Below are 72,089 nucleotides of genomic sequence, written 5' to 3' on the forward strand. Positions count from 1 at the left end.
GCATTTGAGCTTTTAAATTTAAACTGTGTATTACAGCATGTTAATCATCAGTCATTAAAAAGTTGGTATATTTTATGAAAGCAAGATTGCTCAGTTGGGCAAAAGTACACAACCTACCTTTATCATAAATATTTTAATTATGCAGAAAGATTTTATGCATCAAAGCCTTTACCGACGATATTACTCATATTATTAATAATGAATGACCTTGGACAAGCTGTAAACTCAAAGTATTACGCTGGTCCACATTATTTGTAACCGTCATTTTAAATGAAAAGACTTTATTTTTTCATCATCAAAAAAAAGTAACAACACAGCATTTCGTAGATCTAACTAACAAGGACAGGACATTAGCTAGCCAATATGATAAAGGAATAAATTACTTTTTTGTTTATTTCTTTAGCACATTTATTTGAACATTTCCATCGATTGTACAAGCACTGAAAAACTGTCCAATCCCTAGTTCGTTCCCTTGCTTTTAACAGAGAATTTCCTAATTTCTAACAACAAAAATTATTTAAACTGCGACACTTATCGTTCAACCAGAGCTCAAAATATCACAAGGATCCTCAAGAGTACAACAAAGACTGTTGTAAAAGATACTTGTACCATATACATGAGAATCCAAACTTTTTTATCTACGTCTTTAAAATTTATCACACAGTAACAAGTCAAATTTCAGGGGTGTCCGAGATTATGGTACCGCTCCAGAAGGGTGTCAGCCTGTCAGATTCCAGGACTGGAATTATCTGTTTTATAATTGAGAATATGTAAGCACGTATCTAAATCAATTAATCATGATATTAATTTAAGGATCTAAATTTCCAAATCTATGTATCTGTATAGCTGGTAGTATAACTGTATTTCACTTTCTTTGTAAACATGTTTTGTTAACACGCGAATCGCAGGTGGAGTCTGTTTTTTGGTCTCTTATGGTTGGTGCCCACCGGTCTCCTCGAATACAGCATCAGCCTGCTCAGCCAGAGCCAGGGCCTGCTCCAAGAGGACCGGCGCGGCCAGCATCAGGTGGCGCTGCACCTCAGTCGGCACCAGGGCCCAGAGAAACGCCTGGAGCGCTATCTCCCAGTGGGCATCCACCACATCTGCGGCGACTGGACCCAGTAGCTCTCCCGCTAGGCAGCAGCGTTGGGCCAACCTTGCCCGGAGCAGTCCCGGTGCCTCCCCTCTCCTGCCAAAAAGCCCCCGGAGGGCCGACGCCAACGCCGCGGTGAGGTGGCCCACCATCTCCACCTGAGACCAGTTGATTGCCCAGGCCGCCATCTGGAACTGGGCCTCAAACATCTGCCATGGGATCTCCCCTGTATAACGGCTCGGTCTCACCAGCGCAGGCTGGAGCAGGGGTGGCGGGCTGGACCCCGCTGGTCTGGCGTCTCCTTCCTGCCACATGGCCTGAGGCGACCCGGGAAAGGGCCCCCCTTCCGCTGAGTAGGTCACCATGGGGTAGCCCTGATAAGGGCTGTGGCCACTGGCGGTGCTGAGGGGTCGTCCCGGCCCCTGGCGGCTGCTGCTCGCCCCCAAAAGGCGCTTTAGGGGGTCACTCGGCTGCTGGGGGAACTGGCGCTTTTCTGAGTCCGACATCATCGGCCGGTCATTGTCCATCCTCCGCTTCTAACACCAATGTAATGAATTTGGGTTCGTTGAGGACGAACACAAAGACTCAAACCTGTGGAGTTTTAATAAATAAATAAAACTGCGCTTTATTTCTTCTACGTCACCACCCGCCAGCAGCACTGCTGCACCCAGACGAGAGAGAAACACAACACAAGCCCGCCAAGAGCGCGGGCCCAAGAGAGACAGAGAGAGAGAGACAAAGAGAGAGACAGAGAGAGAGAGAGACACCAAGGGGTGCGGAACCAGGGAACTATTTACATAGAAAACGGGCGATCTCCCCAGACTGTACGCCCATTTCACTGTTACCTGGATACCTTTTGGGGGATATCCTCTATATCCTCTTGGGGGGAATATCCTCTTGGGGGATATTCTAACAACAAATGATTATAAGACGATCTGTCAAAGTGCAATGAAATACAATATGCTGGACAGTATGCTTCTCAAAGCACTTTACAGGATAACAACAATAACAACAACAATTTTACAACTCCTGGGAGGAAGAATATCATTAATATTAATAAGAATAATAAACTTTATTTTATATAGCGCCTTTAAAGGTGGCTTTTTTAAAAAAACACAGAGCAGAGTTTACTTGAACATGGAGATGCCATACTGAATAATTCCTGCACACAACCATTGCAGCGGAATTTGCATCATTTGGCAGGGCTATGATTCATACAAGTGGTGGTGGATTTGGAGACAAAATGTATTTACATTGGGTTGCTGTAAGTGGAGCACTAATAAGCCCAAAGCTCTACTTATTATTTTACAAAAGAATGCACCTGACAAGCTGGACAGTATGCTTCTCAAAGCGCTTTACAGGATAACAACAACAAAAAGATAGATAGATACTTTATTGATCCCGTGAGGGAAATTGCAGTGCATCAGCAGCTTAACACACACAACACAGCCACAGTGTAACGAATTATATAATAATAGTACTGTAGCGGCGAGGCTTATTAATAAGGCAGAATTAAGTGTTTCCGAGCTTCCCAAACGAGGCCCCATTTCTCTGTTCATCTCTGTGGTGCAGCCACAGAGAGACTATTCCCAGGGTGATTTAAGGTCCTAGGACAGCTCCCAAAGGGGGATGCACTTAGCTAAGCCTGGCTATCATGATCAATGGTCATCCATTGGCGCCTATCTGTCTAGGGAGTGCCAGTTGGACATCTGGACTGCATTACTAAGTGTCAGGAGTAAGTGACTCATATCTCACCTTGATCAACCAATCAGGGACTGGTAGGGCCGAGTAACCCACGTGGGACTCTGATGCCCATGGAACTTTCAGCCAATCAATGAGCTGAAGTTCCTCCAGGTAAAAACAGGCAACACAGAGAGCCTGAGAGATTCAGTGAGATTCAACAAGATTCAGAAGGGATTCTGGAGAGGATTCTGTGGACTGTTCTAAAGGGAATTCAAAGGAGAATTCCAGGGCAGGACGGCCCAGGAGCAGAAGGCTCCCAAGGGCAGGACATCCTCGCAGCGCGCCTCCTGACCATCCTGAGACTCAGCCCGGACAACCACGGAACGGCCAGTGTGTCTGAGTGCCAGAACTTTCCTTTGTTCTAAGAGTCTAGAGTGGAGGTTGCCAGAGAGTAACCAGCAGCAGGCCTCGTGAACAGGTCGGAACTGTGGAAAGCTGAATCACTATTCAGAACTAGCTCTTCATTAGGAACAAACCGGTCCTCTTCCTGACTTGCTGGGACCCACAGTCATCTTTTCTCCTGTGCACAAACTTTGCTAGTTAAAGCCAACACTAACTAGCCGGTCAGTGAGCATCAGCAGCGCACCGTCGCAAGCCGCACAGCACAGCCTGGCACCGAGCCAGAGAGCGCGGATTGGACAGCAACAGCCTGCAACTGTTTCTTTGTGCCCGCAGGAGATCTGAATCCCCAAAGATTGGATGAGTATTTAACTTCAATGCATTACAGCTCGAGAATTCAATTGTTATCCCAACCAGTTTATATCAATTTAATTCCTAAGAGTTATGTACTTGTTTGAGTATCTAATGTAGAAGTTATAACTAAGTTCATTTACGAAACGGTCTTAATGAATGATATACTGAACGTATGTCCTCTTGATATGTGTAACACTTCGTAACTGACTGAATATATACCTTTTGTATTCTGATAACCCTCTCGATAAGATCTGTTAGTTTTATATGCATATTCTATGTATTAATAAATGTATCCTCGTGTATTAGTACCTGTGTGTGTGCGTTGTTTGAGTTATGTCGCATGGTTGGACTCTAAAGCCATCAAAAGAATCAACTTTGTGATTTACTGCTACAATTAATAATTGTCTCAGTAAATGCCCAAACCCTACAGAACTGGTGCCTTCAGAGAGCCACTATGATTACATATTTGGCGTCCCTGAACCGGTTTTCTTACATAATTGGCGTCCCTGAACGGCTATGAATCACAACAGTACAATACATACAATACAATACAAGAGTTACTCACAGTCCGGACACACAACAACAAACTAGAACAGAACAGTACACAGAAAATCGTATCACACATATGAATATAAATATAGATGTAACTATAGATAAACAAAAAGAAAAAGAAAGAGAACAGATGTAGCAGTAGATGTGTAGATGCGTTTAGTCCAGAAACAGGTCACTGTCAATATTGCCTCTGCCTAGACGCAAGGTGGATGCGTTGTACAGTCTTATGGCAGACGGCAAAAATGACCTCCTGTAGCGCTCCCTGTCGCACCTTGGATGAGTCTGTCTATTGCTGAACGTGCTCTTCATTCCTGCAAGCCTGTCATAGAGGGGATGGGAGAAGTTGTCCATGATGGCCTCTAGTTTGGACATCATTCTCCTCTCAGCCACTACCTCCAAGGGGTCCAGGTCAGACCCAATGACAGAGCTTGCTCTCCTGATGAGCTTGTTCAGAATATGATCAATAATAATAATAATAATAAACTTTATTTTATATAGCACCTTTAAAGGTGGCTCCTCAAAGCGCTTTACAGGATAACAACCGATGAAACAACATTGGTTGGGGGTTGAAAATACCTGTGAAACCGGTTTGTTCACAATGTACTGTAGACACCAACACATTAGCATGTTAAAGCGATTCCATTGAGGAGCAGGGCGCGATAATTGTTTTGTTCCTTGATACAGTATCTGATCTGCAAGGCCATTTGAAACAAAACAAAAACTAAAAATAAGATACAATCTACAGACATTCACAACATAAACATATCTTAAAACATTTACATATATTGTTAAATTATTACTTTAGATACAGATGCAGCCATTCAAAGTGCGCGGTACAGACACGTACCGCAGGTAATTGGCTGCGGTATTGCGTATCATGACGCAAGATGATGCGGTACGTGATTGGTTGACCGACAGGGGCACTCGTGGTCCGTTGGTCTGTCGTAGAAAGACTTACTGTAAACGTCTTTACTGTGCCCGTTGTAGATATTGAATTTTACCACTGAAGGGAAATCTTAGTAGCTGAGCATAAAAAGAATAGGAGCATACTGTAACGCGTGTGAAGGCCATAAACAATATTAATTTTGGAACATAAACATACAGTATATAGCTGGTCTTGGTACTTTAAAGAAAAAAATTCACACCAGTATTCCATTTCTCCCTAAACATTTTAAGCTTCGAAGTCTTTAACTAACGTGATACCGGAGTCAACAAGCATACTTTTAGAATTTGATTAAAAGGGAATATAATATGGAATCGCGTATCTAAAGAATTTAATAACGGTATGATTATATTCGTGTACTGCGACAGGGCTGTGTAGGGCTGTTTCGCCTCCCCGTTCATGCGAGCTGTCTTGTAGCCTACTGGTCTAGGTGCGTGACTAACAACACACAGGTTGTGTGTTCGAATCCAGCTGGTGCTGGACTTTTCTTTTAACAAACATTTCTTCGAAAAAATAGATTCGCGATATTATGGACAATCAATTGACTTTTATATTTCAAAATATCGCAACATGATCGATTCTAAGTCATTTTTGATAACAATGAATAGTCACCTTCTTCCCTCCTGACAGCGGTTCCTGCTTCTATTGTGTGTGTGTGTGCAACAGAGTCAATTTTTATAGAGAAATAGAGGCTGGACAGTATGCGTTACAATATAAACATTTATATTGATTTAAATCGTGTTCTACAGCCCTGTCGCAGTACACGAATATAATCATACCGTTATTAAATTCTTTAGATACGCGATTTCATATTATATTCCCTTTTAATCAAATTCTAAAAGTATGCTTGTTGACTCCGGTATCACGTTAGTTAAAGACTTCGAAGCTTAAAATGTTTAGGGAGAAATGGAATACTGGTGTGTATTTTTTTCTTTAAAGTACCAAGACCAGCTATATACTGTATGTTTATGTTCCAAAATTAATATCGTTTATGGCCTTCACACGCGTTGCAGTATGCTCCTATTCTTTTTATGCTCAGCTACTAAGATTTCCCTTCAGTGGTAAAATTAGATATGGATATTCAATACTTAAACGGGCACAGTTAAGACATTAAATATACATATACATACTGTATACAGTACAGTTTGCATACGGTAATATGTTTATGTTCCTAAATCAATCTCTTTTATGAGCATGTGAAAGGCATGGTGAATCACTGTACTTTGCATGATTGGAAACAAATGCGTGATTGCGAAATGCTGTGGTGTTACCTTTACAAAGACGGTCAATGAAAAAAAGAATGTTGACCAGGGCAATACTTTGAGTTTACACTTACAGCTTGTCCAAGGTCATTCATTATTAATACTATTAGTAATATCTTCGTTAAAGACTGATGGCCACAGCTCAAACATGAGAGGTTGAGCTTTATTAGCTCCACCTTGCGGAAATTCCGGATACTATTATTTTGCTTGTCGTATTATAGGAGAATTTCCGGTAACTAGCGGTATTTACCGGTAACTCGCGGTATTTACCGGTATCTTGCGGTAGACTGCGTACAGCATACCGGAAAATAATGCGGTATCGCCCGCGCATTTTGAATGGCTGCATCTGTATATACTTTAGGTTACTGAAACAGCCAGTTAATAAAATCGTTGCAATTTTGTTTTTGTTTGGAGGTGGGGATATTCTGACAACAATTGATTTAAAGACAATCTGTCAAAAACAATAATTACGCTGGGTGAACGTTCCGAGGTCAAATTGTTCCGCGACAGGGGTATCTTTAAAGAGCGGACGACGGCACCGAAAGATTTTGGCGCGCCCTCTCTTTAAAGCCCTGGCCAAATAGGAAGACAGTACGTTCAGTTATAATTCAAACTGAATTAAAAACTACTCCTATTTAGCATTTTAGTTATGGAGGCGGAAAGATGTCCCCCATCTCCGGGTGCCTGAGTTGTCGCCATCTTTAACCATTCCATGTCCGCAGCAGGTAGAGACACGTTCAAAAAAAAAACAACAATACATTATTTTTAATATTTTTGTGGTAAGAGCAAAACATCAGTATTTACTGCTAGTAATTAGTGTACGATCTATAGTTGAAATCTGAGCCTAAATAAAAAAAAAGCATTTTCAGAGAGCAATTACGCTGTGTTTATGTATAATAAGTGATTAGGTTTATGAGCAATCTAATTACTTATTCGTTTAAAACGCTATATAAAATAAAGTTTATTATTAATTTGCTGGACAGAGTGGTGAACATTATTATGCAGAAGACAAAGATAACGATTTACAATAAAAGACATTTAATTAAACACGGGTTTGTGATTTAAATGGGAATGGGGGTGACGGGAACTCTTAATCTAAATAAAAATAAAATAAATAAAACAGGTTTCGATAGTTAATAACCACTTTTTATGCACGAAACACGGGTGATTTTTCTTCCTCCTGATCAGTTTAGAAATCTGTGTACGGTGTAAAGTTTTTACTTAATTGATATTTTAAAATACACATTTAGAATAGAAAGAAATCCTCTTCCTGATCAGCACGTCTTTTTTCCAATCAGAGGGGTGTTAGATGGTGTCAGCCAATCACCATCCTGAAGCCCCACCGTAATCTCTGGTATAGGGAGACCCCAGAATTCTTTCCCATAGTTTAGATAGATGATAGATACTTTTATTGATCCCATGAGGGAAATAAAGTAAATCATTTTCATTTTAGGAAATTATTAAATGCTCTGTTAAAAGCAAAGGAGATTGTCTGTTATAGTGGACAGAAAAACAAGAGTTTGCTGCGGCGTTATTGGAAACCCAAATTTAACAAAATATCGCTGGCATTATATCCTAGAAGACACAGACCGGGAGAATGCCCCCAGCATAAAAGAAAATGCCTGATGAACTAGGGATTGGACAGTTTCCAAGTGCTTGTACAATCGATGGAAATGTTCAAATAAATGCGAAAAAGAAATTAACAAAATAATCATTTATTTCTTTATCATATTGGCTAGCTAATGTCCTCTCTTTGCTAGTTAGTGGCTGTGTTTCTGCATTGGGTAGCAACGGGTGACTACGTTCTCAGGCGGAAGATGTAAACAGCTTAATTTTCATGTTAAATAATTTTTTTAAATTAAAATTCATTCTATACAGCAATCGCATATTTGGGTACCGTTTCATAAAACTTTCATGCTTAAAATGTTTAGGGAGAAATGGAAGACTGGTGCGTATTTTTTCTTTAAACTACCAAGACCAGCCATACACAGTACAGTTTACATACAGTAATGTTTATGTTCCTAAATTAATATGGTTTATGACCTTCAGATGTGTTATGCTCCTCTTCTTTTTATGCTCAGCTACTAAAATTTCCCTTTAGTGGTAAAATTTCATATAAATATTCAATACTAAGTGGATTAAAATGTGCACAGTAAAGAGATTAAATGATTAAATCTTTTCACTACTGACCAATGCACCACGAGTGCCCCTGTCAGTCATTTTGGCCAGCCAATCACTTACCTTGGTGCCCTGCGGTGGCCTGTGGGTTGTTTCCCATACTGCGGGTTTGTACCGTGCATTTTGAAGGTACAAAATGTAGCTGCATCTGTATGGCAACTGCAGAGCTGCTGACCGCAAAGCCCTACAGCGGGTGGTGAAAACTGCCCAGTCCATCACTGGGGTTGCCCTCCCATCTATACAGGACATTTATGACAGACGGTGCTTGAGGAAAGCTCTAAGCATCATCAAAGACCCCACACACCCCAGCTACAGACTTTATGATCTGCTACCATCTGGAAAACGGTACCGGAGCATTCGGGCCTGGACTACCAGACTCGGAGACAGTTTTTACCCCCGCACTATCAAACTATTAAACTCCCAGCCTTTCTCACTCCCACCTCACCTCTCACCTATGATCTGAACCTCACAGTGCCTTCTTTCTTTCTTTCTTTCTTTCTTTCTTTCTTTCTTTCTTTCTTTTTCTTTCTTTCGTTCTTTCTTTCTTTCTTTCTTTCTTTTTTTCTTACCAAAAACCCAAACACACATAATTTCTATCCCTTTATTTCATTCTGTTGATGCATGTTGTTGCACATAACCTGTTACCTTTTTGCTGTTTTGCCTGTTGTTGTTTTTACACATTGCCTGTTGTTGTTTTTTGCACAGTGCCTGTTGTTGTTTTTTGCACATCGCCTATTGTTGTTTTTTGCACACTGCCTGTTGTCTCTGTCTTTCTTTTGTTATACAATTGTATTGTTGTTGTTGTTGTTATTTTCTTTGTACTACTTATGTCCGTGAGCTAGCTAAATAGCATTTTGTTATACCATATACCTGTATATGAGTATAATGATAATAAACTTGAACTTGAACTTGAACTTTGTAATTTCTTAAGTGAAATGATTAAAATTCTGCCATAAGTATACTCAAAACTCAGTATATCTTATATGTGTTAGGAGTAAGTAGTGAGGACCCTATGCAGAAAATCAGGGCAAACTCCAAAAGGCCTAGTCGAAAGAACAATCCGAGGTCCGAAAGCCATAGGTAAACTAGCCGGTGCAAAAGTACAAATAATCAGAGGTGGAGCCGTAATCCGTATGGAAGCCGAAAAACCTGGTCAAAACCAGAAAGAGAGTAAAAGTACCAAAACCATATCCAGGATACGTACACGAAAAACAAACCAGGGTCAAAAGCCAAAAACCAAGTAGTAAATAACAATGAGACTGGGAGTAGCTCTAGCCAGGAAGACCCTAATACTGAGCACCGGAAAGAGTGAGAGACAGCATTAAATAGACTGGGGAAAAGGGATAATTGGGAACTGTGTTGGAATGTGAGGTGGAATGCCGATTCCTTTGTGGGCATGGTGTAACAATATTCTTACATGTGTAAAGGTACAGACTTGGTCAGATGGCCTTTAAATTGATATTGTGAATAAGTATACCTTACCATAATTTATGAATGTTGAAAGATGCACACATTACTTATCTGGGTAGTCTGTAGGTTGATAGACTAAAATACTAAACTATGTCCATCACCAATATATTACTTTCCAAAATTTTGTTCATTTCACACCTGATGTCAGGATAGTTATCATAATGAAGAGACACTCTCAAATAACAGCCACTTGTACGTGCCATAGGTCTTCTCTCAAATCCTTGCATTTCAGTGAAATCAACAGTTACAGTCTTGCCAAGAAAGAGATCTGAGCCTGTGCAGAACCTCAGAAACAGAGACTGTTTCTTTCCATCACACTCTCGCAGGTATGTTGTAATATGCTTTGATATTTTATTTTCCTGCGCATTCATTGTGCAGGTAAACGCCAGTGACCGTATGATTTTTTATGCCATCAGCTGCAAGTTTTCATACACAGTTTCAATATCCTGAAGGGCTTTGCTGAGGGGAGCAAGTACATTTTCCCACTGTTTGATAACATAAGCAGGCTCTTGGATAAGGGTTTTGTGAGCCAGCAGAATTTGTTTAAAGTTGTGTGCATTTGGCACTCTTCAGCAGCTGTAGTTGTCCAAGATTTCCAGTAATTCATCTTGGTCAGAACTGTTGGAGTCTCTGCGACAAGATTCCAAGGTATTACGGTCAGATTCTGAGATCCTGGGTACTTTAGAAAATTGTCAACAAGATCACTCTTCACATATCCAAGAGTTGCCTGTTCCAAGATTACAGGAGAAAGCTTTATGGGCGAGTACTTCTCTTTTTGTCAACCAAAATAAATAATTCTACCTATACTCTGCCACTTTTTCTTGCCATAGTCATGGTATCTTGGTACCATGTTACCATGGTACAAGAAAAGGTACCTTGAAAGTGATGCCTGTTGTACATTGCTCATAGAATTCAGAGAGGCAATCCCTAAGAATGCCTCCCTCATAATGTCCCTTCTCATACTGTCCATTTGATAGTAGAAGATTTACTTGATTTTCTGATTGAGTATATGAAAGGCTTTAATCAGTGAAATGTTCAATAAGCTCAGATACTATCTGGCTGCGATGGACAACAAGGATTTTTTTGTCTGGTTCCCTGAGTTCTTGTGCCAGGCGCAAGGTGTCTTCTAGAATTTGTTCTCCCATTCCTGATAGGTCTCCATTGAATATTGTAACGATATTGCTATCCTCCATATTTTCCCCAGTAAACATGGTAGAACTTTGCTGAGCTAAACTGTAATAATCTGTGACATCTGAAGGATAAAAGTGTGCCACGTCATCACTGCCTAAGTTAAAATCATTTCCAGTGCTTCCAACATAAATTATGTCTAATGTACAGTATCTATTTCAAATGGTGGATCAATCTGTGAGTTGGTAGAGGGAAAATCCTGTGTGTTTTCCTGTGAGTGACCTGCAGTGTTTGATTCTTGCTGTGTCTCCACACCACCACTGTCATGTTTCTTTTTGGTTGTCAGATAGAACCTCATGATAGTTAGCTTTGAGGCTTCATACTGAGCTCCCACTATACTGTCCTCATCTAAGGTAATTTGTCAGAGCCACCTCAGACTCAGAAATGTTTCCATGTGCATTTTTTCCATCTGGAAAAAACAAACATATGGTCTTTTTTTCCCAGTCCTTTGGAACACTTAACTTTTGTGTTCCACCACCCTTTCTGATTCTCACCTGGATAAAGCCTCTTTTTCATCATGTTACAGCATCCAGACCAACTCCACTTTCCTTACTTTCCTCTCTGTATTCATCTCTTGTTGATGAGTGATATTTTCTGGATGCTTATACTTTTAGGTTTTATTCAGTTTTGACTTCAGTCGCTCAAAAAGCTTTGATTTCCTACAGTTGAGCTCTTTCTCCTGTCTCCTACAATATCCCACCACTGCCAATCTATCTCCATAAGAAGGCAAATAATTCCTCATCTGTCATTAAGATCAGGACACTGGCATCAATCTAAAAATGAATTGTGTATTATCAATTTTCAGTTTGAAAATACCAAACTTAAAGCATCATTTTATGTGGATCAATATGCTGATACTGATTTAAGAAAAAACATCCACTCAGGATTGTTGAGGTGTGAAGTGAAAATATCAACCATACATGAAAATATCAATATACTGTACATTACTGTGCAAAAGTCAGAGACCACCCTTTCGTTTATTTAATTTCCAGTCAAAACCGCCATTGTCATGGAAATATAACTATCAAGGAAGCCACAAGAGAGAGTTCTCACCTGAGTAAGGTCTTTATTTCAATATTGCAATATTGGGAGCCCTGCTGCCACTTCGCACAGTGCAACCAGAGACTCAGTTTGTTACAAGCAGTACAGGGTTTTTATAAGACGTTGCGCTGTAAAAAAGCTCAGTGCTTTGTCCCTTCAAAAACTTCCCCTTTCCCTAAGACAAAACAGATTACATCATAGAGCGAGAGAAGAAGCACTAGATTTGTTATTCAAAGCTAATCAGTTTCTTTCGGCTAATTCTAACGACCCAGACAGCATATATTGTTTTGGTACATTGTCTTCTAAAGTAACCTAAACAGTGTACTTTGTCGACGCACTGTTTTCTAAAATTCTGCACGTACTGTAGCACGGCAATTACATCCTTGAAATATATTATCTAAAAGCACCAATATATTTTTTTGCAAAGCTCTCTACATTTTAAGAATCAATTTACTTATTAGATTTCCACTTCACCATTCAGTGCAAATTATTTATTTTTTTGTGTCAGAAAATAATGCAAGAAACATATATTTGACAGTAAACTACACTAAATATCAAATCTATCAGTATTTAATTTGTCCACTCTTTACTTTTGTGCACCCTACTGCCACTTTAAGTCTTACTGTACATCCTTCCAATTAAACAAACAAGTTACAGCTGTGTCCCCCCAACAAAAGTTGATCCCAAAAGTGTCACTGACATTACAGTATATTAGAACACTTTCCATTAAAAGTGACACTAACATTCAAACAAAAGTAAAAATTTAAATACATATTATACAGTGCATATAGAGAATAAAATGTGATCTGAGATGTTTATATTTAACCTTTATCATGTTTCACTCTTGTGATTCTCTTCTTTGTTAAAAAGAAAAAGTCTCAGTTTAAATTTAAACATAATGCTATGTGAAAATAAACGGCACCCAAAATAAATAGACCATCATGCAAATATGCAAAATATTGCAAAAGAAAAAGAAAAAAAGTTCAGAGAATCAAAAACTGTGTTTATGTGCTTAAGTAATATAGCTGGATTTAAAACAGAACTGATCTGACCAAAATATTGAAAACCAGAGACATATTTAAACTCATCAAAGGCCATTCTAAAACATTTACATTATAAACAGAACAATAAAAAGTTTTAAAACAAAAATAACTTAGTCATAGAGCAAAAAAAAAAAAAATTTGCCAAGTCCTTCATTAAAAATTAAACTCAGTAACTATGAGGTGACATAAACTACAGTAAATGACACTATGCAAGAAAACAAATGTTGCATGGACATTATAGCATAACAATAAATAAAATGAAACACAATAACAGTAACAAAACTGCAGTGCATCATACTAAAAGCCACAACAACAATAAAACATATTAAGACATTAAAAAAGAGGTTGATGTGATTGAAAACAGAATTACATAAAACAGAACCCGTGATCAGTCCAGTTTCTTTCTTTGTGGGGTATCAAGCTGGTCAAGCATTGTTTCTTTTAAATCAGGCTCCATAAATGGTACCCACAAGGAAGACCAAATCATCGTGGGCAGCTTTGGTCTCACTAGCAGTAGAGCAGGCCCAGTCATCTTTAGCAGTTCTTGGTGACCAGAAATAATTCTGCAGACAGTCATTTAATATGCAGTGCAGATCCCAGAGCTTTTGCCATACTCTTGCAGTATCTCTCAACTCACCCAGTCCTCTGGTATTGCCTGGGTGTTACAAAATTTCTGCTTTAGTAATGCCACAGGCCTTTTACAGTCTTTCTCCAAGTCTGGTCCAATGGTCAAACTTGTACACTTAGGAGCCCAGAAGAGCAGGCTAATGAAACTAGCACCGTCAGCACTGCAGACCCTAACTGCATCTGCTGCTACTGTAGTTTTGTCCACTCTGCCTCTTGTCTGCTGGCACTCTTCCTCTTCTGGCAAATTTGGCAGCCGGGTGAAGAAAGCTGAGATTCACTCTCAGGTGTTGTTATCCCTTCAGTTACATAAGTGCACTTATTTCACTCTGTCCTACAGTCCTTCCAATTTCTTGTACAGCTGCAGGGAATGGTTTTATTTCTTATACAGAAACTTCACTCCTCTGAGATTTACTATCAACTGTAAATTCTACCTCTATGATCTCTTCACAGACTTCCTGGATATCTTCCATTTTTTGTAAAACACATTGCTGCACAAAATAAAATCTACCTCCGTAAACTATGACTCTTCTCTCACAAAAGTGTTTAAACCAGAGAATCCCTTACTAACACCAATAGTTACAAGTGAGGGGGGGGTTGAAAGTGGTGAATAACAGGAATTGACTGAATGGCTCAGCCAATAAGTAAAATAAATGCTCATAACCCCAGTTGTTATCTACTTCAGCCTGTAACAGTAGAATATATATATCCTATATAACAGTAGAATAGATATAGAATATAGGATATAGTAAGGGAGCAGCTTTAATGATATGCATAAGAGTTGCAATTAAAATATTTCTAATTCAGTTTCACTAAGAACATTTGCACAATATTTTTCCTGTATCTTTTTAGCAGTTCTTCACAATTCATTCTTACTTAAATACTTCAGTAGTGTTTATACAATAATAATTTAATCATCTCCTACAAGCAATGTGAACATTTGTTAGAACAAGTTGCTATTTTGTAGATAGGGTAATGTTTTGTAAGAAGTATTGTGTTTCTGGAAATCTTTCAAGTCAGTTATTCATTTCCGTTGTTAAGCAGGGTTGGGCCTGTCATTGTGGGCTGAATCATGTCAGCTCAATGCTCTTATACTCAGAGGTCACAGAGGGAGGAATGTATTTAAGTTTGGCGTTTCCCAAAGCGCTTACATTGAAAACTCAAGTTATGATTACTAAACTTAAAGTCAAACCATAAACAGGATAAAGAAGTCAGTGCCAGGACCAACCATTTGTGTATTTGTATAGTATTCCTGGCAAGTAAAAAAATGTTATGATAATAAAAATAATGAGGAGTAGAGGAGAAATTAGTCTACAGTGGTGAAGTGTTTGTATTTGCCATAATTACAAAAGCCCTGCAGCATTCATTCCAAAGGGAGGCTGAAAGAGAATTTGCCAATTCCCTTGACACCCCCTAACATTTGAAATAATTTAAGATCTGAAATGTCAGATGTTAACCCTGCTTCACAACAGTAACTACGGTATTTTAGATTTTGTGAATATGTAAAAAAGCTATTTCCTCTTTTTAACTGCTGGCAAAGAAATATTTGCAAAGCATAAACACGAAAAGACAAATATTTAGTAACAATAAACAATAACAAAATACAACACACAACATTGTGTGGGCTCTGCGATGAACTGGAATCCCATCTAGGGTGAAACCAGCTTTACACCTATTACTTGCTGGGATAGGCTTCTCCTCGACCCTGTATGGAAAAAGCAGATAGAAAATGGATGGATATATTTGTGAAACACTTTCCTTTTGGAGGTATCCCAAACCAAGTTAATTACTTTGTACTATAATTAAAACTGAAATACAGCACTCATTTGGGTGATACACAGCAGCATTTGCAATCTGAATATACAAATGATTAGGTATTTAGAAAGAATTGAGAAATTGTTTCACATATTGAATTAAGGGAAATTTTTAAATAGGCTAAATTGTGCAAACCAAGGTAGAATTTAGCCAGTGAAATTGGGGTTAACTCTATTTTTTTAATATGCTAATTTGATCTTAAATAATCAAATAAACAGAACTTTAGTTTTTTAACTCTTCTAGTACTTCATACAGTATAATGTCACCTTACTGGGGAATTGTTTTTGTAAAATTTGAGGCAAGTTGGAAAAGTGCCACCTACTGTTCCACCAACATTTTTTGCAGAAGTACAAGTGGCCCAGCCTTGCTTAGCTTCTGAGATCTAACCTAATCATGTTATATGCTGGTAATTGTGCTGCCAAAATTAATGACCATGAGCACACACTATAATACATAAGTCATACATTATATCGCATAGCATCCCAGGACACCCATAAAATGTATAAGACCTTGTTTTTAAATATTTTATTCAAAACACAGTACACCTTACATCTCTGTTTCACTGGGTTTCACTTGTATTCCATCCATACCATTTCCACTATTAATGTGGTTTCCCTTAGTTCTCCTTAGTTCATCTGATCTGACAAGATCTATTTTTAGGGTGACATAGCTGCTGGCCTATTATTGAATGTCTTTAGATTGTCTTTCCTAATGTCACAATTATATTTCTTTTTCCAGATGAAGCATAGCTTTAAACAACAGTGTGAGTATGTTTGAGCCAAGCCTTGTAGAACATTTCTGGTTGACAAACATTACCTGAAATAATACTCAAATGTGTTGCTGAGCCATGAGACATCTGCAGCTTTGAGCCTGAGGATCTAAGTGTGTTTCAGCAGTCAGTAGGATATAAATATATGCATAAATATTATATATATATAAAAATTGGGGGACATTGGGAATCATGTGCTCCCTCCTCTTCTCTTAGCTTCACTTAACACGACAGAAACCAGGATAAACTCTGGCCTGATGAGCCACTGTGCTTTGTTATGGAAGTGACCTTCTCATATACTGTATTATTGTGATATTTGAGGAAGTATAGAGAAGGTGAACCTGAGCTTCACCTAGTTTAGAAATGTATGCAGTATCCAGCTTGATTGCCTTACACAGCTGGTTTGGAACATTGGATAGAGCTTGGCTATATTTACAGATGCAGCCATTCAAAACAAGCGTTATAACGCGGTGCACTTGTCGCAGTATAACTCAAGTTACTGTATAATACCATATGAATACCGTATATTCTCGCATAATACCGCATGGTACCACAAGTAAAATAATAGTATCGGAATTTCCGCAAGGTGGAGCTAATAAAGCTCAACCTCTCATGTACAGCGCTTGAGCTGTCACCATCAAAGACTTTACCGAAGATATTACTAATAGTATTAATAATGAATGAACTTGGACAAGCTGTAAACTCAAAGTATTACCCTGGTCCACATTCTTTGTAACTATCTTTGTAAACAAAAATACTTTATTTTTTTATTGACCATCTTTGTAAATGAAAAGACTTTATTTTTTCATTAACAAAAAGTAACACCACAGCATTTTGTTGATCCAATCACGCATTTGTTTCCAATCATAATTTTTGAGAATCTCCGATTCACCATGCCTTTCACATGCTCATAAGATATTGATTTAGGAACATAAACATATTACTGTGTGCAAACTAAACTGTATATGTATATTTAATGTCTTTACTGTGCACGTTTTAGTATTGGATATTTATATGGAATTTTACCACTGAAGGGAAATTTTAGTAGCATAAAAAGAATAGGAGCATAACGCATGTGAAGGTCATAAATGATATTAATTTTGGAACATAAACATTCAGTATTATGTATTATGTATTAGTATTATGTAAAATGGCTGGTCTCGGTACTTTAAAGAAAAAATATTCCATTATTATTATTATTATTATTATTATTATTATTATTATACCAGTATTCCATTTCTCCCTAAACATTTTAAGCATTAAAGTCTTTAACTACTATGTGAAATAACATGTGTACTCTGTGAGAAAAGTGGTAGTTTTAAGCTTTTCTGCGAATACGCTCGATACCGGAGTAAACAAGCATACTTTTAGAACTTGATTAATAGGGAATATAATATGGAATAGCGTATCTAAAGAAATTAATAACGATATAATTAATAATAACGATATTCATGTACTGCAACATAAAAGGTAGTATATACTGTACACATACTGTACAATGTCTATTGATATGTGTAGGGCTAACTGGAATCCGGCACTAACTGGAACCCGGGGGGACCACTGTGTGTTAAGAAAGTTAGGTGTTAGCATAAACTATTAATGAGTGGCTCTGGTGAAATTTCACTGTGAAGTGAAGAGTTAAAGTGTAAAGTGTTTCCTCTTTGTAACGGGAAGAGACGTGGTGCTTTAAACAAGAGAGTGTGTGTTTTTTTTTTAATCCCTGGTGGAAACGGGCTTCCATAAGAATCAAGTAATAGGTTTATTCCATGCTGAAAAAAGAAGAAAGAAGACACACTCCATAAGAATCAGTGCCTTTATATAGCACCTTTATATAGTGCCTCTAAAGGTGGCTTCTCAAAGCACTTTACAGGATAAAAACAACAACAACAACAACAACAACAATAACAATATTGTATTTCATTGCACTTTGACAGATCGTCTTTAAATCAATTGTTGATTTAAAGTTTGACAGTAAATGTTTATATTGTTACGCATATACAGTAGCCTTCATTTCTTTATAAAAAATTAAAAAATCGTTTGCGCAGCCTAAGAGGGGGGGTCTGCTCTCATTGACAGCTGACACTCCTCCATACACTCAAGTGAAAAATTAATAACGCCAATGTAAACGTCGTATTTACAATTTGTTGATAATAAAAATGTTAAGTTCTCTAAAGCGTTCTCAGTCAAGTATGATAGTTTACCCAGGGAGCTGGAAGATATTATTAAGAAGATATTCTTAATAACCTTTTAAATCTGAAGGGAGATCTAAAGGGATCCCCACACGATACCGGTTCCTGCTTCTGGAGCAGGAACCGGTATCAGAGGGAAAGACGGTGACTATTCGTTGTTATTAAAAAATGACTTAGATTCGAACATGTTGTGATATTTAGAAATATAAAAAAGTCAATTAATTGTCCATAATATTGCTATTTAATTTTTTCAAAGAAATGTGTGTTAAAAGAAAACTCATGGCGCTAGCTGGATTTGAACAGCCAACCTACCGCTTAGAAGTCAGGCACTTAGACCATCAAGGCACATGACAAGTGGTGGAACAGCCCTACACATATCAATAGACATTGTACAGTATGTATACAGTATATACTTCTGTTTGTGTTGCAGTACATGAATATAATTATATCGTTATTAATTTCTTTAGATACGCGATTCCATATTATATTCCCTATTAATCAAGTTCTAAAAGTATGCTTGTTTACTCCGGTATCGAGTGTATTCTCAGAAAACCTTAAAACTACCACTGTTCTCACAGAGTACTGTATACACATGTTATTTCACGTGTTAGTTAAAGACTTTGATGCTTAATGAGAAATGTAATACTGGTGTTTATTTTTTCTTTAAAGTACCGAGACCAGCCATATTCAGTTTACATAATACTGTATGTTTATGTTCCAAAATTAATATAGTTTATGACCTTCACATGCGTTATGCTCCAATTCTTTTTATGCTACTACAATTTCCCTTCAGTGGTAAAATTCCATATAAATATTCAATACTAAAACATGCACAGTAAACACATTTAAATCTTTCCACGACCGACCAAGGAGTACCCCTGTCGATCATTTTGGCCAACCAATCGCATACCGCATTATAACGCGTTATGACGTAGCCAAATGCCTGCGGTACGTGTTTGTTCCGCGCACTTTGAATGGCTGCATCTGTACATAGCTGTCTTTGGGCGCAGAGGTAATTAAACATGAAGGAGTTTACGGATGATCTAAAGTAGACAAAATAAGTTATTCACTTTAAGTAATTATCACTACCAAGTTGAAGAAAAACCATTCACAAGTAACTGGCCCATAGAATAATCATAAAGACAGAAGTCAGAAAGACAAAACAGGAAGTGAAGAATGAACATCATCCATCCTCCTCTTTGTCGTCTGCAGATTGTGGTGTGAAAGTGTGCCTCCTTGTAATCAGATTTGAAATCATTCTGTCCAGGTAATCTGAATTTTTGAGTACCAGACTTACAATATTAAAAAACAGAACTCGCTGTCTTATTTATTTGAAAATTCTGATTTTCTTTATTTGAGAATTTGATGGCTAAAAACATCTGGTCTGTTTTTTATGTTATTTGTGAACATCATTACTGAGTAGATACACACATCATCAAAAAATTTGACAGGCCACACAGGCCCTTTTTCTACATCCATTTTCCACCAGTCCCCTCCCACCTCCCCTGTATCACAGGCAGACGTCATGTTGATGCACACATGCATTTGATGATGAAGTGTGAGTGTCGCCAGGACAGAAGATGTGCCTGGACATACCAAGTGCAATTTAAAGCAGGTGTATTATAGTCCTAAGGTGTCGGGGAGCTACAGCGGCATGTAGGGCCTGGTGAAGGCTATGAGGGCCCAGGGTGTGAGCCCAAGCTGCAAAGAGGTGTGCAAGTGGCTATCTGAGTAGTATGCTTACACGATGCACAAACCAGTCTGAGTCAAAAGGAAGAGAAATAGAAAACTGGTCCCAGACATTGACTGGCAACTGCAGGCAGATTTAGTGGACATGTACAAGTATTCAGACATCAATGGTGGGTTTAGTTGCATTCTAACATGTATAGATACATTGTGAAAATATGCTTAGGTCATACAGTTAAAATCCTGGTCTGGAAGTAACCAGGGCTTTCTAAAACATATTTAGAGAGGGCTGTTCATCTGGATGAGGATAAAACAATTCTCACCAGGCCCTTCCAAATTTTTGTGAAACATGAAAGTATTGGGCATTATGTGACAACCCAGCCAATTCACTGGCTGTGTAGAAACCTGTTTACAGAAAGTCTGCATTAAATAAGGGCAATCACATGAGAGTGTCCAAAATAAAGGGGAGGTTTAAAAAGTTTATGAACAAACCTTTACGAATTAAATTTTAATTGTGAAAGAGCGAATCCCTGCTCCGATACTCTCTTACAAAGTGGAGGAGTAATGACGGAGATGCTATTAAAAGGTTTCTTATTTGCCAAAGAGCTATAGAAGGTCAACCAGGACACAGTCAGGATCTGTCACATGCAAAACATTTTGGTGGTTAAAGGTCGTGGAAAAGCACAAAACAGCTTTTGATAATGTGGCACAGTTGGAATGATAAATTCCTGTTACGGATTCGGCCAGTGAAACCGAAACCAAGTAATGAACCCACTTGCAGGAGCCAATAGAGACAAGTCGTGATCCAAATACCGTAGACGAAGGAGAGAGCCGAGAGTCCAGGGGAAACCAGAGATCCAAACAGGGAGAGAGTAGCCAAAGCCAGACTGTAATCCAAAACCGTAGACGAAGGAGAGAGCCGAGAGTCCAGGGGAAGCCAGAGATCCAAACTGGGAGAGAGCAACCGAAGCCGAGCCGTAATCCAAAAAACGTAGTAAAAGGGGAGAAACCAAAGTCGGAACCAGAACAGTACGAAGAGGTAGAAGGCGTAGCGCAACTAAGTCGCTCGAAAGGAAAACCAATACTGAGCGAGGAGGTAGGGAAAGACTAGTGCTAAAATACAAGATGAGACAGAGGTGTGGTGGTGAAAGCGTACACTGATAGGTAGACTAATGAACTAAGACAACGCCTTCTTCTGCCTCTTTTGTCGCCGACAGGCAGGAATCGTAACAATTACAAGTATTGGGTAAATGCCTCTAATGTGATAGACATATAGAGTGCATTGAAAAATGAAATCCAATGGATTTACATGATACTGGCTAGTAATTCATAATCAATGATGTTTCCAATAAAAAACAACTCGTGTTTCACAGAGCATTCACAGAAAACCCATCAACTTGAAGGGGAGCTGGGAAGGGGGGCTGGTGGAGATGCATTATCCTCATGTTATACTGTACATATTTAACAGGGACGGACAATTTGTCCTTTTCAATGAAGATACTGACAAAGCCTGGATCTGCATTGCACTCAGCCTGTTAAAAACAGTTAAGATAACCATGATGGATCATAAAAGATGTAGGATGGGTAAAAAGAGGGTATCAAGATGTGAGACCCACCGAGACATATTTTATGTCTCATATCATGGCCTTTGTTCACTGAGGATCTGTGGATTTTGCAAAGTCGGAGTTGGACATATTCCAATTAGACCTCACCCAAACCAGGAGCAAAAAAAAAAATACATAGAGGTACAGCTCTTCGAGGCCATCAAAGAAAATGCACATTTGACATTTTTCATTGACAGCAACAGGGAAGATTATTTAGATTTAAACAACAGCTCTATTTGACTTGAAAAATAAAAGAGCCCGAGAGCACTGACATATAGGTGGATATCTAAGTGAGCCTGGTGATTTACACCATTGCCTTCATTTTTAGTCAGATTGACATCACCCTGGGTGACCGGTTGTTCAGTCAAAGCAATAACTGTTATTCTTATTAGGCCTTTATAGAGTGCTCAATTACATTTTTTAACTGGGATCTTTTACAAGGAGACGGCTATGCAACACAAGTCCACATTATTGCATGGACCCAATCAGGACTTCAAAATCAGAATTGAATATATGACAAAGCTGAAAACTGGCACTCCTGGGTAACATTCAAGCAGGTCTGTTTTTTCAGGACAAGCTCCTGCTGAATGATCCAAACGTGAAATAAAAATCATGCACAACAGAGATACTTTTTGCTTAATGAACAATGCCAGAGACCACAAACTGAACATACTCTGGGTGTCTTTCTTTGTTAAAAGAGTCAGAGTGACCCCTGGAGTCAGACTGGGACATGCTGAAGACTGCTGATAGCTAATGCCAAGTACCCCGTCGACCGTGTGCAGATTAATATCTTCTGCTTGCCCACGGGAAGCTGTGTGTGTAACCAGGAAAACCTGTTTCCTGGGCAACTGCAGAAAGTAATCATATTGGAGCTTGTGGACAATGTGCCACTCGGCGGGAACTAAGCTTAAAACCCCTTCTACTTTACATTACAACATTATTTTTTTGTTTTTTATACATGGACAGAGAACAGATTCCGAGTAATCCTCGGCAACCTCTGCAACCAGACTTTCCAAACATAAACTGAGTCTATAATTACCTGGTGGAAACAGCCAGTAAGTGCTTGAAAGACTGACTGGCTTTCAAGCATGGCCATGAAGAGTTTTCCAGGTTGTTCACTTTTTAAAAAAAGGCAATCTACGAGCCAAAATACACTTTGCGCAACCTCTGTCTATCACCACAAATATGATTGTGTATGTCCTTGTGATTATGTGATTGAAATAAGCATGTGGAGCCACATCCTTTAAGAATCCAGCTAAATTATTGGCATGCTACAGGTACAGTATGAACATGAGGCAGTTGGAAGATATGTTGGCATGGAATCCCTATATTAGAGAGTGTTTTCTAGTATAGGGACATTGTCCCAGAATACATTTGGTATGCAGACCCCTGAGTCTGATAGTGAATATGTACCCCTGCAATCAGCCTGGAGAACATTGGCTAGGCATTTATTTGACTCCCATAGGAGGAGTGGAATTTTCAGATTTGTATAGTACGTGTTTCAGCCAGAAACACAATGTTTCGGCCATGGAGCCTTCTTCAGGTGTGAGAAAGATTTAATAACACAGGAGAACAAAAGTTGGAAAAATGGAGGAGGAGGGAGAGGGGAGAGGCAGAGAGGCCACCCAGGAAGTGCAAATTGGAGAGCGGTGGAGAAAGCTGTGAAGTCAAAACCTGCATAAGAATAGAGAAGATTACACAAAAATAAGTCTATCATTAAAAGAAGGGGGAGGTGTGAACCTAGTTTCAGGATGAGTTTAGTTTCTGTTGTCTTTCTGCTGTGAGAGTTGAGAAACCCTTCTTTGAGAACAGAGAAAGAGAGATCAATGTGATCATGGCCATCTGAGGTGAAATGAGAAACTATGGGCTTGGAGAAATCTTAAATCTTTACATCCCTAACATGTTCTCTGAAGTGGTCTCCTAGTCTCCTTCTGGTTTCCCCAACGCAGATAACTGGGCATACAGTAAACAAGGTTGCTGGAGATACAGGATATTGTTAGATATGTATTTGCAGATGATGCAGAGAGTTCTGTTGCAGGGGGAGGTGACTTGTGGGGATGATTGCTGAGTGCGGTCGAGGGAGCTGTGAACAAGAAGTTTATGTAGATTGGGTGGTCGGCAATAAGAGATGATTGAGTGGTCGGAAGAAAGGGTACCGATGGAGGGATCGTCTTGTAAAATGGAGTATTTGTTAATGATGTTCCGGGGGATAGAAAGTGTGTTAGGGTGGTAGGGAAGCACCAGGGCAATGTAGTTGTGAGACCAGGAGTTCCTGATCAAGTTGATCCGAAGGCTGTTTTTGGCCCAGGTGAGGGCCCGATTGATAACCTGGGTGGGGTATCCTCTGTTGATGAGAAAATAATGCATTTTGTGTGCTTGGTTCTGGAAATCCATGTTGTCACTGCAGAGTCGCAAAGCCTGAGGAAATTTGAAAAAGGAAGAGAGTTTTTGCTGTGAATGGGGTGAAAAGAGCTGAACAGGAGATAGCTGTGTGAATCTGTGGGTTTGTAATAGACTGAGGTAGAGAGTTGTGGATGGTTCATAAATAAATATATGTCTAGAAATGCAAGAGTAGTGGAAAATATGTTAACTGTATATTTGAGGGAAGGGTGAGTGTTAGTGAATTGATGCAGGAAGTGTTCTAGCTAGTCATTAGCACCTACACAATCTGTGTAAGAGTAACACCCAGAGACTTCTACATTTTTCTAGGAAACTAATGCTTTCTACTATTCTCTCTCTTAAACAACAGATTACCCTTTCTTATAGCAACATCAAAGAAGCCAAGGAATTTTTACAGCTAACAGCTCCACAGCATCTTCCCTTTATAAATAATCTCATCAGATCCCTCAATGTCCACCTATACCAGTTCCTCACTGCAGAGACGGATAAAAAACTCAATCATCTTCTACAGAAAAAGACCATCAACACCTCTACCACCTCTACCAATCCTAACCTTGTTGTTACTATACCCTCTGACCTTTCCCTTTCAGAGGATGAGCGATCTCTACTTAGCAAAGGCCTCAGTTTTATTCTAGTCCCCAAGAAGCTGGACATCCCACAAACCCAAGTTGACCTCAATTGTTTTTACCACAGGATTTGGCTCAAAGCTCATTTTGCTGACCACTGCCCCTCACTGGTAGCAGACACCGACCTGGTCACTGATAACATTAACAATATCAATCGTAAACAGTGCTCGAGCATTCCCTATACTGGCTCTTTTCCACCAAATGATAACTTTATTAACCAATGCAGCATTCAAGTTCCCAAGACCCTTTCCACTCCCAGGAAAAACAGGTCTAACCTCATCCAAGGAGAAATTCAGTTCCTCCAATCTCTCCAAAATAGGGATGATATTGTCATCAAACCAACAGACAAAGGAGGAGCTGCTGTGGTGTGGCAAAAAGACCTGTACATTATGGAAGCCTCCAGACAATTAACCGATACTTTTGCCTACCGTCCTCTCCAACAGGATCCTACCACTGACTACCAGAAGGAAGTGGTATCCACTATCTCTCTTCTTATCAGCAACCAGGAGCTCCCCCAGGAGGCGAAACGTCTCATCGTAGAACATTACCAGGTATCCCAATTCTACCGCCTTACCAAAATCTACAAACCCAACACCCCTGGACGCCCCATTGTCTCAGCATTCAATTGTCCAACCACACTCATCTCTGCTTTTCTCGACAGCCTTATGAGACCGCTGTTTGAAATTCTTCTCTTATATATCAAGTATACTAACCATGCCCTCCAACTTTTCAATGTTTTCCAATTTCAGGATCCAGAATGCTACATTTTTACCATGGATATCATGTCTCTCTACACCGTCATTCCCTACAATGACGGTCTTACAGCCTTCAATGACATGCTAGACAAATGCACAATGCTTGATCCACCCATCCACACTCTAGTGCATCTTGCGGAATTGGTTCTCACACCGAATGCATTCTCATTTAATAACCTTTTTTATCTGCATATTAGTGGAGTTGCCATGGGCACCAGGATGGGACCTAGCTATGCCAATATTTTTGTTGACTGTGTAGAAGAATGCTTCTTTGATTCCTATACTGGCTTTGTCCCTGACCTCTACAAGCGATACATCAATGACTGCGTCGGTGCTGCTACATGTTCTAATGACCAGCTAGAGAACTTCCTGCAGAAATTCACTAACTCTCACCCATCCCTCAAATATACAGTTAACATATCTTCCACCACTATTCTGTTTCTAGATATAAAATTATCTTTTAACCATTCATGACTCTCATCCTCAGTCTATTACAAACCCACAGATTCACACAGCTATCTCCTGTACAGCTCTTTTCATCCCACTAATACCAAACATTCTCTCCCTTTTTCACAGTTCCTCAGGCTACGTTGACTCTGCAGTGACGACATGGATTTCCAGAACCAAGCACTCAAAATGTATTATTTTTCATCAACAGAGGATACCCCACCCAGGTTATTGATAGGGCCCTCACCCTATCATCAACTCGATCAGGAACTCCCGTTCTCACAACCGCATTCCCTTGATGCTTCCTTACCACCCTAACACACTTTCTATCCCCAGGATCATCATTAACAACTACTTCATTTTACAGGATGATCCCTCCATCTGTCTATAGCATTGTCTTGTCAGTGTCTTGTCTGTATTCATACTGTAGACCTGGAGAATGATTTCTCGCTCCTCTGTACACTTGTATATGGCTGGATTGACAAATAAACTTGAACTTGAACTTCTGACTGCCCTATCATCTCTTATCCCTGACCACCCAATCTACATAAACATCTAGTTCACAGCTCCCTCAACCGCACTCGGCAGTCAACCCCACCAGGCACCTTCCCTTGCAACAGAGCTTGCTGCATCATCTGCAAATACATATCTAACAACACACTCATTCAGGGTTTCACAGGTCAATTCCAGATCACCCAGACGACATTCTGTATCTCCAGTAACCTCATTTACTGTATCTCTTGTAAAAAATGCCCAGTTATCTACGTTGGGAAAACCGGAAGGAGACTAGGAGACCGCTTCAGAGAACATATTAGGACTGTGAAGATTAAAGATTTCTCCAAGCCCATAGTTTCTCATTTCACCTCAGACGGCCATGATAGTTTGGAATATGGATAATGGTCTCTTGCACGCACTCAAAATTGAAAAACAAAATTGTTTGACATTGTAGAGGTTTTGTGCATTTACTGGGACAATTATTAATTGTAGCAGTAAATCACAAAATGATTATTTGATGGCTATTAGAAAAACAACCTTTCGGAACAACTCAGCAATGCACAGACACTGATACTAATACACGAGAATACATTTATTAATACATAAAAAGTGCATATGAACATAACAGATCTTATAGTGAGGGTTAGCAGAATACGAAAGGTATATATTCAATCAAGAAGAGTTACAAATACCAAGAGACACATACATTCAGTATATCATTCATTTATACCATTTCAATAATGAGCTTTTATGATTACAACTTCTATACTAGATACTCAAAAGCAAGTACATCATCATTTGAATTAAATTGGCATCAACTGGGATTGAAAACTCATTTAATTTATGTGGATTCAGATTCCCTGCAGACACAAAGGAACAGCGAAAGGCTGTTGCTGAGTCCAATCGGCATCCTTTGACTTGGTGCCAGTCAGCCCTGCTGCGGCTAGAGGTGTGGGAGAAGGAGGAAGAGATTCCTGCTGCGGCTCGCTGCCAATGCCTCTCTGAGGACCTGACTAGTTAGTCCTGGCTGAACTAGCAGAGTTTGTGTTCATGAAAAGGGACTGTGGGTCCGAGCAAGTCACACTCTTTAGACCTGAGGAACACCAGTTAATTCCCGATGAAGTGCTAGACCTGAATACTAAGATTCAGCTGTCGACAGTTCTGACCGTAGTTCATTCATTGATCAGGCAAGCACTCATGATGGGTTACCAGCGATCCACGAGGCTTGCTGCTGGGCTAACCTCCGGCGGATCCTTTAGTTACATGCGGACGACCTCTGGTCTTGACTCATAGAACAAGGTAATGTCCTGGCACACAGACACATTGGCCATCACGTGATTGTCCGAGCTGAGTCTGAGAACGTACCGGAGGGGCACCCTCTGGCCCCTGTGCTGCCTCTTTTATCTGGAGGAATTACGGTCGTTCATTGGTTAAAAGTTTCATGGGCATTCGAGACCCACGTGGGGTTACCCCACTCTACCAGTTCCTGATTGGCTGATCAAGGTGGAGGATGAGTAACAATGCTCTCTGACCTTAGGGTTGTAAACAACTTGGGATGAGACTTTCCCTTGGAATCTCCCAGACAGAAAGGCACCAGAGATGACCATTCATTAAGATTGCTGGAGAACCACAGCCCTAGGAACTGTTCCTTATCAGAAAAGACAATCAGACAGAAAATCACCTAAAATCTGAACCACATGGAATGGCCTCTCTGTGTCCAGCACCACAGAGATGAGGGAGAGAGACTGGCAGGTGGGACAGCAAACTTAATTGCTGTATTATTAATAAGCATTGCTGCAACAATGTTTTGACAATTGTACTTGTTTGGCATTTTAGGATTACGTAACTTATTGATATAGCAAGTGCTCATCTCAATCATACTATTACAGCAGGAGCGCACATTGTCCTTGCACATGTGGTTAAATATACAGCAGCTATAACTATAGCTTTGGTTACATACTGCAGAGGAAGGCTAAAAGGGCTGTTAAGTGCTGGACACTTTTACAAGCTGTATAAAACACAAAGCAGATGACTTTTTAAATGCCATATTGAAAAAAAAATGTAATGTGAAATCCCCATCATAGTGAAAGTCATCTTCAAGAATTTCATCTTGTTCAAAACTAGTCATTTTTTCTTTGTTGCTGCAAAGCATCGAGAGAACATAAAATTACAGTCTGTACAGCTTGGTGCTAGAATATGGAATTGTGTACCATGGGATCCTAACAGTCTAGTTTCTAGTCTTAATTTACCTACCTATAAATAAAAACTTAATAATAAAGTTGTGACAGAGGACAGAAAATACAACATTCATACACCTTCCATTGAGCAGTTGCTAGATAAGTTCCTGAGGGTGCACACTCAGTGCTTGACTAGTAACTGCTATTACTTAATTTCATATACATTCACGTACATAAACATACCTAATTTCATATACATTGAAATGCTTAAACATGGGCATGAGTGAGTATTGTGGTGTGAATGGAGACTGCTCTCAAAATGGATGTTACTCACTGTTTGTTTGGTGTTGGTACTTTCGGGGTGAGTTAGCCTATGGTGGCCTCAGAAGGACAAACCAAACCCCAGTTCTCAAGGGATATTTCTGGAAAGGGGAAAAATCACTTTAAATTACAGAAATGGTTTGTTCCAGAGGGGGAGGGGTTTACAAGCTATTAAAGCTGACTCCTCAGCCTATGAGAGAGAGAGATATGAAGGATTTACCTTTATTTGAATAATTACTTTTTGTGTCTTGTTTTGGGGGACTGGGAGCAGTGTAAATAGACTGCACTTGTTTGCTTGGGTGCTTCTGCGGCGGAGCCAGTCTTGCTCAGGCCATTGTGTGACAACAGTACATGATACTTCACAATGCGTGACTTAATTCCAACATGCACCATTATGGGGCTATGCAATTATATTACATGCAAGGCACTGATACATTTTCATAAAAATGTTTTCATCCTATACAAAGTTAAACCTAGAAAAAGTACATCTGTTTGATTAAGACATTAAATTACAGTGATCGCCTGATTTTCCAGGTGTATTGATGAGATGATTTTTGTTATTAATTCAATTTAAATCTGTAAAAAGTCAGCCAGCAGCATGGAGCCTCACTGTCCTGTCACTGATGCAGGCATTATGTCTGCCGTCAGTTTCAGCAACAGTACGGGTGGCAGATCTGAAACAATCTCTCAGATGGACCAGTCTGTACTTCCTCCTTATCTTGTCCTTCATATTCCTGTCTTTCTGGATTGTTGTTTGACTCTTAATTATTTCTAAGATCTTAATTAACTAAGGGTAACCGGAGTAACTTTTATGATTTCTTTGATTACTGAATCTGGACCCCCTATAGTTCAGTAAACATCCCCATTGCTTTGAAGATGGAAACGTTTACACTGCCAGGTATTCCACAATATATTTAGGTTCTTAGAGACACTTCTGTAGACACCTATAGATGTAACAGACCCGCTTTAATTTGGGCATGAACATGTCCATGCACATTTCCCATTCCTGGTCGATGTTCACATTTCAGCATCAATTGCACATATATACCGAGATGACATCTGCCCATGACGTAAGGGAGGTTGACGGGACTAGGGGGGAAATGGATGTAGAAAAGGCATAGCACCTTTCAAATTTTTTTATGATGATCTTATCACTACTAACATCTGTTTAAACAAGTGTTTTAGTCCTTGTAATCTTTTATTTATTTTATTTATTAAAATGGAGGCTCTCTAGAAAGTCTGACATATATAAGTATAGTTTAACTGGTGTAGTCTGTCTAGCACTGTGTGTTTATATAGTTGCATTGTTTAATGTTAATAAATATGAATTTGTCTTTCTGTATTTGGGCCCGGTTATTACTCTATTATCAAGCTTTACTAGAGAATAAAAGACCATATGTGCAACATAACACTCAGCAATCCTGGTCTTTGTGGGTTAAAATTATTAATCTTTATTCTTTGCTTTTATTGCAAGATGGAGTCAGAACTCATTCTTTATATTGATTAAATAACCTCTTTATTATATATTTTGATAACACCCTTTACTGTAACAATATCTGTGTTTAGCGATATTCCTAATGTAGAGTGCTTTAGAAGTATTATTAATCTGCTAACTTCTAGAACATAGCCAAGGTTTCTTTAGCTAGACTCTACTGTTTACTGTATGATTTGCATTTTTCCAGTGAGTATAAATATAAAGAAATAGAAAAGGTAAAGAAATGTGTAGAATTGTACATTTGACAAAATCTATGGAAGAAAACACTGCAAATAGCTTATATTTAGAACAGTGTCCCACTCCCACATTGCCAATACTTATACATTTATCAGAGCTCCTTTTAGCATTTACAAGATTTGTGCTTTGGCTGATGTATATTTGAAAGTGTATTTATTGTAATCCTAGATTGAGGTCTATATAGAGAACTATAAACCTAAAGTATTAAATGAAGTAGTTACAGACACAATAAAGAAACATAATATCTAATACAAAATACAAAAATATAATTAATCTCAAATGATAAATGAGCTTTAAATTTGAATCTATTTCAACCTACTGTATATACTTTACATTACACAAATTATCTTCTACTAGGTACTGTAGTACTTACAAAGTGATACAGGAATAACACAGTACCCTTGACATTGTCATTGTACTTCTTGTCTGATGAAAACAAGTCATCTTCTGAGAAATGTATAAAATTGCAATTCAGGAATAATGTATTGGGATTTTTTAATTAAATACTTTTAAGTGTACAGTGTTAGGTGTTAAAATGTTTAATGATAATTCAATACCGAATGTACCCAGTCAAATTCTAGGTGCCAAATTAATTGTCTGTTGAAAGGAGGAGGTAGCCAGCTCTGAACCCTCTCTTTGTCTTGCACCTGCATTAGAAAGCCATTAGCTGATGATCTTAAATGCCAGGGTTGTCATTTCAGATGACTGGGTTTCAATTCAGCCTGAAATGTAATCTTCTATGCTACATTTCCTTCACCACCTTGGCATGGTACCAATTTAGATGTCAACCTCTGACATTTTACTGATTCTGCCATTGATTCAGCTGTCCCCTTAAATGTGCTTAAACTATGAGGAATTTATAAAGTAAACCAATAATTGTTAGAAATGCCATTACAGATAGCATGATGAAAGTTCAAAGGTCTTTTAAATGCAGTCTTTTAGAAAACATTGGCAATAGCCAGTATTGGATCTACCTGTCATTTATTTGAACCTGGATGTTCTAAAAGAGACAGGCTGCACTGTCTTTACACCCTGACTATAGCCTGGCATAAGTGGATAATCGTTTAACGTAACTGAAGGGGGTCATATAAATATTACACATATCCAGCATTGCAATACTACTTAAACATATTGTGGAAGGTATTGCTGGGATTTGTTCATTTAGCCTTCACCAAACATTATGCTAAAATGCAATACAGCTGACTTGCTTTAGCAGCTAACATAACATAAGAGATATAACATAACATAAGACAGACCAACACCCATAAACATATCTTAAGCAGGATAAAGCAGATCAGTGTCTGCTGCATATCATAGGACAGGACTTAGAGCAGGACAAAGCAGTTCAACCTATACTACATATCAAATAATGTATGGAAATATCCATAAACAATCCATAAACTGAAACAAAACTTCTTTCTAAGCCAATAATGTAATTAAGTGTTGGAAACCCCTTTCAGGGTGTCTGTTCTGCGGGGCAGACGCAGCGTATGTTTCTGTCTTTATTGAACTCAATAAAACTGAATCTGCACAAGACTTTGTCTCCTCTGCTGAAGAATTTCCCACAGCGTAACTTTATGGATCACAAGCCGGATTTCTGTCCCATAGGTTCTCTTTCATAAAGAAAGTCCAAGTTTTACTCCAACTTCACAGGAACATGAAAAAATGTATAAGGAAATAAAATAAATGTATTTTATTACAGTTCATACTAAAAAAATAAGAAATGTTCAAATCACGTTTGTTAAGAGCTTATGCTTTAAAAAAATTAAATGTACGTTTTTCAACTGAGATATTTATGACAAAAGGTAACTGCAACTGGACTCATCACTGGAAGGTTTTGGGATCAAATACCAGGAGTGACACCAGTGTTGTAACCAAGAGCAAGGTGTCTCTGGGTGAAATACCCAGCTGTAAGTTGTTTTAGATAAGAACATTATTCAAAAAATTATCTTGTAAACAAAATCAGTTAATATGCAAATTAATTTTGGTGTATAAAAACAACATTGAGGGTATACATTTAAATGTGCAAAAAGTGAGACAGATTCAGACCAGCACACAATTATAAACAAGGAGCAGGTTTGTGGTCCAGGTCTTATAACTTGTAAGAAAGTGCACATTGTGCAATCATAAGTAAACTGAAGCAACATGCTAGAAAAGATGTGCTGAGAACAGAGGGAGGGAACACCATGTTTCTTGTCAAAAATATGAGGAAGGAAGAGTGAGCCAAAGAATAGAAAAATCAAGCAGGGAGGTGTGAGTTACTTGGAAATGTAAAGGTTGAGGAAAGGCATGAAGAGATAACTAAAAAGAAAAATGACAGTTACTGTATGTCAAGAGGCTTTAATTAATCTGTTTACACAGCATGTGGTAATCAGCCCTCTCATATCATGCTAAGGAAGTGCTTATATTTTCTAAGGAGGTGATACTTGTATTTGTGTGTGTGCTTCTTGATACATGGAAAATAAAACCTTCAGGGAGCTTGTTGTGTCACCACATATTGCTTCATGTGAAGCAGCATATAAAGAACCCCCCCGAATCGGACAATTTCTTATTTCTAATATTGATGAATGAAGGAAGCCCTGCCATTTATTTGTGTACCTAGCACAACCCACATTACCAGGAATGTCTGAGATTGACTGCCAAAGATTTTGCAGCATAGTGGGAACAAGGATCTTTAAAAAACAAATTTCTACTCATTGGAATGAAACAGAAATGGAACACTATACATTACAGAGTGGGTTGTTATTAGTAGAGTAGACTTGTGCCATCAGTAACATTCTTCAGTGTGTTCTTGACACCCAACTTTGCAGTGTGGTTTGCTTTTTGCTTCTGTGCACTGGAGGCATGAAGTGCACTCCACTAGCTTCCATGTGTTGCTGCTTGGAGTCCATACTCTCTGTACACTGTTGCATTTCGATACAGTGCTTTCAGTGCTACTCCAGTTTGTATTGATAATATTTTTCATTTTGTTAGCTTGTTATATGTACTGTATGTGATTCATTTACATGTGTCTTTAGTGTGAGAGTAAATTTCATATTGCATTGTACGTTTCCCTGCTTAAGGATGTTTGCCAAGAAAACAAAATAGTACATTGTGACCTATTTGTCAGAAGTTCCCAAAAACTGATCCTGGACATTTACATATATTTGTTTTTTATCCAGCCAAGCTCTCAGTTAATAAATTGAACCTTTGATTGATTTACTATTTTGACTGAATACAATTTCACTATTTTCAGCTCTTTAACATGGTGGATATTGCTTTTTAAGCATTGTATCTGATAAGTACAGTAGCATAATTGTCATGAACAGTTCTTTCCAGGCCCTATGCAGACGACACAATCCAGAGAAGTGAGGAAACACTGGGGGAAAAGTCATGCAGGAGACTGGAATGGAGACAGGGGGCGTGTCCTTGGTGCACAGGTGTCCAGGGGGAGTGAGTCCGGAGCAAACAATCCAGGATGAAGTCCAAACGGGGAATCCAAAACACAAGCATAAGTCCATGACCAGGCAATCCATCCAGGAGATTAAAAACGGGAACCGGGTCGAGACCGGCGGGGAGAACAAGAACAGAAAGTTAAAAACATAACGGAGCCAGACATATCAGGACCCGGGCTCACATGAACCGGGAGTCAATGTAGAGCCCCGATTATCCTCTGCGTCTGGCTTTTAAGGGGAACTGAAAAGGGGCTGGAATAAGGAACAGGTGGGGGGAATGTGGCAGAACGAGGAAGGGCTGCAGTGGCCTTAAGAGGAGAGGTAGTGTTCATGACAATAATGTTTCAGTAGAAAAAAATGTTCAGATGTTCTAATCAAGCAACAAGTTTATTGAAGGCTTCAATTAAGTAAAAACTTAATTGGAATGAAAACCAGATGTGTGTACCTGCAGATCCAGGATTGGAAGCCATTGAACAATTAAATAAAAAGGATACTCTTTGCTACAACAACGTTTGATGCAATTTAAATGAATTTTGGAGTTATATATTTATCTTGGTAAACTCAAGTTGGCATGATGGTTACTATGTTTGCCTCACAGCACTGGGTTCATTTAATTTCATGGGGGACTTTTGTGAGGAATTTGCAATGTTCTTTCTGTGTTCAAATTATGTAATTTTTACAGGTGGTCAAGTTTCCTCTTACGGTTAAAATATAAATTGTCCAGGTTAACTGGAATCTCTGGATTGTATACCATGTGTGTGTGCCTTCAGTAACCTTGAGTTCCATCCGTGATGTAGTCCTTTTTTGTACCCTCCAGTTAACCATGACCTTCTAAGAAGCAGTATCTGAAAATAGATGGATGGTTATATTTAACTTCATACTGAATTAGGTGGGAGTGTTAATGCATTTTCTAGCAAAATGATATGTATATATAAATATATAAAATCTCCTGGCTTTTTTTAGTGAGAGAATTCTGCTTGCATTAACTGAAAAGTCAAAATATTAGAATTAGAGCTGGATCCTATCTGTCCCTATTGGCACTTGGGAGTCCAACATGTTTCGATACTGACTAGTTACCTGAACTAATTACCTACATTTAGGAGCCAATAGATATCATCTCTCTGTCCACTCACTTCCACTAATGCTGAATACTTTTGAACACATGCTACTGTGTCTTAGGAACTTCTGGTCCCATTGTTCATTGTTATTGTTTTTATTATGTTGCAGTGGAGATGTTTTATTGTGGTCAAGGTGAGCACGATGGATTAGAATTTATGATCTTTTTTCACAAACATGACATTCAAGCACCAAGTGTCTCACCAAGCAAAACAGGCAGAGACTACGGCATCACCTAACACAGAGATACAAGAAAGAAGAGGGATTTCTATACTAATGCATGTGTACATTATTAAGCAGGATACTTCCTTAACTTGAAGCATGATGTCAGTTTCTTTCTGAACACATGTAGCAAATATACATTAAAGGTACTTCAATAACTCTATTATTTCTAAGCCATATTACATCTTAATTTATCTTAATTTAATTGTCTTTTCCTGTTGTAATACTGACAAAAACTATCTTAAAATTTTGTTCCTGTAATTTAAAGCCAGGAGATTCTGTGTATGATGTTTCTCAGTGTTACCAATTAGGTGTATTTTAAGATCTTGTTTCATATATTTCCATGCACAGTTTAATAGGGAACAAATGACTTGTGACTCCTTGACCAAAGATTGAGACAAGAACTGTAAATTGTTCTCCAGCTTTAGAAAACAATTCAAAATTTTGACAGCTATGAACAAGTAATCTGTTTTATTATCATTGTGATAAAAATAAAAGCATCTGGTATCTTGAAAAAAGTATTAGTTTAATAAAGATCTTGTTCTTATGCTAAAGGAATTATAAGTATAGAATTTATAATGGATCCTTTAGTTTACTCTGGTTTTAAAATATAATAATTATTTTGATATCTGAAGGTAAAACATTTTGCTCTCAGCCATGATTAAGAAAGAAAAAAATGTTACCCAATCTAGTACTAATTTGTCATACATTGTTTTCTAGTACCCATGTGAATTTCAAGGGTGAGATCACGTAATACTTAATGTTTTTTCTGCTTTGATGACTAACAGAAATTGAAAAGGGACACCTGGCTGGTCTTCCACTGCTAGTGCTTTAGAAATTAAGCAAATCTTAGACATTCAGCATGTTCAGTGCCTCAAACCACTGTGCTCCAGGAGTTGCTTACAAAAAGCATTTCAAGACCACAGGGGTCTGTCACTCTGATTAATATACCAACAAAGACTCATTTATTACAGGAAACTAACATTTTACAAAGAAAGCAATTTCTGCCCATCCTACTTTCCACAACCAAACATAATGATAAACCACTTTTAAGTTTCTCAAAGTGGTTATTTATTGCTGCCTTAATCAAACTTTACATTTGCTGGTTCCAGTCTTATCTAATAATCTTGGCCTGTTTCTCAATGTAATTTTCCAGCTTGGTTATACTGTATAATGTTTACAATGCCATTAAGAGGTTACATTTTCAATTGGGTTAAAAAGTTATCTAAAATGAAAGTGCTTTATAACTGAAAAAAGTAAGTAGAATTTAGCAATTACAGAAAGTTCTATACCCCATTGTTTTCAAGATTTGTAAAATATTTTTATGATACCGAAAAGTTGGGGAGTTTTTAGTTGCACAGTGTAATTATGAATTCTTTGCCACATTATTAGAGCTTACTCCTTGCAAAGAATGATCTTTGCATTGTGCATTTAGATAATCTCCAAGTCTTCCTAGCAAATATAATTTCTATTAAACTCTTTATTACTGTATATTTAAACTATATTTTCAATAAAATTGGAGGCTTAAATGTTGAAAATCTATGTGCATCTTTGAACTGATTAGAAGAAGACACTCCATACAGCTTCAGGAGTATAAGAACTTTCAATGGAAAGAGATTAGTTTATTTTTTCATTCATTTTCAATGGAATTTCCCTCAAGGGAAGGAAAAAAGTAACTCTACAGCGCTTCATTTGCTGTTCTACCAATTAATTAAAATCAAAATAGCGTTTTTTTCTACTTTTTTACATTTGGTAAACAACATATGACTTCTACCAGATTACAAAATGACATTTATTACAAATTGTGTCTGATTTTTACCTTTGAGAAAGTTAATTTCAACATAAGCATAGGTAATGAATATTTACACTTAATTTAAATGTTGTTTAAATTATTAGAACAGGAGAGGCCGGCTGGAATGAAGCTGTCTGAAATAATGCAAAGGCTCCCAGTGGAATGAGACTGTCTGGAAATGAGAGGAAAAGGCTTGGAGGAGTAGATTTGGAGGACACAATGAAAATAAAGGATTGAAAGAACCTAATGGTTATCAGATGACAGTCTCAGTACTGCGAAGCGTAACACAGTGCTTAGCTCAATGTTTGTTTTACAGCACACTCTTAACATAACAACACAATGACAGACAAAAATGTTCAAGCCTCAACCTTTAGACAGAAAGGGAATAATCTTCATGGAGGGATAGCCAGGAAGAAATCATTGCTCTCTAAAGTTAATATTGCTGCCTGCCTTTAGTTCTCCAATGAACACCTGGATGATGCTAAAGACTTCTGGAACAATGTTACTGTATGTTGTGAGAAATTCATCAGAGGAGAATTCAGCAGATTCAGTTTTATTGAGTTTAATAAGGACAGCAAAGTGCTGGGTCTATCCTGCAGACCAGACACCCTGAAAGTTCCAACCATTATACTGTATACAGTGTATCCTTAGAATGGTGTTTTGTTTCACAGTTTAATGGTTTGTTATGTATATTTGTTTTGTTCTTTGATATATAGCATGATCTTATCTGATTTGTCCTGCTCTAAGCACTATCCTTTTATATGCAGCAGCCATTGATCAGCTTTATCCTGTTTCTAGCATGTTTATGGGTGTTGGTCCTGTCTTTTGTTATGCAATATGCAATATTTATATGTCCCGATTCAGTTCAGGTCTCTGGGCAGATACTGTAAGTCAACAGCTGACCTTTTTGGCTACAATGAGAAACATTTTTTTTGTGGTGAGAATAAAACACTGCCTTCAAGAAGAACCTCATACTAACTGACAAGCATAGTGCTGGGAATATTGTGTTTTGGGTTGCTGTACTTACTGTACCTCAGGCCCAGGATTGCTTGCCATTGGTGATGCAACCCTGAATTTGGTGTTGTGTCAGAAAATTGTGAAGGAGAATGTGAAGTCATCTGAACACAAAGTTGCTCATAAAGAAAATTAACTTAAAGTTACAAGTAGATATACAACAGAATACCGGAAAAATCCATAGTGGATTAGCAAAGTCCATACCTATACCTTAAAATTAAAATGTTATGGCAGGACCTGAAGTGAGCTGTTAACGCAAAGAAACCTTCAAATTTCACTGATTCAAAGCGGTTCTTTAAGGACGAATTAGACAATTCATAAATGCCAATGTGAGAGACTGATAAACAGTTACAGGAAATGGCTTATTGAAGTCATTTCTGCTCAATTAAGTGCTACCAGTTACTGAATCTAAGAGATAACATACTAATACACATGAGGATATTTACTGTTGAATATTTTTTTAACCCACAAAATGTTTGTGTTTGTGTGCTATATCTTTAATCACATTATATTTATCAATAATTAAAACTTTCATGACAATCTAATTATATTTTAGCTATAAAATACATGAGAATATGCACCAGCCTAAGTGGTTCATTAACAGTTTCGCCACAGTGTTATTCAAGTCCTGTGTTTTGTCAGCAAATTCCAACCATTAAATTCCAAAACAGTGATTAGGCAGTAAGGCAGAATGTTAGCACAAACATGCAATGTTATATATATGAATTTTAATTAAGAAATTATTACATTATTATTCATTGAACCTATCAGTTTTGTGTTGTGATATCTTTAACTGCTCATGAATGTAATTATATTTTTATTTCTAGATTGCAGCAGGCTTTGCAGTGCCAGTCATTGAAAAAATAAGCACTGTTCAGCAGGATCAAACCTTTTTTAACCCTTTGATTTTGAAGAAAGCTCAATAATTTTGTTATTGTCACTGAATTCACTCCATGGTGTGATACATTATTACCAGTTTTATTTTTTCTTTGTGTTCTTTTTGTTTTTGTCAACTGTATTTAACAGCATTTGATATGCCTCATATAAGCTATTGATTGACAAAATAAATAACGTTTTGTCAATTAAAAACTTAACTTGGATATTCCATTAATTCCTTTCACATATGGTGCATCCTGGTTCAGGGGAACTCTTCAAAGTACTAAAATTACTGTTGGTCACATCAAGCAAGGCTTATTGAAGATGAAATCATTGCATGGATTTTCCCTGTCTTTGTGCTCACTGGTAGTCATAGCAAGGTCCACATAAATTAAAGATATTGTGTTAGTTGCTTTTGCCTAGTGTGTACGTTTTACTGGGAAGAAAAAATGTCTGTGTGTTGTGATGAAGGAGTAAGAAAAGAAAGAGGAAAAGGTAAGCAAAAAACATATTATAGTAGTTCTCTGTAAAAAAACACATTTTTTTGTCAGTTGGTGTTCAGCTAATTTGCATCTTCTACAAATATGTCAGTCACTTTTAAGCAGCAAAAAAAACAATGACAATGTGATTTATATTTTGTACAATATGGATTCCCTTTGATTTTTGCATACTTTATTAACTGCACTGTAGGACTTCTGATTCCTATGCACTCCCTGTGTCTTGTGTTAGTGAGATGTAAATGCTGGCAGGGTGCTTGTCCCTAGGTGGTTGTTTTGTGCCGGTGGGGAGACAAGTGCTTCCTGGTGTGACAGTACAAGAGGGTGGATGTAAAAATGTTAATTCACCTTTTCACCGCAATAAACTCCAGGTACACAGTGGCATCATACAGTGAACCCTAATGCCATTTACACAGAGGAGACACAGCAGACACAAAGGTCAAGATAAATTGTGGGTAAGGGGATGCAAACAGAGTATCTCTATATACAGTACTGAAACAAAATATGAGGCATATTAAATAGTGTACTGTATGACATAGTGACCATTGTACAAAATATATTACACTGAATGACTTTATATTTTATTCTATGTTTTTGACATAGCAATTAAAAATCCAAAAGAGTAAGTAGATTTTAATTCCAAGTTAAACATAGAATGAAGAAACACAGAGTTACAGTGTCATGTACTGTACTGTACTTGTTCCTAATAAGCCAAGGCACATTGATGTAGCACATGAATTTCTTCAAAACTTACAAAATTAAACACTTACAGTACACTTCTGATTGTACACTTACCTGGGACAGGGAATTCCTGGGGTGTGCATTAAAGTGGTTGGTAGGTGATGTGATAAAAGCTCAGTTTAAATAAAGATGACCAGAATGGTAGGTTTACCAGCCACCTAACTAGATCATCCAATACATCTCAAAAAGCACATTAGGAGACACTTAAGGGAAGGACTAGAAGGATTACACAGCAAGATTTGATTCCCTTTTTATTTTTAGTGCAAAAGGTTCTGGCCCATGACTGGCCAGTGGAATCAACATTGATACAACAGTATTAACACCCTATAGGCTGATCTTCTCAGATGGCAGAAGCTCAACAAAACTGGTACTGGTCAGGACTGGGAAGGGAGACCCCCAAAGAACACCAGGCTGCTGCACAGTAAGTAGTGTTTGTGCACAATTAAGTGTCACTCTTTCGTCTGGATCAAAATTTCCAAACCAATGCTCCAGTATGGCTAGCAAGAATACTGTGTTTTAGGACATGCTGTCCTTTAAGTCAGGGTAGGGTTGTTAACTGTGGTTTCCTAGTAAAACTGTAATCTGTGGCTGCCTGGTATGATCTTCCCCATTAATTTAATGGATGAAGCATTTTCACTCTTCTATCTGATCTGTTGTGTGCAATTGCAACTAAGAGATACTTTTATTTCCATGATTGCTGTCATCAGCTTATATATTTTAAAAATAATGTTATTAAGCTGGTTCACTGCTCAGGAAGCAAGGAGAGGACCCTATGTGGGTTTCAAGATCACATAAATCCTAAACCAGTAAATTAGGGAAGTACAAGGCCAGTGTCAAGAGGTGAGCAAAAGTCCAAAACCAGAAGACAAAATTAGTACCAACCGCCACAGACACAATCCAAAAACCAAGGTCAGGAAACAGGTCAAAATCCAGGAGTCAGGCAAGGAGTCCAGAGAGAAAACATCAAGGTGATCAACCAGAGCTCAAGGTGTTGAAAACAATACTGACCACAGCTTGAACAAAGAGCAGGGTTTAAATACAATAGGTCTGGGGAGGGGAGGAGTGGTGATGTAGGGACACTGAGCAAGCAGGGATTGGCTAATGCCGTCTGCTTGATCTACGCCTCTGCTGTTCAGCATTGCAATCATAGCTATGTATTGTATACAGAAATTGGTACAGTATATCAGTAATAGTCAGCAAATTTGAGAACATAAGTACATAGAAAAGATACAAAGAGGAAGAGGCAATTTGGCCTATCTAGCCTGTTTGGTAGTTAGTTAATTGATCAAAGAATTTCAAAAAGCTGTATGAACTTTAACTACATGTCTGAATAATTTGTTCTATACTCCCATACTTTTTAGGGTTAAGAAGGCCATTCTATTCTCACTTTTAAATACACATCCACGTTGGTTCCAAATACAATTTTGCAGTTTTGGTGCAAGATCCTGGAGGAAACACTCATACAGTACTTTCTGCAATACTGAAGTATCCTAATTGCTTTTCATTTTTGCTTCTACTTTGATTTAGCCATAGGTTTATGCTATGAATGTTATTGCTAGAACAACAAGGTATAGATAAATGGATTTGTATTATAATGGATAATGGATTTGTATTATTCTAATGGTATATTTTGTATTAGTTCAGGTGGGAAGCTGCATCAGCATGCATAGTCAGCAAAGGAACAAGCAATAGGTTTATCCCATGCTGCAAAGAGAAGAGAGAAATCAAATCAAATCAAAGTTTATGAAATGCACAACAATACAGCATGCAGCAGTAGTTGCTGGCAATTAAATGTCTTTTCTGTGAGCTCACAAAAATCACAAGAATCACAGAAATCACAGAAATCACAAAGATCACAAAATTGAGGTTATGAAAATAAGGTTACATCATAATAGATGTAATAGAAATTGAATACAACTCAATATGAGTTGAGCTGCTAAGTGTCCATGGTGTATTCAATATATACAAGTTGTGCGGTTATGCTGAATACAGTGAAAACTGTGTGTCCATGTAGCCATTACAGGTGATTTGCTAAAGGAGCTGCAGGTTGGCTATTTAGCAGTCTTATTGCTTGGAGGTAGAAGCTGTTCCGTAGTCTGTTCCGTAGAATGCTTCGGTACCGTTTACCGGACGGTAGGAGAGAAAACAGGTTGTGACTGGGATGACTGGGGTCCTTGAGTATGGACCTGGCCTTCTTCAGACATCTAGCTGAGTAGATATCCTGTATGTTTGGTAGCTCACAGCCAGTAATGAGTTGCGCTGACTTCACCACCCTCTGCAGTACTTTGCGATCCCGGGCGGAGCAGTTCCCATGCCAGGCAGTGATGCAACCAGTCAGGATGCTCTCAATAGTGCACCTGTAGAAGTTGGCCTGGATATGTGATGGCATGCCAAACCTCTTTAGCCAATAGAAAAAGTATAGGCGCTGCCGTGCTGTTTTCACCATGGTGTTGGTGTGGTGGGTCCAGGTTAAGTCCTCTGAGATGTTAACTCCCAGGAACTTAAAACTGCTGACCCTCTCCACTGCAGTCCCACTGATGTAGATAGGTGTGTGATCTCCTCCCTGGTGCTTTCTTTAGTCCACAATCATCTCCTTAGTCTTACTGATGTTCAGAGAGAGGTTGTTCTCCTGGCACCATGCTGCCAGGGTTTCAACCTCCTCCCTGTCTGCAGACTCTTCACCATCTGTGATCAGGCCGATGACTGTTGTATCTGACGCAAACTTAATGATGGAGTTTGAGTTATGCCTGGCGACACAATCATGGGTAAATAAGGAGTAGAGGACAGGGCTAAGCACACAGCCTTGGGGGGCTCTAGTGTTTAGAGTCAGGGTAAAAGATACGTTGGTGCCCACCCTTACCACCTGCGAATGTTCTGTCAAGCAGTCCAGGATCCAGCTACAGAGGGAGGTGTTCAGTCCCAGGTCCTGGCGCTTAATGAAAAGCTTTGAGGGCACTATGGTATTGAATGCTGAGCTGTAATCAATAACCAGCATTCTCACATATGTTCCTTTCTTATCCAGGTGTGAGAGGGCAGTATGGAGGGCAGTGGCAATTGCATCTTCTGTTGCAATTGGCGATACGCAAATTGCAGTGGGTCTAGGGTGTCAGGCAGTGAGTAGGTGATTTTGATAGCTTTCCTGAGGTCGTATCTGGATTTTTTGTATTTATCCATATCGCCAGAATTGAAAGCAGCTGTCCTAGCTTTCAGTTTGGCACGTACAGATGCAGCCATTCAAAAAAAGCAGGCGATACCGCATTATTTTGCGATGTGCTTTACGCAGTCTACCGCGAGTTACCGTAAATTCTCGTATAGTACCGCAAGTAAAATAATAGTATCAGGAATTTCCGCAAGGTGGAGCTAATAAAGCTCAACCTCTCATGTTTGAGCTGTCACCATCAAAGTCTTTAACGAAGATATAACTAATAGTATTAATAATGAATGACCTTGGACAAGCTGTAAACTCAAAGTATTGCCCTGGTCCACATTATTTTTTTTCATTGACCGTCTTTGTAAAAGTAACACCACAGCATTTCGCAATCACGCATTTGTTTCCAATCATGCAAAGTACAGTAATTTTTGGGAATCTCCGATTCACCATGCCTTTCACATGCTCATAAAATAGATTGATTTAAGAACAAACATATTACTGTATGCAAACTGTACTGTATACAGTATGTATATGTATATTTAATGTCTTTACTGTGCCCGTTTAAGTATTTAATATTTATATGGAATTTTACCACTGAAGGGAAATCTTAGTAGCTGAGCATAAAAAGAATAGGAGCATACTGTAACGCATGTGAAAGACATAAACGATATTAAATTTGGAACATAAACATACAGTATATGGCTGGTCTCGGTACTTTAAAGAAAACATACACACCAGTATTTCATTACTCCCTAAACATTTTAAGCATCGAAGTCTTTAACTAACGTGATACCGGAGTCAACAAGCATATTTTTAGAATTTGATTAAAAGGGAATATAATATGGAATCGCATATCTAAAGAAATTAAGATTTATCACACAGTAACAAGTCAAATTTCAGGGGCGTCCGTATACCAGAGATTATGGTACCGATTCAGAAGGGTGTCAGCCTGTCAGATTCCAGGAATGGAATTATCTTTTTTATAATCGAGAATATGTAAGCACGTATCTAAATAAATTATTCATGATATTAATTTAAGGATCTAAATTTCCAAATCTATGTATCTGTATAGCTGGTAGTATTACTGTATTTCACTTTCTATGTAAACATGTTTTGTTAACACCCGAATCGCAGGTGGATTCTGTTTTTTTGGTCTGTTATAGTCTGTAGCTCAAATCCTGCTTAACTAAAAATTAGACGCGAGAAGAGTATTATTGGACTATGTTGTGAGGCTCTGGTGGAATTTCTCTGTAAACTGAAGACTTATAGAGGAGACAGGTTGTGTATCACTTCTTTTGACACTTGTAAAAAAATACACTCCAATGTTAATGTGACACGGAACATAATGTGGGGTATTGGTCGTTAGTGAAAAGATTTAATCATTTAATCTTTTTACTGTGCACATTTTAATCCACTTAGTATTGAATATTTATATGGAATTTTACCACTAAAGGGAAATTTTAGTAGCTAAGCATAAAATGCAGAGGAGCATAACGAAGGCCATAAAGGTCATAAACGATATTAATTTAGGAACATAAACATATTATGTAAACTGTATGTTGCTGTTATTGGTATTTTAAAGAAAAAATACACACCAAGTATATTGACATTTTTTATATTTCAAAATAACACATGTTTGTACTGTATGTACAGTACACAGCGGTACCGTAGGTTGAACTGTAGGGCGCAAATCCACCCGAATCCAAAAGCCCAACATATTAATGTGCATTTGCCTGACGCTGCGTGGTTTTCATCACTCTCTGCGGGAGTAGTTTTTAATTCAGTTTGAATTATAACTGTACGTACTGTCTTCGTATTTGGCCAGGGCTTTAAAGAGAGGGCGTGCCAAAATCTTTCGGTGCCATCGTTTGCGCTTTAAAGGTACCCCTGTCGCGGAAGAATTTGACCTCGGAACGTTCACCCAGCATAATTATTGTTTCATTGCACTTTGACAGATTGTCTTTAAATCAGTTGTTGTCAGAATACCTCCACCTCCAAACAAGAACAAAATTGCAACAATTTTATTAACTGGCTGTTTCAGTAACCTAAAGTATTGTAGCGTTTGCAGGTTCTTTTCAGAACAAAGGACCAGTGGAGAAGCGATTAACAAACCAAGCGCTAGCTTTATTCATTAACAACCACAAAACCAAACACAGCATATACACACACATAAGGAGACTGACGGAACACGTACACATCTTTAGGGTGGTAATTCCTTAACAACATGCTATACTCTTCTAAGACTACACAGGGCACTAGAACTACTAGGACATTATTTACACAGGTAGGGTCAGCCGCTGGTCATCGTGCTGACCCTCAGACTCTCTCCGGCTACCACTCCCAGCAGTACTACGAGCGCCTAGGGGCGCTTCCTCCTCACCACCAGGTGAGGGCGTTACACTGGCCCCACCTGAAGCGTCTGGCGTCTCGCTGACGTCAAACACCCACCTCAGGCTGTACTCATACTCGGCTAACAGCTGTGGAACCCTGCGTGAGCGGCCGCTGCGACGCGGTGACGGCTGGTGACCCACGGATGCCCCACTATTGGCCGGCTCCAGCCCCGGCTGCTCCTCTGGAGCCTCCCCACACAGCTCCTCCTCCCGGGCCCGGTAGCGGGCCAGGCAGTCTCGGTGCAGGACCACCAATCTCCCCCCTGTTCGCAACCTGACACAGTAGCTGACCTCGCCCACCATCCCGAGTACCTCAGCGGGCCCCTCCCACGATGGCGCCAGCTTAGGGCTGAGGCCTTTGCGGCGGCACGGGCTGTACACCCAAACCGAGTCCCCGGGCTGGAAGGCAGGCCCCCTGCAGCGCAGGTCGTAGTGCCGCTTCTGCCGGACCCCCGCCTGAGTCAGGTGGGTCCGTACAAAGCTGTGCACCCGCTGCATCCGCTGCCGCAGGTCCCACTCGTAGTCCAGTCCAGCCGGCGGTGCTGACCCGTCTCCGGGCGGCCGGCCGAAGACCAGGTCCACCAGGGTTCGCATTTCCCGGCCCAGCATGAGCGAGGCCGGCGTGCACCCGGTGGATTCCTGGACCGCGGTCCTATACGCCCAAAGCGCAAGGGGGGGGTGGCGGTCCCAGTCCCGTTGATGCCGGGACACCAGGGTGGCCAGCTGGGTGGCGAGCATCCGATTAAACCGCTCCACCAACCCGTCGCTCTGGGGATGCAGCGGGGTGGTCCGCATCTTAATGATCCCCAGGCGCTGGCACACTCTGGCGAAGACCTAGGACTCGAAGTTAAGCCCATTGTCACTGTGTAACTCCTCCGGCACCCCCAGCCTGGCAAACATCCCCTCCAGTAGTGCATCAGCCACCGTGGGGGCACTCTGGTCCGGGAGGGCGTAGGCCTCCGGCCACTTCGTAAAATAGTCCATGGCCACCAAGACATAGTGGATCCCGGCCTCGGTGCGCGGAAACGGGCCCAAAACTTCCACCCCACCCACTCCATAGGACCCCCCACCTGGTGTTGTTGGAGGGGGGCCCGAGAGCGCTCGGGGGTGCCCTTCTGCGCCACACACACTGCACACGTTCGGCAATACCGCTACACGTCCCGTTTGCAAAGACCCCAATAAAAATGGCCTCGGAGCCATTGCAGGGTTTTTTTACCGCCGAAGTGCCCCACGCCCGGCTGGCCGTGCACCGCTTGGAGCACCGCCCTGCGGAGTGACTGTGGCACCACCAGCTGCCACCGTACCTCGCCACTGGAGAGTACCCGCCACCACCGGCGCAGCACCCCGTCATTTACCTCCAAGGCCTCCCACAGGACGCAGAGGGCCTTGACGGAGTTCGGGTGCAGGGCGAGCTCCTCCCGCGTAGGCCGCGCTCCAGCTGCCCTCCAGCGGACCACCGGCCCCACGTCAGGATCAGCTGCCTGACGCTGCGCCAGGTCTGACAGGCCCACTCCCAGCGGCCCCTCCCGGGCCGTGGCCGCGGTGCTCCCCTCTGACACGAGGTGGACAGCCCCCTCACGCTGCTCCCGCCGGGCGCAGTGGTGGCAGTCCGCGACCTCACAGGGGCGCCGCGAGACCCCGCACGGTGCACGACAGTGAAGTCGTACTCCTGCAGGATCTCTATCCATCGCGCCATCTGCCCCTCCAGCTCCTTAAAGTGGAGCAGCCAGGTGAGGGACGCATGGTCGGTCCTCAACCGGAACCGGGTCCCGAACAGGTACAGCCCGAAGTCGTGGACCGCCGCCATCACCACCAGCAGCTCGCGACGGGTCACGCAGTAATTCCGTTCAGCCCTAGTAAAAGCCCGACTATAGTAGGCCACTACGCGCTCCCCATCTGGCCCCTCCTGCGCCAACACCGCACCCACCCCTGAGTTACTCGCGTCGGTATCGAGAACATACGGTAACCGCGGGTCGGGGTAGGCCAGCACGGGGGCCCCCACCAGAGCTTCACGCAACCGGCCAAAGGCCGTCTCACAGCCCGAGTCCCAGTCGAAACGGCGGCCCTTGTCATGAGGTGGTGCAGCGGGGCAGCGATGCTGGCAAAATCCCGGGCGAACCTCCAGTAGTACAAGACCAACCCCAGAAAGCTGTGCAGCTCCGCGACGGTGCGTGGAGTCGGCCAGCCCCTCACTGCGGCGACCTTACCTGGGTCCGTAGCCACCCCTCGCGGTCCAACAACATGTCCCAGGAAGGTCACCTCTCGCCGCAGGAGCTCACACTTGCGGGGGTTGAGCCTCTGGCCAGCACGGCCGATGCAGGCCAGCACTGCCTGGAGGTTCGTCAATGCCTGGTCGAAACCCCGGGCATGAACCAGCAGATCGTCCAGATACAGCACACACTGGTTCCGCGGGACCAATGCCAGCACCCTCTCCATCAGCCTCTCAAACGTCGCTGGGGCATTGCACAGGCCAAAAGGCATGACAGTAAACTGCCAGAGGCCCTGGCCGATGGAAAAGGCTGTCTTCGGGCGAGCATCCGGAGCAAGCGGTACCTGCCAGTAGCCGCAGCGGAGGTCCAGGGAGCTGAACCAGGTCGACCCGGTGATGTAGTCCAGGGCGTCATCTATCCTCGGCAGGGGGTAGGAATCTTTCCGGGTGACCTTGTTCAGCTTGCGGTAGTTGACGCAGAACCTCCACGAGCCATCTTTTTTTTTACCATTACAGCTGGCGCCGACCACGGACTCGCGGAGGGCTCAATCACCCCCGCTGCGGCCATCTCCCGGATCTTTTCCTCGGCGGCGGTCCGCTTGGCGTGAACCATGTGTCCCGGTGGAATGCAGATGGGCCGAGCATCGCCGGTGTTGATTTCGTGTTGGACCAGGGCAGTGCGGGTGCAGTCCTCATTTCTCGTCGCAAAGAGGTCCTCGTTCTGGGCGAGTAGCTCCTGGAGCTGCTGCCGCTTGTCCTGATCAAGGCCCTCGCAGCTCCCCTGGTAGAGGTCCTCAACGGCGTGCCTCGCTTCCACGCAATGCTCGGCCCCCGCCGCCACCGCCTTGTCTGGCCCCCCGGCAGACTTGAGGGCAGGATCCGGCACGCTCGCTCCCCGGCTCGCAGGGCTGGTCTGCCCCGGCAACTGCCGCCGCCGCCGCCACTGCCTTTTTTTCCCCTGGCTCCGGCAAGCCCGCGTCCCTCGGCCTTTGCCGGTCTTGCCCTCCACCAGGTGAAGTCCCTCCCCCTGCCACACCAACTCCTGCCGGCACAAGTCCAAACTGTCCCCCACTTGCTGCAGCAGGTCCAGCCCCAGAATGCAGTCCTCCTGGATGGGTGCGAGGTAGCAGGGGTGGCATACCGTCGCTGCACCTAGACGGAAGGCAAGCACCTATTTCCACTGGACTGCAGTGAGCTGTCCCGTCATGGTCCTTAGCCACAGGCTGGAGGCTTCCCATCCTGGGGGGTTGGTGCCCTCGGTGTCGGGGAGGACGCCCGGACGCAGTTGGGTTACCGATGAACCAGTGTCAAGTAGGGCCAGGCAGGGTTGGTCCTCGATTTGGCAGGTACAGGCGCCGGCTACAGCCGACTCGCCCCACGTTGGCGTGAGGGGCGCCGGTCTTCACAGCGCTCTCCGGAGCGGGGGTTGAGGTGTTCAAGGGCGGCCTTCCCCGCGCTGAGCCCGCCCCGTTCCCGTTTCCCGACGCCGATCGAGGAGTGTGAGGTTCGGGTGCCCGGCAGAACCGAGCTCGGTGTCCCCTCTTCCCGCAGCGGCCGCAAATCAGCGTGCGGGGCTGTTCCGCGGGGGTCACTGCACGGGCTGGCTCCTCTTCCCCCTTGCTGGATTTCTCCATCGCCGCCTCGGTCAGCCGGCAGGGCGCACTGCGTCTCCTGGCGCTTCCAGCCACCCCGAACACAGCCTCAGCCGTGTAGCAAGGGCCAAGGCCTGCTCCAGCAATGCCGGCGCGGCCAGCTGCACGTGGCGCTGCAGCTCCTCGGGTGAGAGGGCCTTGAGAAAGGTTTGGAGAGCCATCTCCCGCTGCACCTCCCAGGTAAAAGTTGGGTATCCTCGGCGGGCGAGGAACATGACATCTGCGGCAACCGGGCCCAGTCACTCTCCTGGTCGGCGCCGCCGCAGGGCCAGCCTCTCCCGCACCGGGTCCGGCGCCTCCTCCACACCGAAGCACAGCTGGAGAGCTGCTGCCAGCGCCGTGTATTCGCCTCTGTCCTCCCCTGGGACATCCAGGAGCACCTGGCAGGCCGCTCCTTCCAGCGCCGCCGCCAGGTGGCCGGCCATCTCTGTCCGGCTCCAGCCATTTGTCCGGGCCACGAGCTGGAACTGTGCCTCATAGGTTTCCCAAGGCGCTTCCCCATCATAGCGACCTGGTCGCACCCGCGCCGATGGGTGTGGGAATCGCTGATCAGCTCCGGCAGGGAGGGTATCCCTGGGTGACCAGGAGTAGCGGCCAGTCACCCCAAATCTACTACTGAGCAGCCCTGGTAAGGGCTGTGGCCACCTGTCGCACCCAGGAGTTGCTCAGGCTCCCTATGTGCGTTGCCGATGGGTTCTGTTTCTTTCAGAGTCAGCCGGCGCTTAACAGAATCGGGTAGTGTCTATCACGATTTGTCCATCCTGCCCGCTTCTGACACAAATGTAACACAACGGGGGTTCAGGCGGGCACCCTTGCCGCATTACGTCGGCCCCGCACCGTAGGGGGCTCGAACCCGGGACCCAGCCCGGTGAGCCAAAGAGAGATCTCTCTACAGCCCAGTAGCTGTAGTCCTGCTATCACAGGGAAGGGCGGTGACGTCACCGCTCTGGTAAGCCGGCACTTACACAGTGCCTGTCGGCCATAAGCGTTACACTCTCCCCCGCTTAACTCGCCGTCCCCGGCGAAGGGCTATCCCATCCCACTCTAACACCAATGTAGCGTTTGCAGGTTCTTTTCAGAACAAAGGACCAGTGGAGACGCGATTAACAAACCAAGCGCTATCTTTATTCATTAACAACCACAAAACCAAACACAGCATATACACGCACATAAGGAGACTGACAGAACACGTACACATCTTTAGGGTGGTAATTCCTTAACAACACGCTATACTCTTCTAGGACTACACAGGGCACTAGAACTACTAGGACATTATTTACACAGGTAGGGTCAGCCTTTGGCTATTGTGCTGACCCTCCCCGGCTACCACTCCCAGCATGCCCAGCGGTACTACGAGCGCCTAGGGGCGCCTCCTCCTCACCACCAGGCGAGGGCGTTACAGTATATATCTAAAGTAATAATTTAGCAATATATGTAAATGTTTTAAGATATGTTTATGTTGTGAATGTCTGTAAATTGTATCTTATTTTTAGTTTTTGTTTTGTTTCAAATGGCCTTGCAGATCAGATACTGTATCAAGGAACAAAACAATTATCGCGCCCGGCTCCTCAATGGAATCGCTTTAACATGCTAATTTGTTGGTGTAACACTCTGTGTCTACAGTACACTGTGAACAAACCGGTTTCACAGGTATTTTCAACCCCCAACCAATGTTGTTTTATCGGTTGTTATCCTGTAAAGCGCTTTGAGGAGCCACCTTTAAAGGCGCTATATAAAATAAAGTTTTTTGTTATTATTATTATTAATATTGATCATATTTTTCCTTCCAGAACTTGTAAATTGTTGTTGTTATTGTTGTTGTTATCCTGTAAAGCGTGTTGAGAAGCATACTGTCCAGCTTGTCAGGTGCATTCTTTTGTAAAATAATAAGTAAAGCTTTGGGCTTATTAGTGCTCCACTTACAGCAACCCAATGTAAATACATTTTGTCTCCAAATCCACCACCACTTGTATGAATCACAGCCCTGCCAAATGATGCAAATTCCGCTGCAATGGTTGTGTGCAGGAATTATTCAGTATGGCATCTCCATGTTCAAGTAAACACTGCTCTGTGTGCAAATGCAAATGCATTTAAAACATTTTTTTTAAAGCCACCTTTAAAGGCGCTGTATAAAATAAAGTTTATTATTATTATCAATATTGATGATATTCTTCCTCCCAGGGCTTGTAAAATTGTTGTTGTTATTGTTGTTATCCTGTAAAGCGCTTTGAGAAGCATACTGTCCAGCATATTGTATTTCATTGCACTTTGACAGATCGTCTTATAATCACTTGTTGTTAGAATATCCCCCAAGAGGATATTCCCCCCAAGAGGATATAGAGGATATCCCCCAAGAGGTATCCAGGTAACAGTGAAATGGGCGTACAGTCTGGGGAGATCGCCCGTTTTCCATGTAAATAGTTCCTTGGTTCTGCACCCCTTGGTGTCTCTCTCTCTCTGTCTCTCTCTCTCTGTCTCTCTTGGGCCCGCGCTCTTGGCGGGCTTGTCTTGTGTTTCTCTCTCATCTGGGTGCGGGAGTGCTGCTGGCGGGTGGTGACGTAGAAGAAATAAAGTGCAGTTTTTAACTCCACAGGTTTGATTCTCTGTGTTCGTCCTCAACGAACCCAAATTCATTACATTGGTGTTAGAAGCAGAGGATGGACAGTGAACGGCGGATGATGTCGGACTCACAGAAGCGCCGGTTCCCCCAGCAGCCGAGTGACCCCCTAAAGCGTCTTTTGGGAGCGAGTAGCAGCCGCCAGGGGCCGGGACGACCCCTCAGCACCGCCAGTGGCCACAGCCCTTATCAGGGCTACCCCACGGTGACCTACTCAGCAGCGGGCCCTTTCCCAGGCCGCCTCAGGCCATGTGGCAGGAAGGAGACGCCAGACCAGCAGGGTCCAGCCCACCACCCCTGCTCCAGCCTGCGCTGGTGAGACCGAGCCATTATAATGGGGAGATCCCATGGCAGATGTTTGAGGCCCAGTTCCAGATGGCGGCCTTGGCAAATGACTGATCTCAGGTGGAGATGGTGGGCCACCTCGCCACCGTCCTGGAGGGTAAGGCCTGCCAGGCGTTGCTGGATGTACCCGGGGACCAGTGGTACAACTACGCGGCATTGGCGTCGGCCCTCCGGAGGCTTTTTGGCAGGAGAGGGGAGGCGCCGGGACTGCTACGGGCAAGGTTGGCCTACCGCTGCTGCCTAGCGGGAGAGCCACTGGGTCCAGTCGCCGCAGACATGGTGGATGCCCACCGGGAGATAGCACTCCAGGCGTTTCTCTGGGCCCTGGTGCCGACTGAGGTGCAGCGCCACATGATGGTGGCCGCGCCGGTCCTCTTGGAGCAGGCCCTGGCTCTGGCTGACCAGGCTGATGCTGTATTCGAGGAGACCGGTGGGCACCAACGGAGGGGTGCACAGGGAATCAGATGGGGAGGAGACGGCCAGCGCGGCGATCCTGGGGGAGTGACGACGGCTGATCATCTGCCACTGCTGTGGGGAGAGGGGGCATATCGCCCGGGAGTGCCAGGCGCTGGATCCCCGGGGACTCCGGAGGCCATTGGGAAATGGGAGCGGGGCGGCCTAAAGGGGGGAAGGCCGTCCTTGAGCGACGCTACGCCCGCTCCGGAAAGCCAGAAAGAGTGCTTCACCCCGCCTGCTGTGGGAAGAGTTGGCAAAAGCCGGGGCTTATTTCTTCCCTGCCTCATCGAGGGCAGACCCTGCCAGGCCCTCGTCGACACCGGTTCGACCATCACACTGCTGCAGCCTGATGTCCTGTGATGTCCAGGGTGTATTCTGCCTTGTGTCTGTTGCTTACTGGGATAGGCTCAAAATCCTCTGTACTGGATAAAGAGATTAGAAATGGATGGATGTAAAGGCACTGTGTGGATGGAACTATACACAGTGTTAGAAACCCACTATGAAATGGCAGCATCTCACTGAGAATAAAATATTTTATAGTGCTGGCTTAAGGAAACAGCCTTTCCACCTCTCTTGCACATCAGTATCCATACCTAGTTATTTAAACAAATTGCCTATAAACATTATTAAACATTAATGATAATAAACATCTTAATATGCTGGCTCTGTGGATCCCCATCAGCTATGTTTGCCCATTCCTTCAATTCATGTGCATCCAACACACTAGCAACTATGCTAGCAACTACACAAAATCTAAAATACAATCCTTATTTCAGTATCTATGTAAACATACAGTCTGTTAACTTCATCATCTTCATCAAAAGTATGCCTAACCCCATTAGGAAGTGTTCTTGTTATCAGTGTACTCCTCAGCTTTCCCAAAATTATCTTCTTCCTACCAACATCTCTAGTCTTTTATCCTGCAATAACTCAGCCAACACTTAAATCTCCAAAAGCTGCTTGTGTTAATTTCTTTAAATCACAAATATCATGTGTAAATACTGGCCATGTAATACTCTGCATTGTGGAATAATAGTTTATTTTAAAGGGAACTAGAGAAATCAAGAAAGGCTTTTTTTCTAGAATTAATAAATGCACATCCTGTTCACTGGGGAAATTAAATCCACACTGAGCAATCTTCAATATGCTCAGAATATGACAGCGAAAATCCTATCAGGGATGCATTACACCTGTTTTCAAGTCCTTGCACTGGTTACCTATCAGGTTTCGAGTCAACTTCAAAATCCTCATCCTCATTCAGTACTTACAGTATATGGCTTATTATCTGTCTACTCCCCACCTTTGTTTGTCTAACTCTGGTCTTCTAGCTGTCCTCAAGAACATCTACATTCTGTGGGTGACAGGGTCTTCTCTAGCTGCACCCCAGAGCACTCAATTTTTAGTCCCAGTGACATCAGTCACATACAGATGCAGCCATTCAAAATGCACGGGCGATACTGCATTATTTTGCGGTACGCTGTACGCAGTCTACCGCAAGCTACCGGTAAATACCGCGAGTTACCGTAAATTCTCCTATAATACGACAAGCAAAATAATAGTATCCGGAATTTCCGCAAGGTGGAGCTAATAAAGCTCAACCTCTCATGTTTGAGCTGTGGCCATCAAAGTCTTTAACGAAGATATTACTAATAGTATTAATAATAAATGACCTTGGACAAGCTGTAAGTGTAAACTCAAAGTATTGCCCTGGTCAACATTCTTTTTTTCATTGACCGTCTTTGTAAAAGTAACACCACAGCATTTCACAATCATGCATTTGTTTCCAATCATGCAAAGTACAGTAATTTTTGAGAATCGATTCACCATGCCTTTCACATGCTCATAAAAGAGATTGATTTAGGAACATAAACATATTACCGTATGAAAACTGTACTGTATACAGTATGTATATGTATATTTAATGTCCTAACTGTGCCCGTTTAAGTATTGAATATTCATATCTAATTTTACCACTGAAGGGAAATCTTAGTAGCTGAGCATAAAAAGAATAGGAGCATACTGCAACGCGTGTGAAGGCCATATACGATATTAATTTTGGAACATAAACATACAGTATATGGCTAGTCTCGGTACTTTAAAGAAAACATACACGGAACATGGTTTCATTATGACCAGAATCGGTCTTGAGATATTTTTAACTTGATTTACAGTATTTGAGAGGTATGTCTTAACACTGATACTACAGTGCTTAAGTACTGCTCACGTATATGTTTCTAGGTTTATATTATGCATTTCATACGGTCAAATTACTTTTGAGCAACTAATAAGAAGCGCGAAATGGTATGCGTTTTAGTTTCCTTTTGTGCTGGGACCCGTGGATTGATTAGAGATATCAAGTACATACAAGTAATTTTTTAAATGTTGTAGGTCGTCTTGAAAAAATGTTACAAGTACATCATCTATCAACAATTACACAGGTTCTGTTTCCATATTGCGGATTTTGGTTACGTAATATTATTTTCTAGATTTCACGTTGTGAATATATGATTTGGGCAAACAGAGCCGCAAAGAAGTACATTATGGGTTGTTGTTTTTTTTTTTTGCAGTTTTATCTAGAACAAGCGATGCTTAAACCTTTGTCTGATTCTTGTGAAACTATCCACACGACAGTTACAGTACCTAGGAGTTGACTTCAGTGATGTCACTGATGGGATGTTTCTAAAAATCCATCCTCTGTAAAACGTCTTCTCTAGTTGTCCTGCATATGTATTCGCTAATGAAGCGGTCTGTTCTGAGCCTGGATCTCTACATTTCTGTATGAACCAGCTTAGAGGGCTAAAGACAGCTTGTGTTTAAATTGAGTGTAAGGCAATTTATGCTTCTAAAGTCATGGTCAGCATTTATTATTGTACTGTGCTGTAAACTTGTTCTGTGCCTAGTCACATTATTTTATAGCGTTTTTATAGCGTTATCAAATCCGGTGGCGCTGTGTGTTAGTTTCCTGACTCCCATGTCACATGGTCTGTGATTGAACCCTGTGAAACCGGTTTAATTCGTCACAGCCAGCACTCCGGCAGAGAAGGGGTTGTACTCGTAAAGTAGAAGCAGGCGAGATTTCCAGCGAAAGACACCTCCCCCTTCTTCAGGTGTGAGGATCTTCTGCTCAGAATGAAACGCTAAAATGTAATGTAGGCTCTGAATGGGTTCAATTATGATTTGGGCTTGATTAAGGTCGCTGCCTTTCATCTAAAACCCTACTTGAATCCTTCTAAACTAAAAATCAGTGTTAGTGAGTTCTAAATAAAGAGGTATCCAGGTAACAGTGAAACGGGCGGACAGTCTGGGGAGATCGCCCGTTTTCCATGTAAATAGTTCCCTGGTTCCGCACCCCTTGGTGTTTCTCTCGCTCTCTCTCGGGTCACCTGATCATTAGCTCGAAAGATTTCAGTGCTTTGTGTATATTCTAATGGTAGTGGGGGCAGGGTGTGTGGGAACAGGTTTGGTTGAAATTGCATTGGAGATCTATGTTCTTCACACCTGAAACATTTTCTCTGAAAGCATTTTCTTCGCAGTTTAACCGATCTTGTTACAGCATGTTACAGTTTACTATTATTAACCATATTAATTTTAAGTGCTTAATGTAAAATCTTGTAAAAATATATTTTCATTGTTCAAATATACATTAAGTCTGACTATCATATAATAAGTTAAATACAAAACTAAAGAAAAATAGGGTTAAATATAATTCAAAATATTTTGCTAACAATGTTAACTGTTTATGAATAATAAAATGTATTAACTAAGGAGTAGGATGGCACAGTTGTTAGTATGTTTTTTGTTTTGTTTCTTTTTCATAAATACAACAGTAGTACCTGATGTCTCAGTGGCTTTCAAAATTAAATTATGCATGCAAACCTGTGAACTAGAAAGATAACTAAGATATCCATCCATTTATAATGGTGGAGAAGTGGTTAGCATTGCTATCTTGCAGCACTGTGGTCCTAGGTTCAATTCCTGCCATCCTGTGTGTGTGGGGTTTACATGTTCTCTCTGGGTTACATGGTTTTTCTCCATATGTGTGATATGACTCCCTCTCGCACTCCAAAACATACTGGTAAGTTAATTGGTTTATGGGAAAACTGGCCCTGGTGTGTGTGTGTTTGTGTCTGTCTGTCCTGTGATGGACTTGCGCTATGTCCAGGGTGTATTCTGCCTTGTGTCCGTTGCTTACTGGGATAGGCTCCAAATCCTCTGTACTGGATAAAGAGATTAGAAATGGAAGTAAAGGCACTGTGTGGATGGAACTATACACAGTGTTAGAAACCCACTATGAAATGGCAGCATCTCACTGAGAATAAAATATTTTATAGTGCTGGCTTAAGGAAACAGCCTTTCCACCTCTCTTGCACATCAGTATCCATACCTAGTTATTTAAACAAATTGCCTCTAATTATAAACATCTTAATATGCTGGCTTTGTGGATCCGCATCAGCTATGTTTGCCCATTCCTTCAATTCATGTGCATCCAACACACAGTTCAATGCCAGCAACTACACATAATCTAAAATACAATCCTTATTTCAGTATCTATGTAAACATATAGTCTGTTAACTTCATCATCTTCATCAAAAGTATGCCTAACCCCATTAGGAAGTGTTCTTGTTATAAGTGTATTCCTCAGCTTTCCCCAAATTATCTTCTTCTTGCCAACATCTCTAGTCTTTTATCCTGCAATAACTCAGCCAACACTTAAATCTCCAAAAGCTGCTTGTGTTAATTTCTTTAAATCACAAATATCATGTGTAAATACTGGCCATGTAATACTCTGCATTGTGGAATAATAGTTTATTTTAAAGGGAACTAGAGAAACTAAGAACTAGAGAAATCAAGAAAGGCTTTTTTTCTAGAATTAATAAATGCACATCCTGTTCACTGGGGAAATTAAATCCACACTGAGCAATCTTCAATATGTTCAGAATATGACAGCAAGAATCCTATCAGGGATGCATTACACCTGTTTTCAAGTCCTTGCACTGGTTACCTATCAATTTTCGAGTCAACTTCAAAATCCTTATCCTCCTTATATACTGTCCTACAACTGTTATTATTGATCACCGAATTATTGTACTTGACATGACTTCATTCAGCCTTTCCTGAACGTCTATGACAGGCAGAGAGAGTGCTGTTTCTGGTGCGATCTTTTGCAGCTGACATTTCACTGTTTTAAACGAACAAGAAATTAGATTACTCATAAATCACTTATTCTATATAAACACAGCGTAATTGCCCTCCGAAAATCCTCTTTTTCTTGTTCGTTTTAGAGACCTTGATCGAAACTGATTTTAGATGTCAGAAAGGATTTATTTTCTCTGTATTTCCTACATTGCTTTGTCGAGATTTTAACTTTATATCTAACTTTATATCTAGGCTCAGATTTCAACTATAAATCGTACAGTAATTAATAGCAGTAAATATATACACATCATTATATAAGTCACCGAGCTCACAGAGCTTCAACAACAGATGACAATTTCCTTAGTCCTTCCTTAGTCTTCCTGAAATTGTCAGATTATGAGTGAATAAAAGCATTTTATTAAAAACACGTTTGCATTTGTTTGGGAGCTATAATATGTATTTTTCATATGTAAGATATAATGATGTGTTCCTGCTTACACATCGCACGACTTTAAAAGCTAGAAAAACAGGTTTCATTTCACATTATCTGGCGAGCCTTGTTTTGTCAAAGGACAGCACACTCTCTCTCGCTTGCAGGGGGGAGGGCAAGAGAGAGAGAGAGAGAAGGGGGGGTGATATTTGAATATGATAATGTGAATTCCATCAAGTCAGGCACCTGTGAATTTGCAGTATTCCCAGAAAGAGCCGCATCCCATCCACTGTTCCTCCAGAAAGCTTATGCAGAAGTGAAGGAATTTAATATGGAATTTAATATGGAATTAAACCGGTTTCACAGGTATTTTCAAAGTAGAAGGGGGCAAGTTTTCCAGCGAAAGACACCCCCCCCCCTCCAAAACCCAGTAAGTACAGTACTTACTAGTTAAGAAAGCTAGGTGTTATCAATAATATTAAATTTAGCACTTAAATGGACACTCAATTGACTTTTAAAAAAACAACAACTTTTTTTTTGACAGCTGGTACAGCACCCCACCACGCCCACGCGCCAGCATTATATTCTCATATACGGGTAGAATATGTCCATTGTCTTCCAATGAAAGAAGGGTTCCTTTCGCCATAGTCGGGAGACATTAGAAGCTTGAAACACCCTGCTACACCAACGACTGCTACACCAATGCATTAGCATGTTAAAGTGATTTCATTGAGGAGCCTAGCTTTCTTAACTAGTAAGTACTGTACTTACTGGGTTTTGGAGGGGGGGAGGTGTCTTTCGCTGGAAATCTCGCCCCCTTCTACTTTGAAAATACCTGTGAAACCGGTTTAATTCTTCACAGCCAGCACTCCCGCAGAGAGGGGGGTTGTACTTGCAGCTACGCTACGCCGCCCCCGTGTTCGGGGTGCTTATCATTCTCAGTGCATAACAAGGAAGATTAATAAACATAAACATAATCTCATGGTTAAATAGTCAAGTCTAGCCATGTGTGAGTCTAGTCTCACAGAGCTTCAACAGCAGATGACAACTTGTGAGTTCGATTAAGAATGAATAAAAGCATTTCATTAATAACGTGTTTGCGTTTGTCTGGGTGCTGAAAAAAGGAAAAAACAATTACTTTTTCACAATGAAGAACTGTGTGTGTGTCTCTCTCTCTGCTGGCGTTTGTAATCGTTTTTATTTTTAAATACATTTTAGCAAAGTAATGTACCATAAAAGTATTGTGAGACATATTTGGGTTAACACGTTCAGTGTTCAGTGTGTGGTAATTTGTTTGGTGCGAGTGAAGTTTTATTTAATCTCTGACCCAGGATAAAGTGTGGTGTGGCAGCTGAGGAGAGAATGCAGGCTCGCGCTTTGTCCGTTATTCTTTTTGTCTTCTTCTGGCTTGGTCAGATAGTTTTTGTTTTTGTTTTATCAATAAAGTTTGATAATCGGCCAGTGAAAGCTCTGTTGTCCTTCACATGAATGCCTGAAACATTGTATTTCTTTAAAATACCAATAACAGCAACATACAGTTTACATAATATGTTGATGTTCCAAAATTAATATCGTTTATGACCTTTATGACCTTCATTATGCTCTTCGTTAATGGCTAAGCACACATCATTATATCTCATTTTGTAATTCTTTAAAAAAATAATCGTTTGCCCAGCCTAACAGTATTGTTGTTATTGTTTTTATCCTGTAAAGCACTTTGAGGAGCCACCTTTAAAGGTGCCATATACAATAAAGTTCATTATTATTACTACTGTTAATTTGCTGGACAGAGAGGTGAACATTATTACGCATAAGACAAAGATAGCGATTTACATTGCATTGTGCATTGTGCTGCTGTAATACAGTTTTAAATAATTAAAAGTCCAAACAATATCAGCTTTATTTATGGGTTTTAAATAAAGGTGATTTAAATGCGATTTAAATCAATATAAATGTTTATATTGTAACGCATAGGTGACTATTCATTGTTATTAAAATGACTTAAATTCGATCATGTTATGATATTTAGAAATATAAATTTGTTTGGTGCGAGTGAAATAAGTCTTTCATTTTTTAGCCCTACTGCTTTCTTCATCACACTATGGTGACTAGTTCTATTTGTAATGGCATGATGGCCTAAAATTGATGTAAAACTTGACCCTATGTAGTAGCAGGTTTAATATCAAGCACAGGAGAGAGAGAGAGACAGGTGTACTTAGCTAAATTGTAGAATCCAGAATCATAGTCAAAGGGAAGCACAGGTTGGGAAGCCAAGAGTCAAACAGCAATCAAGTAGACATGAGGATGTTAATTAGGATCTCCACTGGGATACCCAATAATGATCACCATGGTGGTTGTGGTAAAGAGCCCTTAAATATTCTGAGAACTGGGTGGTGTGATCGAGGTGTGTGAATAGATCATTCGTTTCTATTCCGGCGTTTGCGGGAATTGGAAGGTGCTTGTTTCTGATTAAGGACACTATTAGAGAAATGCAAATGTGATTTTAAACTTGCGTTTAGCAATCTTCTGTACAGTAGTAAGCAGTAATATCGTCCTGTTGGATATCAGTGTTTTTTTTAGTTTAGAATACTGGATTTAGGATTTGGCAAAGAATAGCCTGCAATGAAGTTCTTTTTATATTTTAAGGCTAGACATTAAAACTTTTCTGTTATTTGTATTACATTTATTTATTTTTTTTACTTTGAAGGCACATGTTTATGTCCATATTAAACCAAATGTGAATATTTGCCTAGACATTCAATCAGACTGAAGTTACACAGGAATTGTTTTTAAAAACAGCTGACTTGTGTCAAACACAGAGTAACTATGATACTTGATTGTGAATGATTATTATGCTTTGTGAAAAAATACAGCACATGGAAGTCAGAGCCCATCTCTGCACAAAACATAAATTATTTCTTTAAAAGTTAGATTTTATTTCAGGGTAGTCCATTAAAAGCATGATTCAGCACAATTCATTGGGAAACCACCAAGACCATTTAACACACAGATCTCTAGCAGCCTAGTTCCATGTTAACAAAACAAGCCTTCCTTAGATGCCAAAATGTGTGTAGGGTAACTACTGTAGGTCAAGAGCTTAGGACCAGTTACTAGAAGGAAATTATTCCAAAAAGGGGAAAGCTTGTGAAATATGAGGGGCTTCCTTGAAAAGGGTCCACTTTCTTTCTGTAAGGAATAAGCCCTGGAAAGTACTGGTGTTCTTATGTTAATACATCAAAAGACATTTTAAATAGGACAAATACAAATTTGTTGTATGTTTGTTGTAATTTATTGTAAACAACTTTAATTTATAAAGCAGCTTTTCAAATCCAATGTACATAGTCTACATAGTGATACAGAAAATGACAAAAAGCACAATACAAAGCAAAAGAGAGAAGGACAACAAAACAATCATACAGGTGTATAATTATGCATAATAAGGATTATTCTTCAGAATCCATTTCAGCTGAATCTTTAAGAGTATTTTATACAGACAGGTCATCTAAAGCTTTGGTGAAATTCAAGGTAGTCAATTTTGTCCTTGGTCTCTAGCTTCCCCAAATCAAATAATGAACTTAAATTGTTCTAGACATTTTGATAGAAATAAATAATTGAAAAATAATCAAATGTGAGAGTAGCATATTAACCTTTATAATGGAAATGCTGTAACATAGTGGAGTCTATGAAGGAAAATATTCAGTCAAATTCAGTCAAACATTAATTTTTATACGAATCTTTAATTTTATTCAGGACCTTGAGTGTGTTTTCTTTATAATGTGCTGAAAATTAAGGGTAGATCTTAATACACAGATGCGTAAAACCTGATGTGGAGAATCAGAAATATGAAGTGAGAAACAAGATCATTTTATTGACCTGAAATATGATGTTTGGACCCAAATGTCATTTGGAAGTGAAGGTAATATTCTGTCTAATGGGCTCTATTAGTGGATTAATGAAAGAACACACAACAGTGGTGCATGTTAACACCATTATCAAGTACTACAGCCCAGGAGAAATGCAGAAATATCAATGGCCTGGTCCAGAAACAGAGTGAGAATACTGTATAGAATATGGATCAAAATGATAAATGAGTAGCTAATCAAGAATCTTTCATGGATCTAAAAGTAACACTGCACAATGGCCTAGTTAATGTAATTTTGGATCCAGAATATAGTGGAGACGTCATACAGTGTCAGTCATTAATTTAGGAATGCTGTCTAGCAAGGTTACACATATGTCATGACATGTCTCTTGTCTTTGCTCTTTATATCTGAGCTTAATTGCAATAATGACCTCTAGCTAGAGCATTTTAAAGGATCTGTCTTAACAGATATCTAAATATGAGCTCATCTATATATTTCCAACACTGACGTATTACCAACACTGAAACAAACCAGAGGACATAAGTAGACCCTGTATGGAAGTGCATTTAAAACTGAGAACAGGAAACACTACTTTACCCATTGTGGGAGTACTGTATGTAATAATTTCCCAATCATTTCTTGTGAAGCTGTTGAAGCATGTTGAAGCTTTCTGAAGCTGTCATACTGGCTTCTTTCAAGAACAAAAAATGGATGGCAGAATGTCTTTCATTTGTAACCGTTCTTATTCTCATACTTTAATGCACAATATATTGCAATATTCTAGCATATTTAGCTATTCATTAGTATGCACATAGAATGCATGAACCACCAAACCAGCAGTTCCAGAAGAAGATTGCTCCTAACCCTATTATGTGCACCAAAACGTATCGCGTCTTCTTGATATACATACAGTACATCTGAGAAATTATTAATGTAATTAAGTAGTCACCAGATTACCCACAATGAAAAAAATGGTTTTATTGTTAATTATTCATAAATATTATCAACTTTTTTCAAGGTAGTTTGTTTTAAGAGATTTCAATTTTAATTATCATTTTCTGAAATTTTGTGTTTTGGTTGATAATGTTATTACATTTTTAATAAACTATTAATGCAAAGGTAGGCTTACAGAAATCTCAGTCAGAAGCTGCCAATGAGTTCAGTTGGTAGTTCAGTTCTGATCATTGATTTCATTGATTTATTTACCTTTATGTACATTATACATATATGTGATAATACTTTGATGTGAATTTTGAGTTAATATGACAGATCTGACTAGCTTTGATATTTTTTAATTTTCAATAAATATTTTAGGTACTCCCATATTTCCGATCAACAGTCCTGTGACAAATGATATTTTTATGAGCAACCTCAAATTGTAAAGTATTATTACATTTCTAGCAGTTGATCTCTTTATTAGTCTGCTTTCATGATTTTCCTGAATATCCAGTGAATATACAGTTTATACAAGAGGACCACATTCATGTCATTTGTGTTTTATATGAATTAAACATAATGTGTCCAATTACACCTTATTAGAACCTCATTTCTTGCTCATGAGCAGATCTAGTTTTTTTATTTGAGTATGGATTTTTATCATATCTCTGTGCCCATGAGAATATTTCATTACGCTGTGCATAAAAAGCTGCATTTGTAATTAACTCTATGAAAGCATAATAAGTCTGTAACATTTGACTGTATGGTACCATTATTGAAAAAAATAAATAAATGTAATATATAGTTCTTAATTTTAAGATGATTTAATTTAGATGTTATTAATCTTCAAAAACTTAATCTGGCCCTGAATGTCAACAAGACAAAAGAAATCATAATGGACTTCATGAGACCTAGAGAGAATCAAGTCCCAATCAGCATCGATGGCACAGTAGTGGAAACTGTCAGCTGCTTCAGGTTCCTCAGTTTGCAGATCTCCTCTTGGTCTCACAACACAGTAGCCAGTCTGAAAAATCAACATCGTCTGCACTTTCTGAGGTGCTTAAAGAAATGCAGCATGGGAAAGAAGCTACTCATGAACTTTTATCACAGCACCATAGAAGGTGTTCTCCCTAATGGTATCACTGTGTGTTACAGCAATAGTTCAATGCATGACAAACGTGTGTTACAAAGGGTTGTGGCACATAGGATTATAGGATGTGATTTACCATCAATCCGTGAGATTCACACCATCCACTGTTGCAATAAAGCCCAATCCATCATTTGGGATCCTAACCATCCCGACCATAAATGGTTCTCCCCCCTGTGGCTCCCCCCTCTGGCAAGCAGTACCGCACTATTAAAGTACGGAAAACCATGCTTAAGAACAGCTTCTAACCTCTTAAACAGCTGCTATGCCATGCAGTACGCATGCCAAACAACTGCAATGCCTCAGATTCAATGCACATCTGCATCATGCACTTTTCTCATGGTCTACCAAGTTTTTTGTAATACTACATATTTATTGTTGTCCATACCCTATTTATTGTACTAGTTGTATTAGTTATTACTTATTATTGTCACGATTATAGTCCCCCCTCCTTAAGGGTGCTCCAGCCCTTTCACGTGAGACTGTATTCTATGCACCTGCTCCCCATTCCCAGCCCACCTTAAAAGCCAGGCGCTGACACACATCCGGGCTCTGCTCTGATTTCCATATCGTGCGAGTCCGGGACCAGGAAGCGCCTGGTCCCGTTAAGGTTTTAACCCCTGTTCCTTGTCCCCTGTCCGCCGGTTCCGACCCGGCCTTCGTGGTTTTTATCTTGTTCTGATGGATCTTCTGGTTTTGGACTTTCTCGTGTGTTTTTGGATATTCCCTAAGGATTACTCTCGGATTGTTCGCCTCGGCCACACCTCCCCCGTGCACCAGCGCACCTTGGACACGCCCCCTTGTCTTCAGCCCCGTTTTCCTGCATGACGTTTCCCCAGTGTTTCCCCACTCCGTCGGACTGTGTCGTCCGCATAGGGTCCGGAAAGAACTGTTCGTTACAGAATGCAGAGCCGACACCTGGACCCCGCGGACGGCACCCTGGCAGCCTGGATTCCATCGGTTTTTTTTTTCTCCCCTTTTTTTTCTTAGGGCTTCGGAGCCGCCCTGAAAAGGAGGGGCGTACTGTCACGATTATAGTCCCCCCTCCTTAAGGGTGCTCCAGCCCTTTCACGTGAGACTGTATTCTATGCACCTGCTCCCCATTCCCAGCCCACCTTAAAAGCCAGGCGCTGACGCGCATCCGGGCTCTGCTCTGATTTCCATATCGTGCGAGTCCGGGACCAGGAAGCGCCTGGTCCCGTTAAGGTTTTAACCCCTGTTCCTTGTCCCCTGTCCGCCGGTTCCGACCCGGCCTTCGTGGTTTTTATCTTGTTCTGATGGATCTTCTGGTTTTGGACTTTCTCGTGTGTTTTTGGATATTCCCTAAGGATTACTCTCGGATTGTTCGCCTCGGCCACACCTCCCCCGTGCACCAGCGCACCTTGGACACGCCCCCTTGTCTTCAGCCCCGTTTTCCTGCATGACGTTTCCCCAGTGTTTCCCCACTCCGTCGGACTGTGTCGTCCGCATAGGGTCCGGAAAGAACTGTTCGTTACAATTATGTTTGTGATGTGCTGTCTACATTGTGTGGTGTTGTCTGTAGTACTGTATCATCTGCTGTAATGTGTATGTCCCGAGAGATCAACTCAAAAAAGAATTCCTATGTACATATGGCAATAAACTTCTCTGCTCTACAATATGATGTATTGTCCACTGAGGTCATTGGGTCAATTCAAACAAAAATATTGTAGATGCACAATATGTATTAGCACTTTCATATACCCCATCTCTATGCCTTGCAATAACACAAAAAAGGCAAAATATTTACAAGAATAAAAGACTGAGCAACACCAGTATCTCTCACAATTTTTTTTAATCTTCTGGTCTTTTGGTTCTCCAAATATTGACAAAAATACATCTAAATTAATGGATCATACCCCTCATTGATGTCCTGTTCTAGTTCATTTGACTGCTGGGTAGGTCAAGGTTGCTCAGTCTGATCGCCTAAAGACCACCATTACCACACATATGGGCCTCTTTGAGTGTAACAGGATGCTATTTGTGTTAAAGAATGCTCCAGCCACCCTCCAAAGGCTAATGAAAAGCTGCTTCAGGGATGAGAATTTCTCTAGCCTGTTGCTGAACTTGGGTGACATAATTGTATTCAGCTGCACATCTTGCTGTCTGCAAGAACACATGTTCAAGGTTAAGTCCAAACTGTTCAGCTTTTTGAAGACCCACGTTAGGGACCTTGGCTAGCTGGTATCAGGAGAGGGGATAGCAACAGTTGTCATGTAATTTCTTGGATTTACTGGATTATTGGCATTTCAACCAGGGATATTATAAATTGGCAGCACCTCTTTTCCAATTAACAGGGGGGGCATCCGAGGGGAAGAAGAAGGCTCCCCAATGTTATCTCTGTTCCAGTGGAAAAAAAGAAAGTGAGAAAGCCCTCCAGGGACAGAAGGAAAATCTTACAACAACCCCAGTACTAGCTTAAATTTCTTTCTCTCGATTGGACTGTGGTGGAGAAATTCAGGGACTATCTGTTTGGCCACCAGTTCAGAGATTTGATAGACAATGATCTACTGCTACAGTATATATGACCAGCACTGCAAAACTATGCATCAGGACAAACCCAGGAAAGTCTTTGCAGGAGCTGTGGAAACTCCAGTTAAAAGATCCCATCCCATCAAGAGTAATGCACTACCGAGAGGCTAACAGATATAGTTAATACTTAACTATAAGTATTCTTATTCTTAATAAGTATAAGAATATACAGACCAAGGCTGGGCCTTTGAGAGCAACTTTTACATCGTTTGTATAAATGACTAGGAATTGCTCAAAGCAGAACAACTCGAAGCAGAACAAAATGGAACAACAAAGCGGTTCCACCACACTCTAATGAACATGTTGGGCACTTTGAGTCCGGACCATAAGGCAGACTGGAAGAGCCATGTGGAGTCTTTGATGGCTACAATTGCACTAAACATGAGTCAACACATTACACTCCACATTTCCCCATGTTTATAAGGCATCCCAGGCTGCCAGTGGACCTTATGCAGGGACAAATAATCCAGGTAAAAGATTCTGAGATAGAAGATTATGTCACCCAGCTCCAGGGTTCACTGCAGGAGGCATATCACAAAGCTGCCATAAATTCCGGGGAGGCCACGACCCATCAAAAGAATTACAACCTGGTGACTGGGTCTTGGGGGCAAATAAAAATCAGAGATACAAATGGGAGATTGCCAACCTCTGGGAAGAATAACCTTATAGGATGATCCGGCAACAAGGAGACCTATGAGTGTATATGGTGCACCCTGAAAGAGGTGAAGAAGAATGCAGTGTACACCTAAATCTTATGAAGCTCTGCACCTTTGCTCCGAAGGTCCTGAGAAAACAGGGCCAGAATCAGATACAGTATGCCTCTTGAAGACCACTGTGATGGAGGATCGGATAGTGAGGGATTGGATGGAGTACCCAGGATGGACAGATGGGTGAGATGGGGGGTCACGGGGCAGCTGGGGGCCTCAACCATAGTCAAAATGACAATGAACAGGCTTATAGCCCCAGGGAGACAATAATCAGATTGAACCTGACTCCTCTGATGCACAGAATCACACCATCTGTCCAGAGAGCAGGGATAACAGAGCCATTATAGCGACTGATGATGGTGACTAGGGACTCTGTCAAAGGGACGAGGCTGGGAAGAGAACAGTGTCAAACCTCAGCCCTTACCTTATCACTTTAGTTGGAAGCGCCAGGCTCCAAAAACGGTTGTCTAGGTTAACGATTAACAGCTTGTAACCAAGGGGAAAGAAATCTTTGAGCAGTATAAAAGGAAGAAAAAAGAAAGTTCATTGGAAAAGAAAGTTAAGGGTAATTAAGAGGCTGTTATTTTGTAAAACAGGACAGAAAAGAGGTGACAAGATGGGGGGCACGTGAGAATAGCTCCTCACGCTGGCATGTAGTTAGATCCTCTCTACTAGCTTGCTGGACTCCCAGTTTGTATCTCTGGAAAACCTTCCATGTTTTTTTTTCATTTTTTTTTTAAATAAACTTTAAAAAGAAATTTTGTGTGAGTTCCTCCTGTGCACACTTTTGACAAGAAACAAATTGTGAAACAGCTGTGAAGCTGCCAGAACTGGGAGGGCAGTTCATCGAAGCCAGGCAGAATAGGGACTGTGATGTACAGATCCAGACATTCAGAATATTATGTGCAGGGTAATTTGCATTGGGCACCCCTCAGTGCAATGTACTGCACCACAGTTTTTTTAAATTCTGTTGTCAGACTGCACTATTTTATAGCCGCCGCCATGTGGTGCAGTGAATGTAACACGGTGTCTGGAAACATTTGGGCTGTTGCCAGAAAATGCCTGGTTTTGAATGCATTGTTACTCATCATCAGCCAATCAGAAACTGGTAGGACAGGTTAACCCTACGTGGGTCTCGAATGCCTGTGAAACTTTCAACTAATGAATGTCCGTAGCGCCTCCAGGTAAAACAGGCAGCACAGGGCTTCCTCAGCACGCCTCCTGGGCATTCTCGACTCAGCTCCTCCTGAACATCCTCAGACTCAGCCCGGACAACCACATAACGGCCAGTGTGTCTGAGTGTCAGGACTTTCCTTTGTTCTAGCTAGCCGATCTTCAGAGAGCCCACTGCTAGAGCATCGCAGCAGAAATCTCCTCCTCCTTCCACCACATCGCAAGCCGCAACAGCACTGCCTGGCACCGAGCCAGAGAGCGCTGATTGGACACAGCAACAAGCCTGCCACTGCTTCTTTGTGTCAGCAGGAGATCTGAATCCACACAGATTGGATGAATATTAGATAGATAGATAATACTTTATTAATCCTGTAGGGAAATTGATGAAATTTCAACGTTGAATATTCGTTAAATATGTTGAATATTCAACATTCTGCATTACAGCTCGAGAATTCAATTATTACCTCCACACCGGTTGATATGAATTTAATTCCTATGAGTGATGTACTTGCTTTTGAGTATCTAGTGTAGAAGTTGTAACCAAGTTCATTTACAAAACGTTCTAAATGAATGATATACTGAATGTATATTCCTCTTGGTTTGTAACTCTTCGTGATTGAATATACCTTTTGTATTCTGCTAACCCTCACAATAAGATCTGTTATGTTTATATACACATTTTATGCATTAATAAATTCATTCTCGTGTATTAGTATCCGTGTGTGTATGTTGTTTGAGTTATCCCGCAAGGTTGATTCTAATAGCCATCAAAGAATCATTTTGTGACTAACTGCTACAATTAATAATTGTCTCAGTTAAGCACAAAACCCCTACATTTACTGGTGACTCGTGAGAGGATGCCTACACTACTTAGATTTGTATTCATTTTAAACTGTGTATTACAGTATGTCCCATATTAATTTAATTTAAAAAGAAAGTACAGTTATTTTATCAAAACAAAATTAGTCAGTTGCCTATATAAATAATAATTTATTATTATACTGTAGCTTGTGTTGTGAACATGATGTGCTTCTTTCAGGTTTACATCTGGATTGAGATTATCTATATTTTGTCTTAATGCAAATTTCATTCACAAGAAATCAGCAAACAATTTAACTTTAAATTTTGATTATCAAAAATATATTTCACTCATACTGTACTGTATTATCTTAATATCATACAGTATCATACTGTATTTACTGTGTATATTGTATATTTATACACTGTAACGGTTATATCATGCTGCAGTTGTCAGGTATCATATATTGTACTGTACAGTACTGCACAGTCCAAAGATTTATTGGGAGGTTGTTTCTGGGAAAGTTGGCTCCAGCGTGAGTGGGTAAGTTTGAATAAATTATTGCAAGTGATAGTTTTGTGATTAAGGAATTCTTTACAGAATTAAGTTAAAGGAGGTAAAAAGGTTTTTTTTTTACAATTACTTGTCACTTGTCACATATATCCTGTGTAGGATATACTAAACTGGAAGTGTTAGTTCAAACAAGTAATGGTCCGTGGCATTTCCCTTGTTTATTGGTATCAAACGTGGCTCTAGGGTAATTTTTCTGTAAGCTGAAGAGTTCTAGAGGAGACATATTGTGTTCCATCTCTTTTAATTAACCTTTAGGTATTCCATTGCAGTTTACGTATGAAATGTAGGACCCTACTTGACATCTCAGCTTCAAACATTTTGTTTGTTACAAGGGGGAGTGTTACTTATGTGGGATGGGGATGAATTTTCTGTCTTCCTTATTGTTTGTTGCGCTTTAACATAAGGCAATCAGCAATCAAAAGACCATTTTGTTACATTTCTTCCTTAGTGTATGTATTGTAGTTTTAAAATATGAACAAAAAACTGCATTCCTGACGTGCCAAATGTACGAATCACATGAAGTCATATTCACAGATATGCCGAACCGATAGTGTATAATTAACTGAGGGTATAGTTACTGTATTTATGGTAAATACTGTATAGCATGATGGTGTATGGTTTTAAAGCCACTGCAGTATAGTATGTGTGAAATATATTTATTTGTAATGATACAAGAGCAACCTTATAGATCCATCTTTGGTGAAGTTGTAAACGCAGCAGCAGTGAATGTTTACTTGAATTCTGAGTGGCTGCATCTGTATAAAGGCAGGGGTGGCAGGCACAGGCAAAAGGAACACTAGAAGCTGCAAGTGGACAGCCAGGGTGCAAGGTTGAGGCTCTGTAAATTGTTTGAGTCTGGACGCAATCTTGAGGTACTGGAAAATGTGAGTATTGAGTTACTCGTTAGTGGTATATGTTAAGTGTATGAGATGCAGCCCGGTGGCACCAAGTGAAGGCATCAGTGACTGTGAATGGACACAGGGTGAGTCAGAGGGCTGACTGGCAGAATATGAGTGGGCCATTAGCCATTAGAGGGAGTGTGATCGAGTAACCAGTCCACAATCAAAATTAATACATAAATATATATTTATAATGTAGCCAGCACAGGCACAACAGGAAGAACAAGCAACATCCTTCCAAAAATAACAACAAAAGGGTCAAAGTGCCTTCCTCCCTGTGTCCCACAAGAGAACTACTCCAAAACAGCTCAGGCTCTGCCTTTTTTGTGGAGGCTCACCCCCTGAAACCTCTCATGATAATCTTGAAGGTCCCCGGCTCTACCTAAGATACTGCATTAAACCAAAATACAGTACACAAAACATACATTAACCCCCCACAAAAAGTATTTATTAAATATATTTTTCCTCAAAAATAATAATATTGTATTTTTGGGTAATCGCTTTTAAAACACTGGTGT

General features: G+C 40.7%; 1 protein-coding gene and 1 pseudogene across 1 annotated transcript; one reads left to right on the plus strand and one right to left on the minus strand.

Moving 5' to 3' along the window:
• Positions 1 to 10,017: 10,017 nt before the first annotated feature.
• Positions 10,018 to 11,145, minus strand: LOC148676405 (uncharacterized; annotated as a pseudogene).
• Positions 11,146 to 24,609: 13,464 nt separating this feature from the next.
• Positions 24,610 to 52,956, plus strand: LOC148676406 (uncharacterized). The gene is made up of 2 exons (XM_088644382.1): positions 24,610 to 25,470; positions 52,804 to 52,956. Exons 1-2 carry the CDS (start codon positions 24,610 to 24,612, stop codon positions 52,954 to 52,956), a joined length of 1,014 nt encoding a protein of 337 aa, XP_088500508.1.
• Positions 52,957 to 72,089: the final 19,133 nt, after the last annotated feature.

The sequence above is a fragment of the Lepisosteus platostomus genome, chromosome 2 (assembly GCF_059453375.1).
Source record: "Lepisosteus platostomus isolate fLepPlt1 chromosome 2, fLepPlt1.hap1, whole genome shotgun sequence".
In the NCBI taxonomy this organism is placed as follows: Eukaryota; Metazoa; Chordata; class Actinopteri; order Semionotiformes; family Lepisosteidae; genus Lepisosteus; species Lepisosteus platostomus.

What these genes read in the sequence shown, in the direction of transcription:
- LOC148676406 (XM_088644382.1), top strand. Translation starts at nt 24,610, where the DNA reads ATGCTTTCTACTATTCTCTCTCTTAAACAACAGATTACCCTTTCTTAT. An exon ending in TCATCGTAGAACATTACCAG is followed by an intron (nt 25,471 to 52,803) that starts GTATCCCAATTC and finishes AGGCCGCCTCAG; the next exon opens with GCCATGTGGCAGGAAGGAGA.